At 45.5% G+C, this 60,948-nt stretch overlaps 1 long non-coding RNA gene across 1 annotated transcript; it reads right to left on the bottom strand.

Annotated features, from left to right (window-relative positions):
• Positions 1–3,697: 3,697 nt before the first annotated feature.
• On the bottom strand, positions 3,698–9,543 carry LOC118094503 (uncharacterized). Its single transcript, XR_004693773.2, has 3 exons — positions 9,480–9,543; positions 4,889–5,063; positions 3,698–4,526 (listed from the first exon to the last, which is right to left on the bottom strand). It is a non-coding gene; the product is annotated as an uncharacterized LOC118094503 (long non-coding RNA).
• Positions 9,544–60,948: the final 51,405 nt, after the last annotated feature.

Genomic DNA, 60,948 nt, shown 5'->3' with positions numbered 1-60,948 from the left:
TTCCTAAAAGAGAAACGTTTGCCTGGGTGATGAATGATTACTTCTCCCTCTGGTGGCTGGCATGTGACCCAGCTGCCTCACCATGGAAACTTAGCCCAGTTTAAAGAGGATCAGTCGAAGAACTGTTACAAAATAAGGTAGAACATATGTCTAAAATGTATAATTTCTTATTAGAATGGGAAACAAAAGACGAGATGGTTAAAACATCAATGACACACAATATAGGACACAATATAGACCTAAACCTCTGGGAGAAACTTCGGAAAAGTGATCTGAAATTTACTGCGTGTTATTCTCTGAAAGCAGAATCAGATATGTGTTGGAAATGTAAAGAAACAAGAGGTACCTTTTTCATATGTGGTGGATGTGCAGAAAGGTGAAAGAATATTGGGAAATGATTTATAATGAGCTGGAAAAAAATGTTTAACTTTACCTTCCCCCAAAAAAACCAGAGACCTTTTTGTTGTGAATAATCCAGACAGAAATTCCTAGGTGCCAGAAAAGTTTATTTATGTATGCAGCAACAGCGGCCCATGTTTCGTTGGCCCAAAAATGGAAAGTGAGCGAGGTGGTCCCTGGTAAAGAGGATTGGCAACTTAAGATGTTAGAATATTCAGAACTTGCAAGTTTAACCCACAGAATAAGAGAGCAAGAAGAACGCATATTTAAAGAAGGGTGGAAAACATTTATTGAATATATGGGAAATAATTGTACACAGCTGAAAATGCTGGCAACATTAAAATAAATTCAACAGAGTGAATAATATTTGATTGATGTAAAAGTGGAAAATTGATTTGAATTGTTATAGTAAAATATGCAGGAAACTATGATATGTAATATGAACCATGCATGGAAGGAGAAGAAGGGAAGTCATTGGATATTTCAAAGTTTGTAAAATGTTTAATTTGATATGTAGAAAAAAAAACCACTCAATAAAAATTATATAATAAAAAATAGAGGATCAGTCAAAGCATTCTAACAACAGCTCCACACATTATGAATGATGAAAAATGTAACATCTGAATGTCACTCTTAGATACATTTTTGTTGTGGTTGGCATCTGTCTTGGAAGACAACAAAAGAGTGTGTTTTCAGGGGTGAAGTCTAACAGTTGGAGAGTTACAGCGCCTTCTGTGGCTGTAGAGACCGATTCGGGAAAGACATGTTTTATTGCAGGTGGGGCAGATAAAGGCGTCCATTTTTGCTGCTATATGTGCACTGTGGTGTTTTTTCTCTCTGATCCCCCCCTTTCTCACCTGGACCCCAACTCCAAGCAGGATCAAAACCAGCATTGCAAAATTCAGAAAAGTTCAAGTGTTTCAAAAAGTGCAAATCAATGAGGTTTGCCTTTAAATGTGAGCTGAATCAAATTTCTCCTCTCCCCCTAGAAGTGACAGCATTTTTCTCCCACCACGTGTGCAGCCAGTGATATGGTTGGGAAAGGGCAGTGGATGCCGAACATTATTTTATAAATAGTGCAAGTGTTATTAGGGTTAATGAAAGAGAAGGGGAGGGGGGAGGGTGGCTGCTGTTTTTGACAATGATCACACATTCTCCAAACCTCTAGTTTGGCCCCAAAATAACGTTTGTCCAACTTCCATGAGAATCAAGTTGTGGCCTATTATTGGCCCAAGAGACATGTTTTAAAATTACTGTTGTGTGACCCTTCAGTTAATTGTAGGTCTGCATTCCCTAAGGTCATTCAGCTTAAAGATGTGTGACAGACTCCCCTCCCCAATTTAAAACCTATTCCTTTAAAGATTGTAGGCTAATTTGAATATTAACCACCTGCCAAGTTCAACACACCTCTACAATAAACCTTACCTTCCTGACTTGTTGGACAAGAAGCACAGTGTGGCTCTCGTATAATACCACAACTTTCCTCTCTCTCTCTCTCTTTATTATTTTAATGACAGTGGCAAATGTCTGATTATTCCCAGGTGTTTCTCCCCCCCCTTCCCCCCTGCTCTTCCAGCCATGAATGTGACTATTAGGGCCGGAGCCATAAAGGATGTCTTTCCCCACTTCCTTCTATGCCTGTCCCTTAACAGAACTGCAAGTCCAGCCTCTTCCAACCCCTTCAATTCCCTGAGGTATCCACCAAGTATTTGTGTTGACTGCCTTAATTTTCATCTCCTCTAATCATTCCCTGCCAGATGGCACTTAAAGTTTAATGGCCCCTGTAAAGGCAAGTCCCCTTTCTTCTTTTAAGCCATCACGTGTGTTTGCTTAGTAAACTGTTAACTGTTCACAAAGCATGAAAGGACCACCAACACAATTATTCCAGAGAGCTCACATCCAAATCTTGATTTCAGTGGAAGGTGAGTAGGTGATATATTATCGTGAGCTATGCGACCTTAGATTTCAGTCTGTACTTGGTAAGAGCAGGTTGCAAGCTCAACTCACCAAATACAGTATAGTCGTACCTTGGAAGTTGAATGGAATCTGTCCATTTGACTTCCAAAACATTTGGAAACCAAAGTGCTGCTTCTGATTGGCTGCAGGAAGCTCCTGCAGCCAATCAGAAGCCGTGGTAGCCCCGTCGGATGTTCGGGTTCCAAAGAACGTTTGCAAACTGGAACACTCACTTCCGAGTTTGTGGCGTTTGGGAGCCAAAACATCGGAGTACCAAGGCGTTCAGGATCCAAGGTACGACTGTAGTCTCTGTCCGGATGTGCGCTTGTGGACATGCTAGGCTTGCCCTCCTAATACACACCAGTTTCCATGAAGATAACGAACAATTCAGGTGTTTATCCCCGGCTCAGCAAACCACTTCATTGCAACACAGAAGAGCATCATTCCTGATAGGCAAGTTTGTTACCATACACAGCCTTGTGCACAGCCTTGCAAATATGCCTGCAGATTTACTAGCCTGCCTACCACATCCACATACAAGCTTTCATGGCACAATGTCAACAGCAAAATAACCAACGCAATTCCAATTTGCAAGTTGTTCTGCAGGTGTTCTGCCATCGCATCTGTCGTTATCGGTACATCTCACATTCTGACAGTATAGTGGTGCTTCCACGATATCCTATTGATCCTCAGCCATAGGAATGTGAGTACAGGATTGCTCTGTAAGTCAGTTAAAGTGGCACGTTGAGAACGTGGACAAACGCAGAATTCAGCATGTGATGGTTTCTCTCGTGAAACATGCTCACATCACATTTACCAGAAAGAAACATCATGAAGAAAAACATCTTGTCCTCCTTTGTTTTTATTGTTCTTTTAAATCAGTAGGTGAAATGATAAACGTTTGGCGAAATATGAATTGGGTGTCTTCTGTCCCTCTGACCTGCTGCCCATTTGGACTACTTTCCACCTCTCAGCCTCCAAAGGCAATTTCCCTATTTTTTGGCTCATTGGCAGAGTCTTAATTAGAGACATGGAAACTGGCTGCCATAATGATAAAAAACCAAAACTGAAATGTTGCTCATATTCTCAGATGTAAGCAATAGCTGTTACAGCTAGTGTAGCATCAGGGCAAAGAGACTGGGGAGGCTTGTTCTGTGTTCAAATTTCGCTACTGCAAACTCACTGCAGATGTAGGAAAGCCATTTTTAATATTAGGCAAGTGCCACCTTGCACTGTTTTCAATGCCAGCTAAAAACATATTGTGAGTCCTCGACTCACAAATGTTTTTTGCAAGCATTGGAAGTTTACCCCACAGGGTAGTAGAGGAAGCAATTGAGGCAGAGCATTTATCTATTAACTGCAATATGTAGCAACTGTTAAGGAAGCAAGTCTTAAACACTCTGAAAACCCTGCTTCCTGGAGGTCCTTGACCATCCCTGAAATTCTATCCTCTACTGATCTTTCAGGTGCTATCAATATGAGTCTTTCCAGATTCCAAGAGATAATCTCAGAAGAACTTTTAAAAAATTAAAATCCCTTTGAAGCTACATGCGCCACTCATCAGTATTTTAATAGATTTTGTGGAAAGGGGAGAATTCAGACCTGAGAGCTTTTGGTTTTCAGTTGCCAAACTAATATTCATGCTAGCATGCCATCAAGTGAAAACCACAGTGTTTCTGAGAGAAGTCTATCACACGCAAGCCCACACAAAACATTGGCTATTCACATTATAAAAATAAAAATTAAGCTGTCATTGTCCAGAGGAGCATATTTTGATGAAATGTTACTTTGGTTCTATTACTCTGAACCACCCTGGGCTCCCTTTAGGAGAGAAAGGGCAGGTCAGGGAAGCAACAGCATCTTGAAAAGAATAGGATTTACTCAGAAGTAAACCTGTTTACGGGGTTAGAGTCAAATAATGGCTAGTTGTCCGATCTTAGCAACACTTCCATACATCTATTTTAAGTGCATAATTTTTTAATTTTAGCCTGAACATGCATGCGTGTGTGTGTTTGGGGGGGGGGATATATTAATTTTAAAGTGTCTGCAGTGTTTTTAAAACTCAGTGATCCAATGCAGTATGTGGTTTCATCAGGTCTCCTGTCTCCCAGCAATGCCATTTTCTTGCTGTTGCACATATCAGCATTCCACACGATTTGGTCTTTGTCTGGCTGAAAGAGGCACACACAACAAATAAGAATATTAATGACATGTTCCTCTCTCTTTCACCCCCTCCACCTATTTCACCTTCTGCACCTTGGATGTAAAACAAAAACAATCTGGTTTTCAAATGTTTCTTCCCCAAACGTTATTTATGCAAGCTGTTACGAACGAAGGTCAGTGCATGTTCTAAACTGGCTTGTCACTTTACAGAACCCTTGTCAGTCTAAGATGTGCTGAGGTTAATTTTGGCACTTCAGGAGGAATCATAATATTTGGCAGAGGCGTTTGCATAGGCAGAAGGCAATTGCCAGCACCACTTCCCGGGGGGGGGGGGGTGTATTCAGGGTTACTTTTTCCTTTCTCTACTTACAGCTCTTTTTCCCACAAACATTTCGAACCATCCAGCAGTAGCGTTCTGTCTGGTCCTCATGTAATGAAGAAAGGTTTCCTTGCTTTACCATCTTTGTGTTTATTTCCTTATATTTATACTCCGCCTCTCTTCCATCATGGAACTAGCAATGGGAAAATCTTTTATTTTACATTCCCTATTGAAAAACAAAAAAGTACAAAATTACAAGTGCACAGAGCAAGTTAAGGCACACAAAAAAGAAGAAAAAGTACCCTTGTAGGAAACAAAACAGAAAAAAGATATTGTGTATATTACAAAAAAGGAGGTGGGAAATGTTAACTAGACCTTAATATAATATGTTATTTATAAAAATGAATTCCAAATATCTTTAAATCCGTCCGTGACAAGTCTACGTTTGTACACAACTTGTTCATGTGCAGCGAATTTGTAGACATTTTCAAATCAGTAATTATGGGAAGCCGTGTTTTTATTTTTCCAGTGATGGGCAAATCTGACCATTTTGTTTTCTTGCAGTTTCTCATTTCCCCACTAAATTCAGTTCCCCACATTTCCATATCAGCTTGTAATGTGGTTCAAGCCTTGCAGAGGGTTGGATTAGATGACCCTTAGTGTCCCTTCCTACTCTACAATTCTATGATTCTATGAAGTGTGTCGTGGGCCATGCCGCCTTGAGCATCGTCCTGATACATGTGCATCAATGGGGAAAACACTGCCGAGTTCATCAGTTAAAATTCCACAGGCTTTCTGTTTTCCTCTTGCGGCCAGGAGAGTCCCCAAACACTTTGCAGGGTTTCTTTGTTCTCCTCTTTTATGACTTATGTGGCAATCACTTCTACAACTGTCATGCCACTCTGCTCGATGACCTTGACAGATCACACCCATTAATATCTCTTGCAGGGCAAAAAAATAATTGAGTCTTGTAGATCTGCATATTATCCTGTGCTGAAAGCTCATTCTGAATTGAAGCCATTAATTTAGCCAGAGTGCTTTCATGACATACACACTGATATGAGTTAGAATATCTTCTTCCTTTGCTGTTGGTTCTCTACCTTTTTCTTTTACCCTTACATTTGTTGTGAGGCTTTCTCTGGCTATACAGTGGTACCTCGGTTTAAGAACAGCCCTGTTTACGAACGATTCTGTTTACGAACTCCGCAAACTGGAAGTAGTGTCCTGCTTTGCGAACTTTACCTAGGTCTAAGAACGGAATCCGAGTGGTGGAAGGGTGGAAGGGTGGGAGGCCTCATTAGGGAAAGCGCATGCCTCGGTTTAAGAGCGGTTTCGGTTTAAGAACGGACTTCCAGAATGGATTAAGTTTGTAAACCGAGGTACCACTGTATATATAAAGGTCTGCTTGTCTCAGCATCTCCCATCCCTTGAGTTAAGAATTCCCTAGCTTGTCATCTGATTTACAGCTCAACCTTCTACAAATCTACTCAGGTGTCAATCCGACAGAGTTCAGTGGGGTTTACTCCCAGGTAAGTAGGCACAAGACTTTAGCCTTATTCTTGTGGGATAAGCAAGCAGGTGAAACACCTGAACCTTTGTAATTTGCGTTTTACGTCCCCATGTGGTTGAGCCCTTGACGTAGAACACTGAAGGACATCCAAGCTCATTGGCTCCAGAGGACCACTTAGCAAATTATATTGTACAAAACGGCATGTACAAAATGGACAGCATGAATGCAAGGAATATGTGGATTACACAGGCGCACTTCCCTTGCCATCCTCTCTCTTTTGCTGAGGAGATGGCAATCTGTTTGTGGGTGTGCCTGATACAGTAAATGGCCACAACTGTGAGCATACTTTCCAGACCCTCCAAGTGTCCCTATTTTCCAGGGTCATCCCTGATTTAGAGAAGCTGTCCTGGTTTCTGTTTTGATCCCTGAACAGACCCGGCTCTAGGTGTAGTCCCGGTGGCGCAGGGCGCCAAGGCGACGTGCTGGTGGGGGGGGCACTCGCAGCGAAGCCGTGCTGCGCGCTGCGAGGGCGGGGACACCGGAGCGATCTTCGCGCCTCAGCGCCAGGGCGCCCAACCTGCTTGAGACAGCCCTGTCCCTGAATGTCCCACTTTTCCTTAGGACGTCCCTATTTTCATTGGAGAAATGTTGGAGGGTATGGAGTTATCCAACCCACAAGGCATCTGAAGGCAATCCTGTATAGGGAAGTGGTTTTTTAAAAAGTGTTTAATGTTTTCATATACAGTGGTACCTCGACTTACGAACGACTCAACAACCGAATTTTTCAACTTACGTTGAATTATGAATTTCTCGACATCCGAACGGAAACCGGGTTAGGGTTTTTTCGACTTACGAATTTTTAGATGGGGTTGCTCCGACTTACGAATTTTTCCATTTCCAATGCATTCCTATGGGAAATTGCGTTTCCAATGGCGCTTTTCAACTTACGAGTTTTTCAACCTACGAAGGTGCCTTAGGAATGGATTAAATTCGTAAGTCAAGGCACCACTGTACAGTGGAACCTCAGTTTAAGAACAGTCTGGTTTAAGAATGATTTGGTTGACAAACTCCGCAAAACCGGAAATAGTGTCTTGGTTTGAGAACTTTACTTCGGTCTATGATCGGAAGCCAAATGGTGGAAGGGCACCGGCGGCCAGGGGAAAGCGCGCCTTGGTTTAAGAACATGCAGCTGCTGGGTGACCTTGGGCTAGTCACACTTCTCTGAAGTCTCTCAGCCCCACTCACCTCACAGAGTGTTTGTTGTGGGGGAGGAAGGTAAAGGAGATTGTTAGTCGCTTTGAGACTCCTTAGGGTAGTGATAAAGCGGGATATCAAATCCAAACTCTTCTTCTTCTTCTTCTGTATGCTTTGTGATATTTTATGCCAGGGGTCAGCAAACTTTTTCAGCAGGAGGCCAGTCCACTGTCCCTCAGACCTTGTGGGGGGCCGGACTATATTTTGAAAAAATATATGAACGAATTCCTATACCCCACAAATAAGCCAGAGATGCATTTTAAATAAAAGGACACATTCTACTCATGTAAAAACACCAGGCAGGCCCCACAAATAACCCAGAGATGCATTTTAAATAAAAGAACACATTCTATTCATGTAAACACATGCTGATTCCAGGACTGTCCGTGGGCCGGATTTAGAAGGTGATTGGGCCGCATCCGGCCCCCGGGCCTTAGTTTGGGGACCCCTGTTTTATGCATTGTGACTGGCCGTTATTTTCATTGATTATAGTTTAGTAATTCTTTATTGAAATTAAGCTGTTTAATTATTATTTGCTGATATTTAATTTTACTGTTTACTATGATATTCTAATGTATTATTGAATACTGCTTCATTTGATATAAGCCGTTGGTTTTAAAGTTATGTTTTTATGATGACTTTTTGTATTGGATCAGATGGTTATTAGGTTTGGGGTCTTTGCACTTTTGTTGCTTCTATAGAAAGGCGGTATGCAAATCTAAAGTGAAATGAAAAGAAAATGAAACGATCTTCATTTCAACACCGTTTTAAAGCTACTTCTACAAGTAAAGGGTCTGATTTCCGTTTCCCCTCTCACTAACCAGTAGAGGGAGCTCTGAGAATTAAACCGTATGAATCCTCATCTGCCAAATCGACGAAAAACAATCAAACAACAAACACCAATAAATGGCCAGGCACTAGAAAACAGCACCTAGATATAGCTTATATGGATTTTCCTGACACTTGACATTCTAAAGTGCATCTCTTTTTCTAACACGTTTCTTACTTTACCATACGCAGGTTTTTGTGTAACTGCTTATAGAAGCACCAGACTCTGTAAATTGATAGCATATGCAAATATTGTTTATAGAGCTGTTGTTGGACTATAGGCTTCCAGAAAAGCACTGTAACAGAACACTTAAAATGTCTGTCAGTATAGCATCTCTCTCTCTCTCTCTCTCTCTCTCTCTCTCTCTCTCTCTCTCTCTCTCTCTCTCTCTCTCTCTCTCTCTCTCATTAGGAAGAACTTCCTGACAGTAAGAGCTGTTCGACAGTGGAATTTGCTGCCAAGAAGCGTGGTGGAGTCTCCTTCTTTGGAGGTCTTTAAGCAGAGGCTTGACAGACATATGTCAAGAATGCTTTGATGGTGTTTCCTGCTTGGCAGGGGGTTGGACTGGATGGCCCTTGTGGTCTCTTCCAACTCTATGATTCTTTCTTTCTTTCTTTCTTTCTTTCTTTCTTTCTTTCTTTCTTTCTTTCTTTCTAAAATGGTTTCTGAAGACAATTGAACTGGTGCCAAGTTGGAGGGCGTCTCCGAGCAAGTCTCATCTCCCGTGGCTTCCCTCAGTGGGGCTTCCTTCCCCAGTGCTTCACTGATGCCTCCCCCCCCCCCCCAGAGGCGAATTTACGGCAGCACAACTGGTTCTGCCACAACGGGTGCCAAGCTTAGGGGCCCCCGCCACTATGACGTAGTGAACTGAGCAGAACGGAAGATGAGAGGTGGTTGAGGGTGCCACATTTTGGCCTTGCACCCCTGCCCCCCCCAAGCTGACCAGGGGGCAGAGGATGTCCTGAAGAGCTTTCGAATGGGGTACAGCAATTTTTTTTAAAAAAAAACACCAGTGCTATTTTTCCAGAAAAAGAGGTGCTGAAACTCACCATGAACACCTCTCTTGTTCTCTTGGAATGTTAATGGCACCCACCTGAGAGGTGCTGGAATGGAGTTCTGCCAAGTTCCGAGTTCCGGCTGAAAAAAAAATCCCTGCTCTAAGATTGAAGATGATTAGTCCAACGTGATTGCAGAACATATCTATATCGGCTTTCATCCAATTACCAGGATAGGTTGCGCTGTATATGCCACACCTTTTATCAGTAAAGAGAAACCATAGAGCTTTGTGCGAGGAATGACTTCACAATTGCTTCCTGTTTCTTAAACACAGATCAGAAGCACTTGCATTAATTGTGATACTGCTCTTTTTTTAATTATTATTATTTCAGGATTCAGAACTCAGCAGCTGTTAATTGGTGTTTTCTTCACCTCATAATGGTAGAAAATGTGTTTGAAACATTTCAGAGTGCAACTCGGAGGTGTTAAATATAGCAGAGGTGTCCCATTCTCCAACTTCCCCTCCGGCTAAGAGCTGCCCATTTAGGTCACATTTACTTAAGTAACCAGCCATTTGATCTTTCCCTGGGGGGCGTTCAGGGTTCTTTCTTTTCATCTTCTCCACGTGCAGTTCCCAAATGGCTCCTTGAACACTTTATGGTTAATATTTGTGTTTATGGGAAAAGGCTACACAATCTATGGCAAGTCAAATAAAAGCCACATTTATAAACTTCAATTACAGATAAAGAGTGACTAATAGACCTTGGATATGCCTGTTAAAAAGATTACGCCGGCACATATCCTTGTTGCCCGTCATTAAAACCTGGATGTTGATGTATCAAGGGCATTTTAGTTGCAGAAGGGTCTAATGATGGCTACATAAATATGCAAAATTATGTTGTTGATTGGAAAAATAATTAAATGTAAAGGTCTTGATGTTGTGGCAAGAACGCTGCTTGGATATGCAAAGTGGCATTATCATAGACCCCATTTGTAGGGTAGAAGTCTCTCCCCCTCCCTCCCTCCCTCCCTCCCTCCCTCCCTCCCTCCCTCTCTCTTTCTCACACACACGTGTAATTATTACATGTTACATTTTACAAAGGAAAAAAATTCTGTATCGGAGAATTAGAAATAAGAAACTACAGACACAAAAAAGGCCTAAAAAACATTACAGTCGTACCTTGGAAGCCTAACGGAATCCGTTTCGGAAGTCCGTTTGACTTCTAAAATGTTTGGAAACCAAAGTGCGGCTTCTGATTGGCTGCAGGAAGCTCCTGCAGCCAATCGGAAGTCGCGGAAGCCCCACCAGACATTTGGCTTCCAAAAGAATGTTCGTAAACTGGAACACTCAGTTCCGGGTTTCGATCGTTCGGGAGCCGATTTGTTCAGGAACCAAGGCATTTGAGATCCAAGGTACCACTGTAATGGCATTTATAAGGTTGCAATCTTACCCACATATACTTGGAAGCAGAATGAGGAAGGTGTTCATGGTGAGTTCTGGTACCTCTTTTTCTGGAAAATGGCGCTGATTACAAATATTTGTTGTACCCCACTTGTAAGACTTTCAGCACAACCACTGCCCCCTGGTCAGCTTTGGAGGCAGGGGTGGACTTTGGCTTCCCATTCCACTGAGCTCTGCACATTGTTGCTTAGCAACGAGACATCCATAGCACTTCACCCTCCTCAGTGCCCCAAAGCAGAAGGAAGCTCTAGGGTCCATTGTTTCATGTTGGACCGTCCTGATTTAGAGTATTTCTTCCTTGCTTCTTGGCCGAAATGGCTCTCAGAGTGACATACATCTAACCATAGACAGCTTTCCAGGTCATGTGGCCAGCATGACTAAACCACTTCTGGCACAACGGAACACCGTGACGGAAACCAGAGCGCACAGAAACGCCGTTTACCTTCCTGCTGCAGCGATACCTATTTATCTACTTGCACTGGCGTGGCGTGCTTTCAAACTGCTAGGCTGGCAGGAGCTGTCCCAGCTGGCAGGAGCTGGGACAGAGCAACAGGAGCTCACTCCATCACTGGGATTTGAACCTCCGACCTTCTGATCGGCAAACCATAGGTGGACAAACGCCGGCTCTCTCAGCCTGAAAGCAAGATGAGCGCCGCAACCCCATTGTCGCTTTTGACTGGACTTAACTGTCTGGGGGTCCTTTACCTTTGTTGTTTTCCTTTTTTTCCAGATAACCAGTTGAAACAAGACAGTTTCCACTTGCAGGCCTACAGTCTAAAAAAAACAAAGACACACAAAGAAAAGGGACAGGGAGGGAAGAGGGGGGAAACTCAGGCACCAGTTCTTAAATGGCAGTTCTTCTAATGACCGATGAGCATAGTTGAAGGGTAGGAGGTGCCTGATGGAATTGGCTTCTCCCAGGTGACAGTAGAGAGAAAGGAGGGAGATGGCTTTCCATCTCACCCACTGCTGCAATGGATGTCCCCAGATGTTGTTTCAGACTGTTTTGTACATAGGTAACACAGACCAGTCGTGTCGCAAGGCGGGGGGCGGTGTGCTCCGGGTGCCATGTCTGGATGGGTGGTGAGAAGGCACTCCGCGGGGTGCTCACCCCACCGCCCCCGGGCGCGGTGTCATGAGCAGCCATCGCACTGCCGCAGCCTGATGTGGAGGATCCTCCATTCACAGCTGCAGCCAGGGCCGTCTTAAGCACATCCAGCGCCGTGGCGCAAAGGTCCCTCCGACACCCCCTCCCCTTCCCAAAATTCAGCCTGGGGCGGAGGGCGCTGTTGGGGCTGCCTAACTACGCGTGGCCATGCGAGGCGGCAAAAGCTTCCTCTCCTTGCAGAACCAGTGAGACTACTGCCTAGAGTGGCACCACGCGCCTGCTGCCACTCTAGGCAGTAGTCTCACTGGTTCTGCAAGAAGAGGAGGAGAGGAAGCTTTTGCCGCCTCGCATGGAGCTCCTGGCTGCTGCGCTCAGCCGGACACCAGCCGTTCGGCGCCCCTTTGGCGCCTCTGGTGGCCAGGCACCCTGGCGCATTGCGCCACCCAGCCCGGGCCTAGAGCCGGCCCTGGCTGCAGCCATGAGAAGAGGATCCCACCTCCTTTTAGTCCATCTAATTAAAACCAATTCGTAGGATTTATTTCAGTCCTGCAAGTGTCTTTAAACTTCTACAATTCTTCTCCATATAGTCCACGAATTTACTCCATTCCTTTTGGAACTTTGTCTCTCCCTGGTTATGGATCCTGCAGGTCAACTTTGCTAACTCTGCATAGTCAATCATTTTCGTCTGCCACTCCTCAACCGTCGGTATCTCCTGTGATTTCCATTTTTGGGCTAATAAAGGCCTAGCCACGGTTGTAGCATACATAAATAATTTTTGGTCTCCTTTTGCAATCTCCTCTCCCTTAATCCCAATAAAAAAGCTTCAGGTTTTTTGGGAAAGGTATTCTTAAAAATCTTTTTCAATTCATTCTATATCATTTCCCAAAATCTTTTTACTTTTTCGCATGTCCACCACATATGATAAAATTCACCATCTTTATCTTTCCATTTCCAGCATGATTTACTACTCATTCTATACATCTTAGCTAATTTTACTGGTTCATTTTACAGTGTTTCCATTGTTAACTTATGTCAGATGCATATAGATTCAGAGCTGGCCCTACCATTAGACAACATGATATTACCACCTCAGGCAGCAAATGTGTCAGTCCATTGGCTGTTCCTTCTAAGATCTCTGGGCCTTTCCCTCTGTTGAAGGAAAAAGCTGCATATTCTACACATCCTGCCCTGCCTCCCCTAAATTATCCTGCTGTCCTCAGGTGGAATGGTAAACACTGTCCCATCACTAGTGTTGTAGTAAAACCTAACTGATGATGATGATAACTATATTTATATGCCACCCATCTGATTGGGATGCCCCAGTCCATCTAGGCCAGTAATGTCTACACTGAACTGACTGGCAAGGGCTCTTTTACAGCTTAGCTTCCAAATTCCAGACTGCAGAATCCGGGACCGGCAGCCATTTGACACCGGAAGTTGCGTCGATGTAACTTCCGGTGTCGCTTTGCCCTTCTATGGGCACCCAAAATGGCTGCCGCCGGCTTCGAAAGTCGCTTGTACGCATGTCAGGAAGTGCGCCGACGCAGCTTCCGGTGTCTCTCCGCCCATCTATGGGCACCAAAATGGCCGCCGCCATCACCGGAAGTCACATCTATGCACTTCCAGACATGCGTAGATGCGACTTTTGAAGCTGGTGGCGGCCATTTTTGGTGCCCATAGAAGGGCACATCAGAAAAAAAAAATGGCCGCCGGCAGGAGAAAATAACGGAGAAAAACGGGAGATGAAGTGATACGGGGGACCACCGGGAAAAGGTAAGTAAAAAAGGGGTTTTCCCGGGGAAAACGGGAGACTTGGCAGCTATGTTTTACAATCCTACCTGGAAACTGCAGGGATTGAACCCAGGACCTCCTGTACGCAATGCAGATGCTCTTATCACTGACTGAGCTACAGCATTTCCCCTGAATTTCAGCTTTAGATTGCAGCCTGCATTTTTCACGTATGAGACTCTCTTAAAGTGCTAGGTTCAATAACAACGTATTGATTTCTTCTATATGTATATGTTTCCCAAAGCATCTGATTTCCAGCTTTAAAATAAATGTGAAAGGTTGTTTCCTACTAAATCTAATTGCGCTAAAGCATAAAAGCATAGGATCAAGCATAGCTACTTACAAATGTAAACATGCTCTGTTACAAAACTACCACATCACACTTCAGCACACACCCTTAGTCTTGTGCTGGCAGTGAGTTAGCTCTTTCTTGCTTTTAAGAGGGATGTCAATGAATTAAACAGTTACTGCTACAGCAAATAATGGTTTATCTTAGGTAAAAAGCAGGAAGTATTTTACTTTTTGGAAATCCATATTCAGTTCATGGTCTGAGTAGCTCTTCCGGGCAAATGGCTCCAATTTAGAACCATGTTTGCTTGCTTTGTAATCTGATAAATGATTCCATGGGTTATTTTTCACTGATTAATCTATGGAGTTGAATCCTAACCCCCCCCCATTGAAATCACCCACTCAAATCAGTAATGACTTGAATTTAACAAGAGCCAAGTACTAGCAGCTTAGTCTTTAACCCAACCGATAGTTTCTTTTAAAAAATATGTATAATGGAATGTGTGCTATTCTGAAATCCTGATTCCATACTTTTATCTTTCTTTGATAAGTGTGGAAAAGTTATTCTGTATATATTCCCAGGGAAATCAAGAAAGTGCCTTGCAATTAAGCTATTTTCCTAGCACCTGAAAAAATGTGCTGATGATCGAACTGGCAGTGTGATGATTGCTTTACAGATGAGTATTTCTTTCATCATCCTCAAGGACACCCAGATTTATGATCTAATCACTTGAATCTTTAACGGGATGCATTTGAATTTCATTAAAAAGAAAAACAAATAGCTGTGAAGATTTATTAATGAAATGTGCTTGACCTTTTCACTTACTTGACTGGCTCTTGCAGGATTCTTGAATAAACCGTGGCTTTCTCGACATTACTAAGCATTTCAATATCTTGCATGTCTAGGTGCTTGGGGAGTGGGCAGGCAATTTTCCATGCTGACAGTGGATTCAGGGGTGGGGGTAGGCGGGTGGGATGATCTTTCCCCTTCTCTTCTTCAACATAAATTGATTAACCTAATTCAGGCTGCCCATAAACTTGATCCTTTGTTGTAGGTCCAGCAGCTGCATTATGTCAGTAGCGAGTAAAACAGTCACACAGTTCCGGAATGTTGCAAGACATTTTATGGGTGCCGCAGTAAAAGATAAATTGAATTCCCCCACCCTCCACACACACACACACACACACACACACACACCCTAACTAAAAACATTTGTCGCTGATTAAAAATGTACAAAGTTAATTGGAAGCACTTTGTAGGTGTCCCCACACAACTCAAGTTGCGGTGGGTGTTTCTGCTTCAGTTGAGAGCAGCGTGGCAAGAGCTGTGTGTAAAAATTAGAAATAAAAGTTTTGTTTCCTTTCCATGTATTGCCCTTTATTCAAATTTGTTGGTGTTGTTTAGTCGTGTCCGACTCTTCATGACCCCATAGACCAGAGCATGCCAGGCACTCCTGTCTTCCACTGCCTCCCGCAGTTTGGTCAAACTCATGTTCGTAGCTTCGAGAACACTGTCCAACCATCTCATCCTCCGTCGTCCCCTTCTCCTAGTGCCCTCAATCTTTCCCAGCATCAGGGTCTTTTCCAGGGAGTCTTCTCTTCTCATGATGTGGCCAAAGTATTGGAGCCTCAGCTTCACGATCTGTCCTTCCAGTGAGCACTCAAGGCTGATTTCCTTCAGGATGGAGAGGTTTGATCTTCTTGCAGTCCATGGGACTCTCAAGAGTCTCCTCCAGCACCATAATTCAAAAGCATCAATTCTTCGGCGATCAGCCTTCTTTATGGTCCAGCTCTCACTTGCATACATCACTACTGGGAAAACCGTAGCTTTAACTATATGGACCTTTGTCAGCAAGGTGACTTACCTTTATATAGACAGATGTGTAAAGATATTGACATTGGAATCAACATTCCCCTTTAAATTTCAGGACTGCAGCCAAACTGGAAACTGAAAATTGTATGTGTTACATTAATCTTTGACCTGGCAGAGGCAGTGACCCCCTGGGAACCACTGCCTGGTTTTTCCTGTACATCCCACCATCTGAAAGCTGTTTAACTGTTTACTCTGGCTCAGCATTGTTGTCTTCCCATCTGAAGTCTCTCAGTTAGTGTGGGCTGAAGAGAGCAGCAACCAAGGATCAGCAAGGCAGTCAGCACCCCCCCCCACTGCAGCCGAGTGAATTATCTCCACATAATCCACTTAACCTTTGCCATTGTCGAGCTGGGGGTACTGAATGTCTATTTTAAAAGCCAAGTCTTTTAATTGCCAGTTTATTGTTCCACTAGTCCAACTCAGCTGGAAATATGGTAACTGGAAAATAGTTTTGTGGGGCCTAGCTTTTCACCTCAGGCAGGAGTCCCAATTATGACAAATTCAGTGGCCTCCTACCCAACTTGTTTTTTTTAAAAGTTACCAAAGTGCAGAAGCGTCTAGTGTTTCCAAAGTGTAATGGCGATTCTAGTATTCTAGTATGCATTAAAGTAGTGCTTTTTCACCGAAAAGTCAATCAATTCTGTCTGCTCATTTCTTTGACGGGCTATATATTTATCCATTGGTCCATTTCTGGAATCTCAAGTGACTTTAGTAATGTTCATTAACAGCTAAGTATGGAGGCAGTTTTCCATTACTGAACGAGAACGGTTTGTTTTTTGTGACAACAATATTCACTCTTAAATTCACCATCCATATACTGTAATTTAGAATAATTGTTAATGCAACAAACTTTGAACTCTCAGCTACCATTTAGCAAATTATACCATTTAGCAATCCAAAAACTGCATCTGCATTTTAGAACAGAACACGCAAGAAAGATCTGCTGTGTGGAGGAAAGGTCTCTCCTAAGCTGATCAAATGCTTGTTGTGCCACAAAACGCTGTCTACCAAGCAGTAGTGAAGGTAGCGAAGATGAACTACTTTGCCGTCTTCACTTCATTCTCAAAGAGCTGGCCAGCTGAATTGTTTTGGGTGGTCTGGAAGGCTGGTTGGTAGATGGGTCTCTGGAAGACTCAAGCAATTTGCATTTGCGAGCAATTGGCATGGCAGTCTGAGGATAAAGTTGCTCTGCTCCATCCTGTAAGATATCACTGTTGTTGTAACTCAATGCAGGACTTTCTCAGTGGACGGATTTCAGTTTAGGCAGCCTGATGACGAGAACAGGACTCTTGCAATGATGTGACTGGCTTCTTGCTGTCTTGACCCCTGTCATCAATCATGGCTGGTAAAAGCCAGCAGGGAGGGCTTGACAGATCGGTCCAGGATGTAGGAAATGCATCTTAACATGATGGAATGGTGCCTGCTGCTCTTCAGAAGACTTGAAAATGTAAGAAAAAACACTGGGGCTTAATTTGAATAGTAGGATGTCTGGCATCTGGTGGGCGGGGCTTTGTGTTGTGCTCTGGAATCGGCTCCTCCCTTCGGGTGTACAGTTCAGTTCAGTTAGGGAGGCCAAGTGTCATTCTTGCTTCTTGTCTCATTTTTGCCTCATGATGTTGTTTTAGTTTCTCTCAGAAAGCATGTTAACATGTTACAACTTTCTTTATTATTACAACTTGGTTTGACATATATGTGAGCCGCTTACGTTGCTGAAAGAAAAGAAACCCTGCTGAAGAATGGTAGAATATTCTACACTGTGTGAGTGAGGGGATATTCCCAGTCTGACAGGAGGGTTGATTTTTATTGATTTTAAAAATCACCCCCACCCTCCGCAACAGAAGAAACCCACCCTGAATCCTGTAGTTTAGAACAACTGCCTTCCTGTCACAAATAACCCTTTTTTGGGGTAAGGTGGTGGAGAGAGTGGCGGCTGAGCAGTTAGAGGAGTTCCTAGAAGATAGGAATTACCTGAATTGATGTCAGTCTTGTTTCAGGTGCGGTTTTGGGACTACATCAGCCTTGGATGGCCTGATGGTTGACCTGTATCAAGAGCAGGACACTACGCATGTCCTGCTCTTGATACAGGTCAACCATCAGGACATTTCTGCTTCTGTACTTCATAGGCTTTTGATACCTTAGACCATGGTATCCTCCTTGACCAGTTCCATAGGGTGTTCCATACAGTGGTTCCACACCTACCTACAGACTTGTGTCCAGAGAGTAGCACTGGTAGACGGTATTTCAGCTCCATGGCCTTTATGTTGTAGTGTACCACAAGGTACAATTTTGTCCCCAATGCTGATTAACATGTATATGAAGCCGCTGGATGAGGTCATTAGGAGTTTGGTGGCCCACAGTTCTATATCTCCATAACATCTGAGTCAGGGGAGACTGCATGATCTGGAACAGGGATCCCCAAACTGCGGCCCTCCAGATGTTTTGGCCTACAACTCCCATGATCCCTAGCTAACAGGACCAGTGGTCGGGGAAGATGGGAATTGTAGTCCAAAACATCTGGAGGGCTGAAGTTTGGGGATGCCTGATCTGGAACATTGGGTAGAAGGTTGGGAAAACAGGGAAGAAGAAGGCAGATACTTGGGGGAAAGGTGAAGCCAAAACAAATGGATGTGAGGTGGTGGTGTGGATACCATAATCACATCCTGGAAGACAGGAAAGACTGTGTGCTGTTTGTAGGCAACACATCAGCAAAAGAGTTGGGGAGGGGTAGTATGGAAGTGATGGAGACCAAGGATACAAATGTGGGTAGAGTATGTGTATGTTCATATTGAGTTGAAATAATATGCCAAATCTTTGGCTTCAGGTTTCTAGTGCTGATATATTCCCTTCCTTTCAATAATCTTTGCATTCATTTAACTTGGGCTTTGTCATTTTCCTTTCCTTTTTTAAAATTGTAAATGCATAGCAGAATTCTGGCAGATTAAAGAATATCCCTTTAATCATAAGTCTTGATTGCCACTAGTATCATTTCTAAGGTAGCTTTTAGCCAACTAACAAATCTTCAGTTTTATTGGCTGTCTAATTCTGTCCTCTTTCATATTTCACAGTTATGATGCATTCAGACATTTCCCTGTTTTGTTAAGCAGGAATCTGTGTGGTCTTTGATGTAAGACATAATTTATTTGACAAGGAAATATGAGATGGTGCCCTGAATCCACATTTAATTGATGGATTGAGAATTTTTAGCTTTTCAACAAGATAGATTCTCATCCCGAATGTCATGGAGGTAGTATTTTGTTAATCTATCCTCCTGCGGATTAAAATATATGTAGATATAATTTTGGAAACCATTTTTAAAAGTTCAACATTGGAGGTGGCTGGCTGGATTTTCCTCCATCCTGAAATCTAATCATAAATGTGATTTATATTACTATCTCCAAATAAGATTGTTTTTATACCCTCAGAAAGCAGTGCATCACAGTTCCGTCAAATCAATGGTACTATGTACCTTTCAGTGTAGCAAATAAGCAATGAGGACCACAATTCTCAAAGCAATTATTCCAGAGCAATCCCACACTGAAACCAGTATTGCTATGGTGTAAACGAGTTGAGAATTATAATGGAAGAACATCCAGATTACAAATTTATCTATGATTGATTTCATATATTTCATAAGCCTGTGTTCCATTTCTGATCAATGAAAGACAGTTGCACAGATTTTTAAAAATAATTCTAGTGATTAAAATATTGGGATTGTAGTTACAGAGTCATATGGCAGAAGTTGTTAAAGAGTAATTTTTGTGGACTATTCACCTCTGGGCTCAGATTTTTTTGTTTTTTTACTGGTGTGTGTGTGTGTGTGTGTGTGTGTGTGTGTGTGTGTGTGTGTAATTTATAGATAATAAAAGATCACATTTTCCTTATACAGTGGTACCTGGGGTTGTGGACCCAATCCATTCCGGGGTGCCGTTCACACCCTGAAAAGTCCGCAACCCGAGCGGCGCTTTTGAACATGCGCGAAAGCGCGATGGAGAGCTTCTGCGCATGCGCAAAGCGTGCAGAACGCTTCTGCGCATGCGCACGTGGCGAAACCTGGAAGTAAACACCTCTGGGTCTGCCGCATTCGTAACCAGGAAAAATGCAACCCACAGCGGACACAAAATTAGGTATGACTGTAAAATGCTACTCACATGGACATGCAAAACTTCAACCATCTTGCTTACACAAATGAGGCAATATTATTACTGCATTGTATATGATAGCTCAAAATAACCTATCCTGACACCTGCTGTTCCTCATCTCCTTCTCACGTAGGCTGTGGACAAACCCCATTTATTGAATTACTCTTTGGAATTGTCTTTAGTCATTACTGTTAACTGAATCAAACTTAGTTGTTCCCGTTTCCAAGTCCCAAACACTGCCTTGTTTTGTTGGTTTGAGGATGATTCTGCCCTGGCATATCATAGCCCTGTGATGGTTGAAATATGGAAAATCTGGGTTTTATACAACTGTGAGGGTCTGGCAAAAATTTATAGCGAGGCTAGTGGACGTAATGGAGACCCAGTGTGCAGACTGAAATACCTGCATGATCACTTCCTCTCCTTATGTCCTGCCTTTGTATTAAGATCTTCAGCGGCTGCCCTTCTCTGTGTGTGCTGTCAGTTCCTTAAGTGGTATGGTTGAATGAAGGAAAGGGCCTCTTCTGTGGTGGCAGCCTGACTTTGGAACATTCTCCCTAGAAATTCTAGGCTACAATCAACATTTCAATCCTTCTGGCACCTGCGGTTGCGTGTGTAGACCTTTTAACCACCCCCCGAAATAAATTCAGACAAGACGCAAATTTTGGTTTGGTTTTTGGCAGAATTTAGGCCACAATTTTATTGATTACAATCAAGTGAGTGGTTGCATAGGCTCTGGTTCGACTAGCTCCCCGCACCCTTGCAGGCAGCGCTGACCCTGGACACCAACCATAGGTCAGCCTCGGGTGAACACCTGGGACAGAGGGCAAGCAGGGGGGTCCGCTAGGCCTCCACCCAGATGTCCCCTGGACTCAGGCTCCGGGCACAACCCCTCACAGGGAAGACCAACCATGAGTCCGTGGATTCCTTTACCGGAATACCCAACGCATAGGGATGGCTAGGGCATCCCGCCACCCCATCACCTGAACCAGAGCCTATCCGCAATCTTGCAAGTTGTGATGATTTGCTATGCAGCAGGTGAAACCCAAGTGGCACCAGCCAATCAGCCAAGTGGGGAAAATTCCTGCCGTGCCCCTGTCCCAAAGACACACGACGGCATATCAAGGTCAAGTGCAAGCCCTAAATATAGGGAGAGGTGGGCGGGTGTTCCGATGCACAGAGCCCAAAAGAGGAAGCTCAGGGACACGTGCATGGGCTTAAGTAGAGGTCCCTCGATCGATTTAGCTGGCATCCCATTGGTCAGATTGCACCCAGGATCGAGGGACGTACAATCGGGTGTTGTGGCCATCCAAACGTTCCCACCCACGACACAGGGTCTGGTTGCCAGGTCCCACCGCAACACATGCCCTCTTGTTAGGGAGGACCCAATAAAGAAAACTATTATTCTAGTTACAGGTAGGTAGCCGTGTTGGTCTGAGTCGAAGTAAAATAAAAAAATCCTTCAGTAGCACCTTAAAGACCAACTAAGTTTTAATTTTGGTATGAGCTTTCGTGTGCATGCATCTGAAGAAGTGTGCATGCACACGAAAGCTCATACCAAAATTAAAACTTAGTTGGTCTTTAAGGTGCTACTGAAGGATTTTTTTATTTTGCTTAGAAAACCATTATATTTGTCTTTTTGTCTCCTCTTTCGGGTGGCTCCCCCCCCCTTTTAGTGTCTGTTGTTTTATTATGGTTTATGGCTTCATTTTATTGTCTCTTTTATTGTTGTTGATATTCTTGCACAGAATATGATAGAGGGTTACCAATTATTATATTTTTACAGCAAACATAAATAAAGACATACATCTTGCAAGCTGAGAGGAGGTGGGGCTTCAAATCCTACTTCGGTTCACTGCTAGGATTGCCCTCTTCTCTCAACTCTCTAAGGCACCAACTGCACTTTACATTTAAAGCAGGATCATACCATTTTAGCAGTCATGGCTCCCCCCCCAAAGAATCCTGGGTAATCAGAGTTGTTAGGAGTTCCCTGTTCCCCTCACAGAGCTACAATTCCTAGAATGGTTTATCAGTGAATTGCTCTTCCGGGGGGGGGGGGAAGAATATTCTCACTTTAAAGCCCCCCCCCAATCTGGAACCTTTTTTGTTCCCTTGAAAGCACTTATTTTCTCCCCGGAATAAAAATGGAAGAACATCTGCCATAACCATAATTAAATTCAATTCAGCCCTTCTGGAAACTTTGAGTTTTCAGAAAAGTCTTAGATAGAAATTATGCAGTTGTTCAGAGGATCTTTCGGCTCCACCTTCTAGACTACAGAAATTCTTTCTTGACCTCCGAGTTGCCAAATCACAAGACTTTTGTGTAGAATGGTTTCCTCCATGGACAACGTTACTGTTGTTCCTCTTGGCTGCAGACATATTTTGCTGTGGGTTTTTCAGACATGTGACCACCTCTCACTCTCAGATAAGCTTTTGTATGAATATAGGAAGATCTGTGGGTTGGATCCTAACAGTCCATGACTGGAGCTCCAGTTATGGATAGGTGACTTCTGGTAATAAAATCAAAGGAGGAGGCAATTTCCACTAGGTACCTCACCTCCTTGCTTCTTTCATCAGACCATGGGCGTACCCAGGACCAAAGCTAGGGGGGGCACACCAGCTACGCCCCCCAGCCACCCGATTGGCTAGCTGGCAATGATGTGGCCAGGATCCCCCCAGGAGGCATGGTCAACATCCACGCCCCCCCAGAGGAAAGGGGGCCGTTTGCAAGGCAGCACATGGAGCCACCCACACTTGCACTCCTGCCTTGCCCGCTCCTTTAATGGCAGCGGTGACTAAAACGAGGCAGCAGCACAATGCCGCAGAGCATTGTGGGGCAGCACTTTCTGTGCTGTGCTTGCTGTGACTTGAAGGAGTGTGGGCTGAAGTTAGCCCAGGTCCAGGTTTTTTTCAACGGCGGCAGCTTTGCTGCCGCCGTTTCACTTCAGCCAAGCAGGCTGAGGCGTAGCACAGCAGGCAGTGTCCCTGCCTGTCCTCTCTAGCTGCCCTGCTTCTAAGGGGGCAGCCGCCCCCCTGCCATATGCTGGGTACGCCCATGCATCAGACCTCAAGAACATAAGACAACCTTGCTGGATCAAGCGAAAGGCCCGTCTAGTCCAGCATTCTGATCCCAAAAGGCCAAGAGGCATTGGCATACCGGTAGTGTGTGTGTGGGGGGGGGGCAAAGGGACAGTTTCTGCAGGCCCAAACCTGTTTGGGGCACAAAATTTTAACCCCCGGTGCTGCCTCACTACGCTGCCTGCTTCTGTTTCTGGGCTCTGTTGAAAACGGCTTCTCCATGCGAACTTGGAAACGACCTCTCCAGACAACAAAATGACTCTCCTTATCTCTGCAGCTGCGATTTCTTGGATGACGCAGACACCAATAGGCAGTTGAATGTGCATGCAAACTTCCTTCCTGCCCACACGGCCCCAATCGCTGGCAACCACGCTACGCCACTACTAAGCAGGTGCCCATGAGAAGCTCATAAATCTTTCTCTGAAGAGTTTGGGGACCTTCTGGAATAGCACAGAACGGGGTGCATGTGCTAGGCAAAATCAGCTCTCCCCTTCTACTGGCAAGAGCCTCCACTGAATCTAAGACCTTCCTATTTGTAGAGAGATTCCTTATGTGCATGGAACCGCACTTTAGAACCCACCACTTTCTCTTTGCTTTACATGACAGAAAGTGAACTTTAAAAAAGTGATTTATAAAGGTAACTTTTTTTTAAAGGACATAATTCAGAGGTTTGCATCCAGTGCACTAATTTGAGATCGTCCTACATTTTTCAAAAGCTCTTGTTATACCGTTTACAGCCGTAGCCTAATTGTGAACCAAGTCTCCAGAGAAAAATTGCACATATTATCTAGTTAGTTAAAACAGCTGCTCTTGCTGGTGGTTGCTGTTGTTGAGGTAAAAGGCTGCAGCGGCACTATTAACAAGGTGATAATGGCTCCAACCCACAGCCCCACTGAACTGAACAGTTGTGTTGTATATTATCTCTCCCATCATCCCATTCCCTCCATTTATTCATGTGATATTTCACTTCTCCTTCTGGTTATCCCCGAAGCTCACCAAGTAGCCTTGGGTAAGTCATTGTTGTTCGGCTCACATCACTTGCCTGTTGCGGAGATAACAAGAGATAAGGTTATTACACAGCCGTCTGTTCCAGGCCCTTTCAAAGAAATCCACAGAAATGCCTAAATGAAATTAGCCCAACCATCTAAATCGGCTTCTCTTGGTTTGTCGATCAGGCTGCTAGCAGCGTTTTCTCATCCCCAGGGGCTACCTGATGGCATCGGCATTTGCTTTCTAGAAAGCTCAGTTGCATTTGATCTAGTGGCTTACCTGCGAGATGCTCCTGGATCCCGTAACTAATTCCCTGAGCCAGTCCATCCCTGTGGAGACACGTCCAGGTTCTTCTCGCCCAGGCTCATAGCATCTCTAAGCAACATTTCCATGCTGCTGACGAGTGCAGATAAGTTGTCTTTTCAGCCTTGCTGCCTCTCTCCAATCTGGCAAATAATGGGAGTTAGAGCCTCAGAAATCATCTGAAGATACAAAGGCTGTTCTGCTGTGACCTCGCCTCCCCCCCCCTTTCTGATTCTAAATACTATCCAGGAAACTGCAGCAGGAATGTGAGGGGCAAATGAGCACAAACCACTACATTTCTGTGGTTTGGAAGTGCCCAAGAAAGAGGTAAATCTTATCTAGTGGCATAATCAGCTGTGCTAATGTCCTTCCTGATTCGGTTCACAAAGACCTTGCAAATATATCATCATTGGCAACAGGATTGGGATTTATCTATTATTATTAAAAAAAATACTTGTTTTCCAGCACATTCCAGCTGACATTTTGATGTCAGGAGCGTTGTGTGGATATTGCAAACAACAACAACAACAACAACAACAACAACAACAACAACAACAATGTGCATACTCGAGAAGTACAGATCCCACAATAAACAACTGTCTGGATCACATCCCTAGTGATCCTTAATAGAAACATTTCTATTGTACCCAGCATCTAACAGTTACTTTACGAAGCAGAACAGAAACAAGATAAGTGCTTGTTGGGAGTTATATCCTGTTGAAACCAGTGGAAGTCACTTCCAAATAATCAGCCCAATCCAGGAATGTAGGGCATGAGTGAGGGACCCAAGACATAAAGAGGAACCCTCCATTTTCAGTAATGCCACCATTCGTTTATATGGAAGAGGCAGAACCACAAGCCCTTTCCTTGCACATGCAGACATGTGCCTCTCATCGAAGAACATACCAAATGCACACCAGAGACCACACAAGTAACTGGATTGCCTTTGCAAAAGGCAGCTGTTGTTTGTTTGTTTGTTTATTTGTTTATTTATTTATTGCCACCTTGAGAGCTGCTGTGGTGGAAAGAATACAAATACACCTGGATGGGGAGCTTGTGGTTCTCCAGAAAGTTGTTAGATTACAATTCCCATCCTGCTTCACCATGCTGCTGACTGGGGCTGATGGTTAGGGTTGCCAGACTCAATAGAGGACAGGACTTCTGTGCCTTTAATTGCCCTGCTCTCTTTTGAGCCTGGAAACCTTCAAGAGAAACCAGCAGACCCTTTCCTTGGAAATTAAACAAAGGGTCTGCTGGTTTCTGTTTAAGGTTTCCAGACTCAAAAGAGAGCAGGGCAATTAAAGGCACAGAAGTCCTGTCCTCTATTGAGTCTGGCAACCCTACTGATGGTACTTGATGTCTACCAACATCTGGAGGGCAATAGGTGTCCCACTCCTGTTATAAATGGATGATAATATTTGGATACTATATTAAGCCCTGGATTAATATAGTATCCAACTACAAAAATGTTGCTTCAGTATTGGTTAGGGGCCAACCGTGCTGGTTTATAGGTGGAACTGCTATTCCACTACTGGCACATCATCTGGGTCCTGATTCAGAACACACAACTAGTCTGGCTTCCTCCTCCTCATAATAATATATTACCCCGCCCATCTGGCTGGGTTTCCCCTTTAAAGCCAACAGAACATTAAAAACACGGTAAAAGATCAAACATTAAAAACTTCCCTAAACAGGGCTGCCTTCAGATGTCTTCTAAAAGTCAGATTGTTGTTTATTTCCTTGACATCTGATGGGAGGGCGTTCCACAAGGCGGGCGCCACTACCGAGAAGGCCCTTTGCCTGGTTCCCTGTAGCTTTGCTTCTCGCAGTGAGAGAACCGCCAGAAGGCCCTCAGCACTGGACCTCAGTGTCTGGGCAGAACGCTGGGGGTGGAGACGCTCCTTCAGGTATACTGGACCGAGGCCATTTAGGGCTTTAAAGGTCAGCAGCAACACTTTGAATTGTGCTCGGAAACGTACTGGGAGCCAATGTAGGTCTTTCAAGACCGGTGTTATGTGGTCTCGGCGGCCGCTCCCAGTCACCAGTCTAGCTGCCGCATTCCAGATTAGTTGTAGTTACCAGGTCACCTTCAAAGGTAACCCCCCTCATGAGTAGGGTTAAGAGTTGGGATACCTCATACTGTCAAATGGCACTGCACTTCCAGTTTTCGGACTTCTGGGCTGGTCCTGATAGGAAGGCGGTGGGATTTGACAACACCATGTGACCAGCATTGACTATTAATACAAATCAGATGGTCAGAAACACAAAGAAACTTAAGGCCACCGATCAAATCTGCCAGGTTTTTAAAAACAGTCAAGATACTTCACTGAGGGTTGCAGTGTGTGTGTGTGTGTGTGTGTGTGTGTGTGTGTGTGTGTTATAAATATGTACCGGACCCAGCAAAATTGTGCTTGGGCAGTGCTTAGGACTGGGTTGTAAATATACAAGCTTTGCAACCATAATAATACAGGGAGGCCCCTTTCCTTCCGAACAAATCCATTCTCATTATATGTTAGCTGGCAAAATCTCGAGTGATGGAATTATCAGTGGCTTTCATTATTATGCTTTTTGCGCCTTTTGTAAGATAGCCACTCTCCTTGTTATCTTTATTCACTGCTGTAGAAATAATAATAGTAAAAGAAAGATAGCCGCCGGCTGACTTCATAAAGCAAGCCCCCCGTCTTTTTTTTTTAAGGTTTCATTTTAGAGCGAGTGTTTAGGCCATGATGAATTGCTGAATGGTTGATTTCCTGATACTCTTTCTCACTAACCTTTCCTGACAGCTTCTGGATTGCTCTACCCGGTAATTTGCAGAATAGTAATGGCTACAGTGAGATGTCTCCTAACTATTTCCTTTACTTTTAACAAGGATTCTGAACACCCTCTGTAGGTGACAAAATGCAATTACAGACACGAAGTGTTCCCTTGGGCTGGCTGCTGTTCGCAGATGCCACCGGTCTTTTGGCAGCGCAACTGTTAAAGAAAATAATAATCCTGGAATGAAAACAAAAGCGTCGGATCCTCTAAATATTCCGCCCAAATAAAAAAATTTAATTAAAAGTTATGAAGGCATTTCATTGATTAACAATCTTAGTAATTAAATACTGTAGCTGGCTAATTTTTTTCCTGTTGGATTTGTTCTTCCTTGGAGATCGCTAATTGTTGTATGGCTTTACATTTATTGATAACTCTGTTTGATGAATACAGATGCCACCTTTTATGGTCGTCGTTGACAGAGTAATCATATTGTGAGAAACACCAGGCTTATGTGGTAACAGCTGTTGCAGTTCTACATGCTGACATCCACTGGGAGAGAGTGTTTGCTGCTATCCTGGGCACACAATAAAAGGAAGGCGCAATAAAGCATGAGCTAACATTTTGAAAAATCCTTACAAGTCGAGGAACTTTATTGCAGATTACCAGCACTTTGATCTCCGTCCAGTACTTAAGTCTTAATTATCAGACTAATTGCACAGACTATGTTCATTTTCAGTGGTAATCCTTTTGTGATTAGCTTCTCTGTTCAATAACTGACTTATCCCTTAATTAAAAGGACTATTAACCTTAAGGCTGCTGCTCCAGTTTAGGGATTAAACCTCGGCAGAATTAATATTTAATACCATTGTTCAAAGACATTGGTGTAAGGTACAGAATGGAAATTTGTCCGGTGATGGGCTTCCGGCCACTGCTCACTTGATGGGCGAGGAATAAACTGATGGGGTTCAAAGGTGCTTTCTCTGGAAGCCGTTCTATATTAGGGGCCTGGAGCTTTCAGTGGGTGTGGAGGAAGGGAAAAAGAAGAAGCTTCGGGTGCCGAGATCGAGGGGGGGGGGAAATGCGGCCTCTGTGAGCCTGCAGAGTGCAACCCGGCTGCTGTAAGGGGTTGGGACCGGATGGGCACCTGTCTGTGTAGCTCGTTGAGCAGCAGACATTGGGGGGGGGTGTTCTGTAATGTGCCCCCTGGGAAAAGGGCAATGGACAACACACAGCAGGTAGCTGGTTGCAGGCTTGTTTAAGCCTCTCAATATTAGATTCCTGGTAAGTTCCCTTTTATCCCTCTTAAAACAATAAATAACAATAATAATAATTTATTACTTATACCCTGCCCATCTGGCTGAGACTCCCCAGCCACTCTGGGCGGCTCCCAATCAAATATTAAAACAATACAGCATTAACTATTAAAAGCTTCCCTAAACAGGGCTGCCTTCAGATGTCTTTTAAAATTAGGATAGCTGCTTATTTCCTTGACATCTGATGGAAGGGCGTTCCACAGGGCGGGTGCTGCTACCGAGAAGGCCCTCTGTCTGGTTCCCTGTAACCTCACTTCTCGCAATGAGGGAACCGCCAGAAGGCCCTTGGCGCTGCATCTCAGTGTCCGGGCTGAACGGTGGGGGTGGAGACGCTCCTTCAGGTATACAGGACCTGAAGCCACAATCTTATTTATAACTAACAAGAAGTTAGTCTACTCACGAATCATCAGTTCACAGTTGGATCCCTGAAGGCAGACTTAGTTACAAAGTATATATACATGTGGATCTATCCCGTATGGGGATAATCCCAGTGTCCTCTGTTGGCTGAAAGCAGAGCATCTCTAGCTAAAAAGAGCTGCTCCAGCGATGGAGGAAGTCAGAGGGAGGAAGACGGCTGCAGGCCTTGTACTTTTGTTACCTGGACAGGTAAGGTCACACCTACCTCTAGTCAAATGCAAAAGGAAGTATGCCCCAGTCAGGAGGAAACAGAAAGTTTCAACTGACTGCACCAAACATTCCCCCGCATGTCCACTCCAGGAAAACTAGGAATGTTGTACTTGACTGCTACGTATGTATCACATCCCACAGGCAGATCGCCACAAACCTGGAGAATACCGGCAGCATTTTTTTCCTAGAAGAAAAGCACTGTTCACAGGCACGATACTGATACGCAGTGAGATGGCACTTGGAAATTTACACACAATGGGACTGTAAGGACCGGAGACAGAGTAAAGAGAGGTGTGCTCTTGATTTTATAAACTTTGAAGCCCTCTCCAGACAACAAGGCTCGGGCATGTGTTCAAGGTCGCGCTAGTTAGCTACAGCCCAAATTCCAGTGTGCTAATTGGGCCACTCCTCAAGACCCTCATGTTCAGTTGATTACATGACAAGGTCCCCTTTCAACTTCATGCACAGATGTCAGAGGGCAAAGCAAAGAGAAGTTCTGACATCAAGGGGGGGTGGCTAGCTGGCATGGCGAACATGTTTAATGGATGTGTGAGTTCTCTTGTAGGAGGAAAGTTTAAATATTGCATGTATCTGTTGTTGTTGTTGTTGTTGTTGTTGTTGTTGTTGTTGTTGTTGTTGTTGTTGTTGTTGCACTCAAATGTGGAGTGAGCTGAAAGGCAGCAAGAAAGTGTATAGAAGAGAATATTTGTAGTCCTCCTTTCCCCCTACCAACAACAAACTCTTGCAATAATAAACCGAGAACAGCATACAGAAGGTATTTGCAATGGAAGCCAAAATGGTGTCATCAAGAAGCTTTGTACTACAACTCTCATCATTCCCACCCAGCACAGCCAATGGTCAGGGAAGATGGGAGTCGAGATCAATAAAATCTGGTAGGCACCATATTGGCTGCCCATGGCTTATTGGTCATTGGTTTTCAGCAGTTCGTAAGTTCCCATGACAGCCCCAAAGGAAGAAAAATAAAAGACCAATAAGAAAAAATGCTTACAGTTCAATTCTGGTAATGGGAATACATGCATTTTAGTTTAGCATTGCCCAGAGCTGTAGCAAACTATCTAGCAGATAGGCTAAAGAAAAAGTCTACAATATTGCTCCAGGGACAACATTTTGTCTGTGTTTTCCGAGTGCAAGACACTGCTGCAAGAATACTTACATATCTTCTTGAGTTTGGAATCTGGCCCCCACAATGGTTTGCTGTCACCAGCTTGTAGCAGTGCATGGTTCAGCATTCTGCTTCTGCATTCGAATCCTAGAGTTGTAAGGGTCCCTGAGGATCACCAATCCAACCCTGTGCAATGCAGGAATGTGCAGCTGTTCCGTATGGAGATTGAACCTGCAACCTTGGCATCAGCAGCACCATGCTCTAACCAACTGAGCTATTTTAAAAAAAGAAGGAAGGAAGGAAGGAAGGAAGGAAGGAAGGAAGGAAGGAAGGAAGGAAGGAAGGAAGGAAGGAAGGAAGGAGATATGATTTCATTTTCTATATAGAATTAAGAGATCACCCTTGCTTTGCTTTTCCTGTATGGAGGGCCTCACCCAAGCACTGTCTCCTTGGGTACCATATGGGCTGAAGGTACAAGGGGCCCCTTCAGTCTGCTTCCATCCCGGCCCTGCTTGGTACAACTGGGGCAATAGGAAATAGCATTGTGATTCTCTATGGCTCCTGGTGGCAACCTCCATCTTTTGTCCTGGATGGGTCTGAGCAAGCCCTTGATGACTTGTGAGATATGCAAGGGAGGAGCAACAGCAGGTTCATTATATGATTAAGGACAAAAGGCAACATCATTTAACTGTGAATGTTAACATAGATGTTTTTGCATCAAATAGCAATCTTTTTAATAAGCAATCCGTTAAGCGTTGGATTGGCGGAAGGAGGAAGAGGCTTTCGCGTAAGCATATATGAAATTGCGATACGGGCACACACCCTATGCAACATTACTAGCATTTTTATTATATTTTGGAGGCATTTGTTGACTGAGAGAGAAGCAGCTAAACTGAGATGTTAACAGTGATTGGCAGTGGCCTTAACCCATGTGGCTAATATCACTGATTTGTCACACTGAGTGATGTGAGATGATAAACAATTGGTTGCTGATTATTGGACATTTCAACACAGAGCACATGTGGCCTGTCGGATGACAGGTTATGCTAATGAGCTGGCGTTCCTGCCAATTACTTAAGAGCAAAAGCACCCTCCCCTATCTGCAGCAAGTTTTCATGTCCTTGGCATCTTTAATTACATTCCAGCTCATTAGCAGACTCCTATCCTTTCACACTCTTCCATTTGGACAAATCCATTGATTTCAAAGTAGCTTCGTGCAGGATTTCATCCCAAATGATTAATGATTAGATTTTGTGCATATTAGTATGGTGGATATTGGTTTGCAAGCACCTGGTGTACTCATTTGAATAAGTTATTCTATAGGTAGCTCATGAGTTCTGGTCAACAGAAATTTTATTTTTTTCCAGTGAATTTTCACTAGTCTTATGAATGGGTTGACCTGTGTTCAGAAGTCAGATCTGCTGCTTATTATGTAACTTGAGAGTCTTCAAATTTTTTTGATCTTGGATCTGTTTTCATGACATGTCAGTGGAAGATAAAGTATGCACTCAATATGGCTGGTGGTCTAAGTTAGAGTCAGAGTAGAACATGTAAAATGCTGTTAGGATGGGACATACAGTGGTACCTCGGGTTAAGAACTTAATTCGTTCTGGAGGTCTGTTTTTAACCTGAAACTGTTCTTAACCTGAGGTACCACTTTAGCTAATGGGGCCTCCCGCTGCCACTGCGTGATTTCTGTTTTCAGGGCCGTCTTAAGCATATCTGGTGCCCTGCCGCCGTGGTGCGAAGATCCCTCCGGCGCCCCCCCCGCCCCGTTTCCCAGCGCGGCTGTCTGGCGGCGCAGCAGCGCCCCCTGGCGGCCTGGCGCCTTGCACCACCCAGCCTTGCCTTAGGGCCAGCCCTGTCTGTTTTCATCCTGAAGCAAAGTTCTTAACCCGAGGTACTATTTCTGAGTTAGTGGAGTCTGTAACCTGAAGTGTCTGTAACCCGAGGTAACCACTGTAATGGGAAAGAACCGGGGAAAGGAGGGTGCCTCAAGTCAATGCGAAACAGCAATAACATTTAAATTAAATTAAATTATGTGCAAGGTTTAAGACTGCAATCCTATGCACACTGATCTGGGAGCAAGGCCCGCAGAACACAGCTTGTTATTGTAACTTATTGCTACTGTAATTTATTGTCCCTCTTCTGGTGTTATGTTCTGCTTTATGGTCTTAAAATTTTGTAAGTCACTTGAAGACTCCACTGTGGCAAGCAACTAAGAAATTTAAATCCTCCTCCTCCTCCTCCTCCTCCTCCTCCTCCTCCTCCTCCTCCTCCTCCTCCTCGATGGAAAACTACATTGCATGTTGCAGGAGAGCTGTACCTCTCCCCCATATCAGATTAGGATCCTTGTTAAATAGGAGGGATGAAAGTGTAAGCAATACAAATTGGACTGAATGTTCAAGAATATGTTTACGTGTGCTTGTAAAATCTCCGGGGGGGGGGGGACACACAGGTGCCCTAGCACCTATCATGTTGACTTCCTTAGCTGTTTTAAGAAGGCTATATGTTAGATATTCATTTGGCCAACATTAAGAGGAATAAAGAGGCTGAGCTTTTATGGGTTTTGTTTAGGACACACCTACTTCCCCCCTGTATTTCGAGCAATGAGAAGCCCTGCAATCTGAGCAATTGCAACTGGGTTTCAGTCAACATTTCAAACTGAGCCAGCTCCTTAATTGTGTTCAAGAGCCCTGCTCCCAGTATTCTCTGCTTGAGATATTAGCTGGGCACTTTTTATTTCCTCCTCTTTTCTCTCTACAGGAAAGCATCCCCAACGTGGAACGGCGGCAAAATAATTCCCCTGTTTGTACACGGATTCCTTCCTTGAGGTGTCAGTGTTAATTGGGATTGTAAAGGCAGTAGGAAGCAGGTAAGTTGAATGTGATGCTCATTCCAGAGTTAACAATGAATCACTTGCAAGGTAATAATGGGAGCATATGTCTCCTACAGCTTTTCAGGAGAGGTGCTACTTTCTTAATGTAGACGAGTAGACCAGAGAGATAGTGAAGATTTATTTCCTTTTCCCCGACAGAAATAGATTTATTTCCTTAGCATATTAATGATGATGCATTAAAAATGTTTACAGAATAGCATCACAAAATGGATGAAATTAAAACGCATTCGGGGCCCTGAGGGGTTGCGAACGCAGTCTTTAATATTAGCGAGACAGATTGCAAGCTGGGATTCTAGTTGATTCTCGCATGCTGAGAAGAAGTCAAAACTGGATACTGTCTGTCAGAGGTACCAAAATGTATGTTACAGGTGGTAAAATACTCATCGGTGTATTCATTTTAATCAGGCTCATAAGCATCTGGATTTATAAGCACTCACTACCCTAGTTGCCTGGATATTTCATAGGAGCATCCGCCACCACTGATATTTTGTACACATTTATTTGAGAGTTTACATGCATGCAGAAGTGTACACTTCTAAAGATATGTCTGTATGCAAGGAGCATAAGTCAAAGTGTTGACATGGGTAAGCAGAATGTCTGGTTAAAAGAGAATATATAGGCCTATGCTGGGGTTGCTCAAGAAGTGTTGGTGCTGACCTTTAAAGCCCTAAATGGCGTCGGTCCAGTATACCTGAAGGAGCGTCTCCACCCCCATCATTCAGCCCGGACACCGAGGTCCAGCTCCGAGGGCCTTCTGGCGGTTCCCTCATTGCAAGAAGTCAAGTTACAGGGAACCAGAAAGAGGGCCTTCTCGGTAGTGGCGCCCGCCCTGTGGAACGCCCTCCCATCAGATGCCAAGGAACTATCTGACTTTTAGAAAACATCTGAAGGCAGCCTTGTACGGGGAGGTTTTTATGCTTGAGGCTTTTTGTGTTTTAATATTTTGTGGGAAGCCACCCAGAGTGGCTGGGGCAACCCAGTAAGATGGGAAGCATATATATAATAATATAATATAATATAATATAATATAATAATAATAAATTATTATTATTAAGCTCAGTCAAACAGTAAGGTTCACCACAGAAAACAGCTGTTTAGCATACAGATGATATCAGGTGTAGGACTGGCTGTTGTGGTTTGGCCAAAATGACCTGGCAGGTCTGTTTGGTTCTGCAGGTCATGGGTTCCCCACTGTTTTGCTGCGAAACAGTATGTCCAAGGGGACTTGGGGCAGATTCACACGATACATTTAAAGCACACCCAACACATGTTTAATGCATGTGTTGGATGTGCTCCAGCGCTACATACAATCCTCAAGGTCGGCAAAAGCTGGAGCTTTTTAGCCATTGTTTAATTCTCTCTTATATTGTTCCCATTGACAGAGCTTGTTCCTTTGAGGAAACTGGAGTTTCACCGGTGAAACGGGAGGATTTTCAGCTAGCAACCTGTCAGGATAGACAAGGATAGTCGAGGTATTTTGCTGGAAACAGAATACAATTGAATATCAACTTTATACTTACCTGGAACATTTATGATTCCCAAGTGAACTATTGCACTATAGACTGACTGAGATTTACACTGTTGCTATAATATATTTAATATTTCTCACTGTCTATTGTCACGGCTTTTTCTTTTAAGCCTTCCACAAGTGGCTGGTTAAATATTTACATCTAAGTTCAGAAAGGCAGACCTTCATGGATATGCATTGCATCCCTAAGTATTAGGGCGTCAACACTTTTTGTGAAAATATGCTCATAGTTAGATCGAAAAGTTGTTGTTGTTGTTTAGTTGTTCAGTTGTGTCCGACTCTTCGTGACCCCATGGACCAGAGCACGCCAGGCACTCCTGTCTTGCACTGCCTCCCGCAGTTTGGTCAGACTCATGTTGGTAGCTTCGAGAACACTGTCCAACCATCTCATCCTCTGTCGTCCCCTTCTCCTTGTGCCCGCCATCTTTCCCAGCAACAGGGTCTTTTCCAGGGAGTCTTCTCTTCTCATGAGGTGGCCAAAGTATTGGAGCCTCAGCTTCAGGATCTGTCCTTCCAGTGAGCACTCGGGGCTGATTTCCTTCAGGATGGATAGGTTTGATCTTCTTGCAGTCCATGGGACAAGAGTCTCCTCCAGCACCATAAGCATCAATTCTTCAGTGATCAGCCTTCTTTATGGTCCAGCTCTCACTTCCATACATCACTACTGGGAAAACCATAGATTCAACTATACGGACCTTTGTTGGCAAGGTGATGTCTCTGCTTTTTAAGATGTTGTCTAGGTTTGTCATTGCTTTTCTCCCAAGAAGCAGGCGTCTTTTAATTTTGTGACTGCTGTCACCATCTGCAGTGATCATGGAACCCAAGAAAGTAAAATCTCTCACTGCCTCCATTTCGTCCCCTTCTATTTGCCAGGAGGTGATGGGACCAGTGGCCATGATCTTAGTTTTTTTTTAATGTTAAGCTTCAGAAAAGATACAAAACCCAATAATATGGAGCAGATGCCACAATTTTGAGCTGTCATACTTCTCCAGGAGAGTTTATCATGTTGAGTTGTACACTGCTATATGTCTGTATCAGAATATGCCTTTGTATGAGTTCCCTGGAAATACTTTTTATCTGACTGAATGCTCTCCTTGGTAGCCTCTTTTAGAAACAAAAGCCCATAAAACTCTTTACATGACATATTGAAATTGACCTTTACTTGAAGCTTAGCTTTAACCGTGTCAATCAATACTCATGCATTTTCTGCTGTCAGTCTGTGGCTGTTTACACAAGGAAAATCTCCACACCGTAACACTGTACTCCAGTGCTGCAGAGCTGGCGATGTGAAATGAACTTGGAATGTGCTCATTAGTGGCCAGATTTTCATTGAGCGATATTCCGCCAGCAGAAGGGAGAGAATGCGCTCACTGGCAACTCTCACGTGCCTTTGAACCTTTCTCTCAAAAGCATTTCTCCCCAAATGCTGGGAAAGTAGAGACCCTCCAGGACTAAAGACCTGAATTTCTGCAGAGTGAATGAAAGAGGCAGGCACTTACATGCATGTGTCTCGGGAGACGATGGAGGAGTGTGCCTCTGGAGGTGATGTCAAACTGTTGGAGGGTTGCAGCATCTGCTGTGGCTGTAGAGACTGATAGGGGAGAGACATGTTTTGTTGCAGCTGGAGCAGATGCACCATGGCGTTTCTTCTCTCTTTGCTCCTCCCAGCAGTTATTCCTCCTCTCATCACTGCTGAGGATACATGACCCGACTGATTGTCTTCTTATATGTGTATGCTTACTGTGTTCCTAAGTGGTACTGTTGTTCCTTTGTTTTTTCTCTTTGCTATCTGTGACGCTAGAGAGAGGGAGCCATGATGAAGAGCTCCGTGTGTGTTTATATGTAAATAAAGTAGATTAGCCAAGATGCTGTGCTACTGACTTCTGTTACGCAACTGTGCAACCTCTGTGGATCCCTAAAGTGTGCTGGTGTCGTCTGGCACCAGTCGCTGTGATGTTCGGGCTGGAGAATGCTTATGAAGCTCCCGAATGATCGCCCAGGAGGGGGAGAACATGCCAGCTGGGCATGTGTCTCTGCCAGGGTCCTCCTTGTAAGTAGGCCTTTTCCTGACAGGTCCTGGGCCTCGATTGAGACTGGGGCACCATGCCTGCAATTTACTCTTCAGAATCCACTCGTGCAATTGCTAGTTGCAGAAGTGTCATTTCATCTCGTCTGGCCCTCATTTAAAACCATTATCTGTCTCTTTAGCTGCAGTTTTTTCCTGTCTGACTGTTTCCTGAAAGGATCCAGCCTTGGCCCTAGTAGTATTGCATGCTTCTAATGCAATAGGGGGTGGGGGGTGGAATGATACTAAATTTCAACTTGGATCAGTATGGCACATGATAAAGACCTACTCAGCTTTAGATGAAGTCGTAAGCAGAGAGTGCTGGTGGCAGGAAAACCACTGCAAATGTCCCCGCCAGCTACAGCGATATCTTTCACAGATTGGGCCTCCCTAATTAAAACGCTCTTCCTTTCTATCATCGCAGCTGCAAAATTTCATTTGGCAGAGGTATCCTGAACTGAATTGGCAACTCCGTTCTGATTGCATAAATATTTGCAGCAAAGCACCGACTGCTGCAAAGAGATTTCTAGTAACATTTCATAGAAAATATTGCCCCAATATGAGAGAAACTGGGCTGGGACATTTTTAAGACCAGCAAGTAAGTCTTCTCCTTTCTGGCTGAATTTGGTTTCATTCACAATGAGGGTAAATGGGGGTGGGGTAGCAGGATGGTGGTCATTAAAAATAAAATAATATAAATTGACATCTAAAATGCTTTGCTTGAAAGGAAAATGTGTGTTGGATTCCATGCATCTCCAAGAAGAGAGGTTTTTTTTTCCATTTCAGAAATACCACCACTTTGTTGTGAGGCTATTTTGTTCCTCGGCAAATTTAAAATATGTCTATGTATTTTTTGTTGCCAGGTCTAGACAAGCAGTCCAATCCAGCAGGTTTCTGCACTCTGATTGCCTTGCTGGCTATGCTGAGCCTGGGTGCTGTGCAAGTTACAATTCCTCCACCATGGCCCTGAACATTACAGTTTCACACACCACCTTGTGCCAGTACACAAATCCCCTACCAGATGGTTAGCAGGAGCAGCTTGGACCGTGCCAGTAACTTGTGCCTACCGGTATGTGTTAGTGGTAGAAAATTACCGTAAATAGAACCTGCGGCTCACCCCAGCCTGCATGTTCGCTCAGCAGAATGAGCAGTAGGACTTCCAAATCCTGAAGGGACCATGGTTTGCAGACCCTCCAAGTGTTTCTATTTTCCAGGGACAGTTCTGGATTTACAGAAGCTGTCCTGGTTTCTGTTTTGATCCCGGAATGTCCCGCTTTTCCTTAGGACGTCCCTGTTTTCATTGGAGAAGTGTTGGGAGGGTATGGAGTTATGTGATCACCAAGCCAAGGAGATAAGTAAATATACAAGCTTTAGAAGACACCTGAAGGCAGCCCAGAGTGTCTGGGGCAACCCAGTCAGAATTGTGGGGGCATAAATGACTGCTGCTACTACTACTACTACTACTACTACTACTACTACTACTACTACTACTACTACTGGGATGTGGGTGGCGCTGTGGGTTAAAACACAGAGCCTAGGGCTTGCCGATCAGAAGGTTGGCGGTTCGAATCCCTGTGACGGGGTGAACTCCTGTTGCTAGGTCCCTGCTCCTGCCAACCTAGCAGTTTGAAAGCATGTCAAAGTGCAAGTAGATAAATAGGTACTGCTCCGGCAGGAAGGTAAAGGGTGTTTCTGTGCGCTGCTCTGGTTTGCCAGAAGCGGCTTAGTCATGCTGGCTACATGACCTGGAAGCTGTACGCTGGCTCCCTTGGCCAGTAAAGCGAGATGAGCGCCGCAACCCCAGAGTCGTCCGCAACTGGACCTAATGGTCCTTTACCTTTACCTATCTTCATTGGAGAATTGTTGAAGGGTGTGTCAGCAGAATGTGCAGTAGGACCCCCAAATCCTGGAGGACCATGGTTTGGAGTAATACACATTACCATCTAAGGAGCAGGCCTGGCCATGTCATGAGGCAGCTTCGGGCCTTGGTCTGAGGTGTGGGCACAGTGGAGTAAGTTCTTACCCCCATCACTCCTCAGAGTGATGTATACTGGATAAGGTGGCCAGGAGACTCCCTGCCTTTCCCCAATGTGCCTTGTGGACGTCTTCTCAAGGCCAAGACAAGGCTGTGTGTGTGTGTGTGTGTGTGTGTGTGTGTGTGTGTTGGACAGCTTTCTCTCCCAGGGGAAAATCTGTGGAACTAGCACTTTTACAAACATAATGCTTGTTCTGCACTTATAAGAAATCTGTTTTTTTTAGTGTGGCAGCTCCTCCTCTCTGGAATTCCTCGCCCATTGACGTTAGTCTGCCATCTTCATTGTAATCTTGGCGCCTTGAATTTTTGTTGTTGTTGTTAGGCAGGTATGTATAATAATAATAATAATAATAATAATAATAATAATAATAATAATAATACCCCACCCATCGGACTGGATTGCACTAGCTGACAAGTTATTCACTATGTAATTTTATTTTGTAATGCATATTTTAACTGCTGATTTCATCAAAATTTATAAAATTTATGTCAACTTCTGGTTTTTATCAAGAATGTTAACGTATATTTTATGTAAAACACCTATATGTTTGTTTGTTTGTTTGTTTTTGATAAAGCGGTATACAAATTCTGTTAAACAATATAACAATAGAGTAACGGTTTCAGGAACATTGTACTGAAACTTCATACTGCTTGCTTTCCCTCCCACTCCAGGCACAACCTCTCCTGTCTAGTGGCAGGTAGGGTACGAACAGAGAAGTGTGGCAATATCAGAGGCATGGCGAGAGGACTGTGCAAATAGATTTGGTGGGAAGAGCAATCATTAAATAAGATTCAGGCTTCATCGACAGCTCTTTGAGCAAAACGCTCTGGTGGGCATTTGCATTTTAGATGAATGTCTCTACAGGAGTCAGCTTAGTAAGTCCCCATTGCCATGAAGTTACAGGCGCTTCCAGTCTGTAGTTGGCTAGGGTGTCATGCGCACAGGTCAATCACATTAGGAATCTGTTGCCATACACGGGTCTTTTCCTTCCCCTCTGTCAGATCAGACGTTCTCAGAATTAATTAAATCTCTTGATGTACTCAGATAGCTCACAGAATAAATGTTAAGATATTAAAGACGCTGAACTTGTTCTTTTGATTTCATCTCTGTAACCTTTCCAATTTATCCCTGTATCTCCTAACCTCTCGGAGATTAATTACAGCACCCGTTAGTAAGTCGGCCTATTTCATTCTCGTGTGAGGAACATTCATCAGTAGAAATGTAATGTGATGCTGATTTTATGTTTGAGAAGTAGTGTGTACATGTGTGTGTGCCGGGAGGGGAGTGATATACTGAACAGAGGTTTGCTAAGTTTTCTGAAATCCTAACTTGACAGGGATTGAAAAAGCAAATACTTTCTCCAGCTGAAAAAACCACACAGCTCCACCTGGGTGGTTCAACTAAGGCTGGCACCCAGGGCCGTCTTTACTCGGGGGGTGCAAGGGGTGCGGGGCACCCAGGCACCGAATTCTGGGGGGCGCCGGGCGTCCGCCATTGATGCCGCCTAAGCTCTTAACTATCTATCTGTTATGAAACAATAAATAATTTTGATCAAGCTAGAAAAACAAAATACATATATACCTAGGTATTACCGAAATGTATACCTGCTGTTTCACTAAAGGACCCTCAACTTTGTGCGCTCATTTACCAAAGACGCACTGCGCCAGTGGCGACGCTTGTCATTCACAACGGCGCTGTGCACATGAAATTAACTCTTACACCAAACCATTATGTTACGTATTGTATTGAGCTGCTATGTGGCAGCGGGGTCAGTGGCACCTTTGACACAATTGATGTTTCTCCTAAGTAGGTGCCTAAACAATACTTATAAGTTTAAGTGTGGTGGTATTGTATACTTAAGTATAAGTCTTACCTTCCAAGTCCCGGACTGCAGAATCAGGGACCGGCAGCCGCGTGACACCGGAAGTTGCGTCGATGCAACTTCCGGTGTCGCTTTGCCCTTCTATGGGCACCAAAAATGGCCACCGCCGGCTTCAAAAGTCATGTCTACGCATGTCCGGAAGTGCGTAGACGCAACTTCCGGTGTCGCTCTGCCCATCTATGGGCACCAAAAATGGCCGCCGCCAACACCGGAAGTCGCGTCTATGCACTTCCGGACATGCGTAGATGCGACTTTTGAAGCTGGCGGCGGCCATTTTTGGTGCCCATAGAAGGGCAATTCAGGGGGGGAAATGGCCGTCGGCAGGAGAAAATAACGGAGAAAAACGGGAGACGAAGTGATACGGGGGACCGCTGGGAAAAGGTAAGTAAAAACGGGGGTTTCCCTGGGAAAACGGGGTACTTGACAGCTATGGTATAAGTGCATTATAAATAAATGAGCCAATTTTAAAAATTGTTTCTTTTTCCTCCCTTCTTTCGTAAACAAGAGATAAGGCATAAGTGTGGTGTCTGACATAAGCTTAATAAAAGTTAATTTGGCACTGGGCGGATCTTTGCACCCCGGTGGTGCATATGCTAAAGAAAGCGCTGCTGGCACCCTTTGAACAGCTCCTGAGGTCTCAGTACCCAGGCAGATTGGGTGGACAGGCCTTCAGTTGCCAGCTGTGTTTTGCTATATTATATTCAACAGCTGCCATGAAGCATATTGCCCCCAAATATCAGAACTATGTGAAAAATGCAACATGCATATTGCGCCTAATTCTGACATACAACCTGCAGTTGTTGATGACTGGGGTAGGGGTGGGGGGGTCAGATACAGAACAATTTCCATCAGGCTCTGCTATTAGTGGGAGGGCTCTGTTTAAGTGGTAGCCAGTGCAAAGCCCTGAAATAGAACATTTGGGGGCAGGGCACTGGGCTGTTTGGATCCACAGGTTGCAAAGCCCTGTAGATCCCCAAGGGAATCTGGAGATCCCAGCTGTGCCAGCCTAGAGTTGGCAAAGGGGTGTCACGGACTGGTTGGACACAGAGGAATGGTGGGAGGAACCCGCTGGGGAAACCCCAAGGAAAGAAGGCTCAGAGCCATGGGGTTGGTGGTGGGACAACAATGAGTGTCCACAGGGACACTGGGAAGAGGTGGTGTTGGAAGGGGTAACAGGGCTCAGAGAGTTGGGAAATCTGTGGCAGAGAGAAGTCAAGAATGAGAGGCAGAAGATGAAGCAGGAGGGTGGGAGGAGAGAGGCCAAGAGGCAGAGATGAGTCAGGCTAGTGAAGAGTTGGAGATATCTCCTGCCTGCTGCTGCACAAGCTCCCCTTCGTGCTGACTCCCAGAACCAGAAGAGGTATGAAAAGGGAGAAGCAAAGACAGACCGCACACAGGTGTAGTCTCTGATTCCTTGGAAGAAGCAAGAGAGGATGAGACCTAGGGCTGTGGGGAGGTGGGAACTTTTCATTTCAGCAGCTGGTTTCATGGAGTAAGTAAGACCTATAGAAAATGAGTTGCTGTACTCATTAGGCCTGACACTCAGACAGGGCTGTGAAGATTGTGTTTCGAATGCTGTGGTTTACTGATTAGGCTTGCCATATTTCAAAAAGCAAATTTTCTGACATCCCCAAATTGTTAAGATTTTTTAAGGACACCCCCGAAAACAGAGGGAGAGAGAAAGAGAGAATGCTTAATGCACACACACAAACTCTCCCTTTCCCAACAGATGTGGAACATTTCAACCCCCCCCCCCAGAGTGAGATCCCAGCATTCTGTGGAAGGAATAGGAATGGCAAGTTCACCTTTTCTTCACACAGATGGGAAAAGGCATTGCTTTTACCTGGTTTGGTGTTTATTTTTTTAAACTTAATGCTCCCTTATGCTCCGCAACCGTTTACACTCTCCACACCTCACCCCTGCTGGAAATTCCGTTAGCTGCTGTGTAGCCATAGTGTGTGTGTGTGTGTGTGTGTGCAAAAGAAAGATGGATATTAGGGATGGAACAAAGGCGAGGACAGGGGATACCTCACTGGTGCCATGGCCAGGGCGACGAAACAATTGGCCACCGAGTTGCCTCTCAGAGACCCACCCAACACAGCCCAGCATCCGATCCAAAAGAAAAGGAAATGTGACTGTAATGTGATCATGTGATGCCAGTGTTTACATCCTCTCAGCTGTTTCCACTCCCCTCTCCCTGTGCCTCTCCTCTCGCAGCAACACAGTCACACACACCGTTGGGACCAGCGACCAAAGCCTTAGCTATAGGTGATCTTGCGCCCCTGGCAGAACCATCCAGATCGCACCCCCCTAGCCACGGACAAATTCGCTCGTCTTTCCGCCTCTCCTCCATCCCACCCCCAATTCAATTCACCCTCTATTTAAAACCTTTTCTTGAGGCAATAATCAATATTTTTATTTATCAACATATTTATGTACATATTTTAAAGCCTGCACCCCTGGGGGGCCCCTACCTCGCCACCACCTAGCTACGGCCCTCCAGTGACCCCCTTTGCCCTCCCACAAGATTCCTTGTTGAGGTCCCCCCCGCGCTGTGTCACCTCCCTCCCTCCCTCTCCCTCCCTCCCCCTCCTTCTCCCCCCTCCTCCGGCGAAGGAAAGTGACCTCTCATTTTTAAAAAAATCTTTAAAATGGGGGAAAACCCCACAGAAAACCAAAAAAACTGGAAATTCCTGCTATCTTTTAAAATTCTAAAATTCTTCCTGGACGCCATTTCAGGCATCCAATTTCCTGGAATGACTGGAATTTTTCGGACATATGGCAAGCCTATTTACTGATAGGTTTGCTCTGTGATAAAGTGTGAAAAAGGAAAGGGAAACTGCCCCCCTACTGTACTTTCTGCTGTGGTTGGCAAGAACTGGTGGGACTGTGGACATGACCGATAATTCACCACTACTCCCCGCCCTCGTCCCCCTTTAGATTGTTCTGATAGTTACCCAAAGGGCATTTAATTTAATGTATTGATTAAGTTCAAATATTTATATAGCACATTGGATCAGCAAAAAACAAACAAACTTTAATTTGGAACCTGGGGTTTGACTGTACAACGGTGCCTCGCTTAACGAATGCCCCGCTTAACGAAATTTCCGCTTAACGAAAGGATTTTTCGAGCGGAGGTTGCCTCGCTAGATGAATTCGTTTTATGAAAGATTCGTCTAGCAAATCGCGGCTTCCCATAGGAATGCATTGAAATTCAATTAATGCGTTCCTATGGACAAAAAAATTTTCAAAAAATTTTCAATGCATTCCTATGGGATTCGCTAGATGAATTTTTCGTTATAAGAAAAGACCCATGGAACGAATTAAATTCGTCTAGCGAGGCACCACTGTATACTTTTGACAACCCACAGATGTTTGTCCCCATAGGCTGCTTCCATGTGGCATGCTGTGGTTTAACTTGCTTGCTAACTAACCAAGCTAGTTGTCCCTGCTTGGGCTGGACATTAACATGCAACTTTTGGGAGTTCCTCTTGCACAGGGGCTAGAGTGCAATGGATAGGTGGTAGCAAGTGTTAATTGGGAGTGTCACTCATGGCAGCAGGGTTTTCTCCACCTTAAAAGGTAAAGGACACCTGACAGTTAAGTCCAATCACAGATGACTCTGGGGTTGCGGCGCTCCTCTCGCTTTACAGGCCGAGGGAACCGGCTTTTGTCCGCAGACAAAGGTCATGTGGCCAGCATGAATAAGCCACTTCTGAAACCAGAGCAGTGCACGGAAACGCCGTTTACCTTCCCGCCGGAGTGGTACCTATTTATCTACTTGCTCTTTGACATGCTTTCGAACTGCTAGGTTGGCAGGAGCTGGGACCGAGCAACGGGAGCTCACCCCGTCGCAGGGATTCGAACCGCCGACCTTCTGATTGGCAAGCCCAAGAGGCTCAGTGGTTTAGACCTCAGCGCCACCTGCATCCACCCTATTTCCCCCCCAAATTCTGGTCACCCAAAGGTTTTTTGGATGCCCGCCTTCCAAGCCATCAGGGTTCGTTGCAGTTTGTCACTTTATAGAGCTCATGGACTAGTAATAGGTGACTACTTTTCATGATATAGTTAATTCAGATTCGGTTAGTCATCGTACCTGTGAGGGACAGGGGATATCGCGAAGTCCCTCCCCTCCTGAGTTCAAGCCCGTCCCCGAGCAAAGGGGAAAGCAGGGAGAGTTCCGATTCCAGTGGGGAAGCAGGAAGTCGTGTCCGAGGCTCAGGCAAGGTAGAGGAGCCAGGGTCCCAGGTGGGACAGGAAGGGGCAAGCAAGGGGGGAAGACCCATCCCCCCAACTCCAGAATTACGCAGGAAGAGGAGGGGCAAGAGGATGGGTCTGCCAAAGCTTTTGTGTTGGAGAAAGACGCGCCAAAAGCCATTAGGAGGTTCTGAAACCGACTGACCACATCACTCCGTGTAAATAGCAATGACTTGAGCACTGTAAATACGCAGCACCAATAAAAGAATAAAATGCAGAGCTGCGTAGCGTCGTTACTCTGAAGTAGTCCACTCCGGCCACCGTGACAGCAACCTCCTAATCATTTTTGGGCTACTTTGGAGTTGCCGGGATGAGCGTGTCAGAGGCGGAGAAGTGGCGGCAGATCGCTGAGCAAGCCCAGCTAGAACTGCAGCAGCTGTCGCTGCAGGCGCAGGGAGAATTGAAGGCAGCTAAAGAGGAGACTAAGAAGGTCCAGGATGACCGGCTACAACTTGCGGAACAGGTGAGAGAGCTTCAGGAAAAAGAGCAGCAATTAAGGGCGGTGGCGGTAGACCTCCAAAACAAGCTGGATGCAGAGAAAAACAAGGCGGGAGGGGCACCCCAAGTCCAAGTGCTGCCAGGAAGGAGAGCTGGGACCCTAGTTAGCAAGTTCAATGGAGACCCGAAGGAATTTCAGGGCTTTGAGACTGAGATTGTGTATGCTCTTGAGCTGCACCACGATGAGTTCCCTGATGATGAGCACAGAGTAGCGTTTATTGTGGAGCACCTTACCGGGGCAGCCAGGGAGTGGCTAAGACCGTTAATTGCAACAAGGAATCCTTGCATGAAGAATGTCAAACTATTTCTAGAAGGTTTGAAAACGATGTATTCGTCCGATAGTCATATGGACCAGACTAAGGAGGAACTTCATAATTTACGCCAAGGAAATATGACAGTTCGCGCGTATTGGGCGAAATTCACCATGCTGGTGCACAGATTGGGGTGGGAACTGGGGTCCCCCCCTATGCAAGCGGCGTTCTACTTGGGGTTGCATGAGGAGGTGAAGGATGAGCTCTCGAGAGGTCCAAAGCCCAGTAATATGGATCAGCTGAGCAAAGCGGCTCTGGCGGTGGGGGTGAGACAGGAATCCCGGTGGAGCGACAAGCAAGCAACGCGCGCAAAGCGGGCTTGGTTCCCACGGTCGCAGGAGAAGCCACTCCCCCAACAACCCTTTCAAGCCACGCCTGGGGCCAGTCAGGACCAGGAACCCATGCAGATTGATAGCGCGCGCGCGCGGGCTTTTCAAACCCCAGCGGCGCCAAGACGCAAGGAGGGAAGGGGTGGGAATTGCTTTCTCTGCAACTCCCCCCAGCATCTCGTCAGAGACTGCCCACATCGCAGGGAGTGGCAAGGAAAGGCGGGAACGGTTGTGCCCTCCCCCACTGACGCAGCACCACAGCAGGGAAACGGGAAAGCCTGGCTGCAGGAGACAAGGGGCAGCAGCCAGGCACAGTCAGCAGACAACAGCCCCAGCCCACCCACCCGCACAGAGAGGAGCAGAGCCAGCCCACCCCTCCCAGAGCAGGAGTGGTTCTAGAAGTGACGCTCACGCTTCCAAATGGCTATCCCCTTACAGTCCTCGCCCTAATTGACAGTGGGGCGTCAGCGAACTTCTTCTCGAGAAACTTTGCAGAAGAGCACCAGATCCAGCTTCTGCAGCTGGATTTTCCTCTGCACGTGGCAACCATTGACGGCAGAGAGCTGCTGGGAGGGGCCATCACTCATCAAACCCCCCCCATGAGAATGACGGTTGGAAGGCACTCGGAGACACTGGCATTCAACGTCACCACCATCTCAGACCCCCCCATAGTTTTGGGCATGAGCTGGCTGGCGCGCCACGACCCCTCCATAAGTTGGCATCAGAGATGCATCACATTTGGATCGGACTTTTGCCTAGAACATTGCATGCAGCACCAACCAGGGGAGGGGCCTCCGATAGCCACGGTGGCCACCATGCACGTCAAAGGGGGTGAAGCGATACCCAAACCGTACTGGGACCTGCAGGAGGTCTTCAGCGAAGCGGAGTCCGACCACCTGCCCCCACACAGGCCTTTTGACTGCCAGATCAACCTGGTGCCAGGGGCAACTATACCCCCAGCCAAGCTGTACGCCATGTCAGACCAGGAACTGGAGGATCTGCGCGCTTTCATCGACAAGAACCTCAAGCGGGGGTTCATCAGAGAAAGCAAGGCAGCAGGGGGCAGCCCGGTCTTCTGGGTGGACAAGAAAGACACGCAACAGCGCCGCCTGGTGGTGGATTTTAGACGGCTGAATTCGGTGACAGAACCAGTGGCTTTCCCCATGCCCAGAGTGGATGATCTCCTGACAGCGGCACGCAGGGGCAAGATTTTCACCAAGCTAGACCTGAGGGGGGCGTACAACTTGATCAGAATCCGGGAGGGCGATGAGTGGAAGACCACGATGTTCACGCCGCTGGGCTCTTTTGAATATCTGGTGATGCCCTTCGGGTTGCAAGGGGGCTCAGCATGCTTCCAGGCCTTCATGCACCACGTCCTGGGGTCCCTCCTCTTCAGGAAATGCTTGGTCTTTCTGGATGACATCCTTATTTACTCCAACGACCCAGTGCAGCACGTGAAGGACGTCAGGGAGGTGTTACAGCGCCTGAAGGAGAACCACCTGTATGTGAAGCTGGAGAAGTGCAAGTTTCACACCAAGGAGGTGGACTTCCTGGGCTACAAGCTGTCAGACAAGGGGCTAGCGATGGACAAGGACAAGGTGCAGGCCATCCTGGACTGGCACAGCCCCAGGACGCGCAAAGATGCCCAACGCCTACTAGGCTTCGCCAACTTCTACAGGAAGTTCATCAAGAACTTCTCTCGAGTTACGGCTCCCATCACTGACTGCCTGAGAGGCAAGCAGAAGTTCCGGTGGACACCAGAGGCGCAAGCAGCGTTCGAAAGCCTCAAGAGGGTGTTCGCCTCAGACCAGAACCTGTTCCACGTGGTTCAGGACGCGCCCCTACGCATTGAGACAGATGCCTCTGACAAAGCTGTGGGCGCCATTTTGTTGCAACTGGACACCAACAGAGAGTGGAGACCCTGTGCCTTCTTCTCCAGGAAGTTGACCCAGCCAGAGCGGAACTACACAGTTTTTGATCGGGAACTTCTGGCGATCCACGCGGCGTTCCAGCACTGGAGACACTTCCTGGTGGGCGCCAAGCACCCCATCCAGGTGTGCACAGACCACAAGAACCTGGAGTTCTGGAGAACTGCCAGGGTGCTCAACCAGCGGCAGATACGGTGGGCAGAGTTCTTCTCGAACTTCAACTTCTCCATACACTACATCCCGGGAGAGCAGAACGTCAGGGCGGATGCCCTCTCCCGCAAGCCAGAGTACATGGAGGAGGAGGCGCCACCAGCCCCAAGGCACATTTTCCCCCCGTCGGCATGGTCCTGCGGAGCAGCAGTGGTGAGCGAGGCAGAACTCACAGCACTGACGGCAGCGGATGAATTTGCCAACCGCATCTTCAGAGAACTGAGAGGGGGGAGGGAGCAGGCAAAAGACTTTGCAGACCGCAGAGGGCTGCTTTTCTACAAGGGTGCACTGTACCTGCCCACCACCCAGCTCAGACGTACGGTCCTCAAACAGATGCACGACAACCCAACGGCGGGGCATTTTGGAAGGGACAAGACCACTCACCTAGTCATGAGACACTTCTGGTGGCCAGGGGTGAGGGAAGATGTTCGAGACTATGTACGGGGCTGTGACACCTGCCAGCGGGCAAAGGTGGTCAGAGCAGCGCCACCAGGGTTGCTGGAGCCCTTAGCCACGCCACACAGGCCGTGGGAAGTAGTGTCCATGGACTTCATCACAGACCTGCCGTCGTCCAGGGGCAAGACCGCAGTGTTGGTGGTGGTGGACCTCATGTCCAAAATGTGCCACTTTATACCGTGTGCCAGGGCAGTCTCTGCAGAAGAGACAGCCAAACTGTTTGTTGATCACGTTTTCAGACTGCATGGATTACCTTTAAGGGTTATTTCGGATCGTGGCCGCCAATTTGTTTCCAGGTTCTGGCGGCGGCTCATGAACCTCCTGCAGGTGGAGGTCAGCTTGTCGACGGCTAGACACCCGCAGACCAACGGACAAGCGGAGAGGGTCAACGCCATTCTGCAGCAGTACCTGAGATGCTACGTCAGCCAGAGGCAAACGGACTGGGTGGATCGCCTGCCACTAGCAGAATTTGCCTACAACAATGCAGTGCACGTCTCCACAGGGGTGTCGCCCTTTAAGGCCAATTACGGGCGCGACCTCAGATCTTTCCCAGAGAGGGAGGGGGAGGAGGAGGAGGAGGGCCCACAGGCTGAGGATTGGGCAGAGGAACTGGAGACGGTGCACCAGCAGCTCAGAGAACACTTGGAGAGGGCCAAGGAAGCGTACAAAAAGGGGGCAGATCGCCACAGGCGACAAGGGGAGGTCATCAGGGTGGGGGACAAGGTGTGGTTGTCCTCGGAGGGCCTTCCCACCAGAGGGAGGTGCAAAAAGCTGGCACCCAAAAGGCTGGGCCCCTTCACGGTCACGCAACAGGTCAACCCGGTGGCATACAGGCTGGCACTGCCAGAGGACATGAGGGTGCATCCAGTGTTTCATAGATCGCTGCTGTCGCCATACAGGGAAAGCAGCAGGCTCCGAGACAGCGAACAAACCCCCGAGGGAGGGGGGGAGAGGGAAGGCAGGGAGCAACTCAATGAGGCCACGGCCATCCTGGATTCAAGGTGGGGGGTGGGGGGACTGGAGTACCTCATGGCATGGGAGGATGCTCCACCGTCCCAAAATGAATGGGTCCCAGCCACTCAGATACAGGAGGAATTCTTGGTGGAAGAATTTCACGCCCTCTTTCCCCACAGACCCAAGCCCTGGCACATGGAAAGGGAGGGGGAGGAGGAGGAGGCACGGGAGAGCAGCTCACCATGGCGCTGGGAAGCGGAGTTTGAGGAACCAGAGGATGAGGTATGGGTGTCACCGAGATCCACCCAGTCAGAGGAAGGAGCAGATTGGCAGAACGTTTTTACCCCCACCAGCTCTGAAGCCACGGACTTTTTGGGATTCCCGTCCTCCCAGGCGGAAGGGGGGGGCTCGCAGGACTGGGGGGAGGTGTTCACAACAACGGGCTCGGAGAGCACTGAGTTCTTAGGCTTCCAGTCGTCACCGACACATGGGGGGGGCCTGGGGAGGGGTGAAGGAGAGCTTGGGAGGGGGGTGGATGTGAGGGACAGGGGATATCGCGAAGTCCCTCCCCTCCTGAGTTCAAGCCCGTCCCCGAGCAAAGGGGAAAGCAGGGAGAGTTCCGATTCCAGTGGGGAAGCAGGAAGTCGTGTCCGAGGCTCAGGCAAGGTAGAGGAGCCAGGGTCCCAGGTGGGACAGGAAGGGGCAAGCAAGGGGGGAAGACCCATCCCCCCAACTCCAGAATTACGCAGGAAGAGGAGGGGCAAGAGGATGGGTCTGCCAAAGCTTTTGTGTTGGAGAAAGACGCGCCAAAAGCCATTAGGAGGTTCTGAAACCGACTGACCACATCACTCCGTGTAAATAGCAATGACTTGAGCACTGTAAATACGCAGCACCAATAAAAGAATAAAATGCAGAGCTGCGTAGCGTCGTTACTCTGAAGTAGTCCACTCCGGCCACCGTGACAGTACCATTGCAAAATAAAGGTTTAACAGAACGAAAGAAACACAAGGTAACACCCACAGAAATTCAGCTCAGACTGAAATAAGCAGCAGCATAAAATACATAACACCAACACAGCATAAAATAAGCAATAACATAAAAAAGCTTCAAATGCTGAATGTCCCTGGGAGATCACAGTATCTCCATTTAAAAATGAAAACGTCACCCTCTTGTTATGAATATTAAAATGAATTAAAAACAGGTTGAAATAAAATGCATTTATGCAAACTTAAAATTCTGAATCTGCCCGGCGAATGTTGTTAATGAAATTTGCACATGATATGAGAGTTGAAAAAACAATTAGTTTATGTGTTTAATATGCCTTGTCTCCAGCACTTGAGATATTGTTGAGTGCATTGCTTGGTCCATGAGGGCTGGAAGCTCACTTTAAAACAACATGGAAAATGTCTTGCGATCCTGACAAAGTCCTGTTTGCCGTACACAGTAGGATTTCTCTTTGTATGCAACTCTCAGAAATATAGGAGCCCTCTTAGGGTCTGGACCTGGCAACTCCACTTGTATGTGAAGCCAATGCAATTTGGACAACTAATTAAGGCTGCAATCCTGTTAACTGACATGCAAGCTTTTTATTCAGATTTGAGGTAACTGAAACATGCCTGATTATACACATTTCATGACTGGGGGCTATGAGATTAATTCTGTGCCAACATCCTAACTATCAAAAATTAGATTACGCTCGAGAAATTCTGCAGAGTGATTACAGCACCTCATTCATTTCAACATAAGTACAGGGAGAAGGTCTAGAAAAATATGCATGTGGCGGGGTTGGGGTGGGGAGAAGCAATATTAAATAGATTTAACCTTTATGGATGGCTAAAGGTTGTGATCTGACCTGGTGGTGCCAGGAACTGCATTAGCAGCACAGGAGTAAAATCTTTTCTGAAATAACCAGTCCATATGGGATATTTTACCCAGCCTAAACTCAACTCTGTGTTTTGCGGAGACAGGAAGCACTGGCGAGAATTTCTCTTAAGCAAGACTCCGCCTTGTCCTTTCAACGGAACTCGTGCAGGTAAACTTTTAGGTGGCGTATCCCTTTAAAACAGAAATACACATTTAAAGGAGTTCTTCTACCACCTCCCTCCTCCCCAACTGATGGAGAGCTATAAATCTAAATCAATAAATATTGGACAAAGCATCAGGTTGCCTTAACTCAGGAAAGTCTCTTCCAATGGGGTTTCAGCAGTCAATGCAAACTATTATAGAAAGGCTACAGTGAACGACCCAACCAATGCATCTCGTGAAAAGGCATATGCAGAGGTTGACCACCGCTTGATATGGGCAAGCTGTGGCCTTCCAGATGTTGATGGGCTAAAAAGTCACTCCCATGTTTGACCATCAGCCAGTGGTGTTGCAACAGGGGGGTGGCAGCAGTGTGCTCGGGGTGCCATGTTTGGGGTGTGTGACAAGAAGCCCCCCCCGTGGGGGCTCTCGGCGGCGCGAGCAGCCATTGCGCCGCTGCCACATGTGGAGGACCCTCTGTTTGTGGCTGCAGCTGCGAGCAGAGGATCGCGGTGCTGGTGGCAAACCGCTATGTACAGCGCATGTGCGGCGTCGCATGCATGCGCTGTACGTAGTGACGCCGCACATGTGCTGTACATAGCAGTTTGCCGCCGGCGTCACTCGAGTGCTGTATGGACGGTGGTAGGATCCCTCCGGCGCCGCTACAGCTGCATGTAGAGAATCCTCCGTTTGCGGCTGTAGCGGCAGCGAAGGGATCCCGGCACTGTTCGTATGCACAGCGCATGTGTGGCATTGCTACGTACAACGCACGCATGCACCCTACGTAGCGATGCCCTGCCTTCGTTTGCCCCTGCCATCAGCCATGCTGGCTGGGGCTGATAGGAGCAGCATCCAACAAAATCTGGACGGCCACAGGTTCCCTATCGCTGGGGTAAGGGATCTCATAACCTCCAACATTTCTCCGATGAAAACAGGGACATCCTATTCCATACCCTTCCAACATTTCTCACGATTTTTTTGACATCCAAACGGAAAACCCGTTCGCGGCTAGATGCGGTTTCCTCGACTTACGAGTTTTTAGATGTGGTTTCCTCGACTTACGAGTTTTTAGATGTGGTTTCCTCGACTTACGAATTTTTCCGTTTCCAATGCATTCCTACGGGAAACCGCTTTTCCTATGGGAAACTCGACATACAAAGTTTTCAACCTACGAGTGTGCATTTGGAACGGATTAAATTCGTAAGTCGAGGTCCCACTGTATATAAAAACAAAATAAAGCATTAATCATTTTAAAAACGTCTTCAGATGTCTTCTAAAAGTTGTATAGTTACTTATCTCCATGACTTTGTGGTCACATAACTTAGGGGGGATCGGGCTGCAAAATGGTGTCTCAGCAGATTTTTGCTGATCCAGCAAAGTGTCTGGGAAACCCGGATGTATGGCAAGCAGGGCAATTTTTAAAAAATGCTTAAAAAATGACAGAAAAGCCCAAAAATGTGTTTTTTGAGGGGAGATGTTCCTTGGCAACCATACATAACTCAATACCCTCCAACATTTATCCGTACTCTCCAACATTTATCCTGAGGAAAAGCAGGGCATTCTGGGATCAAATCAGAAACTGGGATGGCTTCTGTAAATCTGGGACTGCCCTTGGAAAATAGGCACACTTGGAGGGTCTGGGATCTGACTTGAAGGATGACTTTGTGGTTAACACTTTGCAGACAAGGACTGCAGTGTTGACGAAGGCTGTGTCAGTCAATGGTCACTGTGGACAGGTGCAACAGCAGCAAGAAACCCTCCTGGCTTTGTCGGCGTCCCCAGCAACTATACTGTACATGGGTCAAACAAAACAGAACATTCTTTCTTCTTAAAACAATCAACACTGTTTTTATTCCACAAGCCGATGAATGATTTCTTTAAAAAAAATAAAAAGAGAGAGAAAGAAATGCTGACTATCACTGGCATCTTTGTTTTCTTAAGGCACTACTATGCTTTAAAATTAGCCGAAGCAACAACCCAAGATGGCAATGAAATCGTTAAAATCATGTAAATGCTTAAAGCGCGTAGGCCTGGGAGATTATGGTTTCATTAGAGAAAAGGCTATAAAGTTAGACCTAGGTAATTACCTTTCCCATTAATGCTCGAGAATTCTTTGCTCCACTGAGAAGTGATTGTGGTGTATCTTGCCTTCTGTGCCTTTACAATTCGAGCGGCGGGGGCCTTTATTTCATCAGCACAAAACTGCAAGGAAACAGCGGCAGCTTTCCAGGTGTACTTTGCAAATTGGGGTTTAAATGTGGAACGCATCAAATTAAAATTCAATATTAATTATTTTGTCTTGCTAGGAGCCCGAGTAGTTTAAAGCAGCAAGGGTAATTGTCTAATTCATTGTGTGTGTCTACAGTGAACTTAATCATTATGTCAGCTTCCTAATAAAAGGTTATTATAGAAACAAAGATCCCCATTTTACATATGGTAGGCAAGGGAGAATTCGAAGAGCTGGTCTCCAAGGTAGATTTGAGGTTCTTGACAAATGATGTCCATGCTGTGATCAGATACTTAACAAGGAATCTCGTTATTAACTAGGCCTGTACAGATAATTAGCACTTGAGCTTCAAATTTTAAATCTGGCTTGAGATGTATAATTTATCAAATGCCCTCGCTTGCTGTCAAAGCCCTATAATAAGGCGGCGTTATTGATGAATTGAGATTAAGAGCAGATTGAAGAGAAAATTAGGCCACTAGTTAGCCCGAAAAGTCTGATTTCAATATTTACACTACTAATTTGGCATTATTTTGGTAAATGGACGCAGTCCCAAAGTGCTGCACACAATATAAAAGGGAATCAACCAGGCATCATTATATTCTAACAGAAACAGTACTGTTTACTGGAGGCTGAATTCTGCAGCATTAGCAGTCTGGTTAATAAGATGCTTTATGGGATAAGTGTACCTGGTTTTTATAGCATGCATTTATTATAACACATCCAACAGGCAGGGCTTTTAGGCAGAATTAGAAAATACCTCTCATTTACATATATTTTTTTTAAAATGATATTCAGTTGAGGCTAATTGTGATGGAGCTAGTGGGTCCTTGACTTAAATCCAATTTCATTTGCCTCTTTGAATTGTCTTTATGCTGGAATGCAGTCTAGGTACACACACACACACACACACACACACACACACACACACACACACACACTATGTAAAATGAGCACTCTTTTCTTCTCTTGGTTTTTCCCTTATATTTAATGACTGCTGGTAGCACTTCATTGCAAGTGGTTTCAAGTGGGGTGGGGAAAATAGGAAAGAGTTACTGTATGCAATCAATCTAGAGTAGGCCACAGCTGCAAAGGTGTGAGGCACACATTCATGACCCCTCCTATGCTAAATCTTTTTTGATGCATGTAATAAAAAGGCATTTGAGGCAATCGCTGTGTTTCCAAGATTATATTAGGCAAAGCATAAGGAAACTGGGGGTGGGGTGGGGTGGGGGCTCTCTTTTCACACCCACCCTGGTTTTGTTCATTGCCAAAACACACAAAGTTAGATGATGCTCAAATACATGCATCAGGCGTTTACTGTTTATGAGCAATATATCCTATCAATATCCTCTAGCCATATAATCATGTCAGTAACTGCCTGCTTCCAAGAGAGTTTGCATTTGAAGTCCCTTGCAGCTCATTCCTGGCAGCAACTCCCTTGCTCTTCAGTTTCCAGCTGTCCAATGGGGTATGCCAAGTCACAGCAGGACCTGAGGAGTGTTTGCATTCAATTGCATCAGCAAGCCTTAGGGAATTTTCCTTGCTTGCATAGTGCGTGCAAAGGTAGGATTTCTGAGGTCCGGGCCATACACAGCTGATGGTCATCTCCTTGGCAATTTGATTTAGTGCAGAAGAAATGCAGGATCTGCAGCCTGATCCTATGTGTGTTTATTCAAAATGCCACTGAGCGCACTTTGAATAAACACACATAGGATCAGGCTGCACTTCCTGTTTCCGGCGGTGGGAAATGGCTGACTCCCATATGATCGGACCCCAACCGTGGCAGTAATTCAGGGCTCATATGGGGGTAATTAGCTCTGGCAGACTCCCCAGGATGGGGGAGGACTGTCTCGAAGACCCGCAGATTGTCTGAGATTGCCAGCTTGCATTGTGCAAGCGGCAGGATCATAGCTGTCAACTCTCCCATTTTTCGCGGGAAACCCCTGTATTTAAATCCATTTCCCGCTGTTATCCCGAATTGCAAAATATCCCGTAAATCCCCCGGATTTATAAGAAAGCAGCTCCTGCCAGCCAGGGAGGCTCCTCAGCTGCATAAATGTCCTGGCTCCCGGCTGGCTGCTCGCTCACTTGGCTTGCTGAGTGCTGCCGGAAATCACGTCTGTGCATGCCCGTGCATGCGCAGAAGCAATTTCTGGTGCCCAGACATGCAGACATGGGCAGCCCGGCTCCGGAAGTCACTTCTGCGCATGTCTGGACATGCGCAGAAGCGACTTCCGGTGCCACGCCACTGATGATCCTTATTTTCCAATCCGGAAGTTGACAGCTATGGGCAGGACACTGGGTCACAGAGCACGATACGGCTGGCACTCTCCAATGCCACTCCTATAGCCGGGAATATCTGCTTTGATAAAATAATTAGATTTGGACAATAAGCAGACATAGTCTGGACCAAATAAGACTGAGAAAAAACCTGCAGAATGGTACAGTCCCTGGCATTTAAGCTAGGGTTTCAAACTGATTCTCGACATGATGTTTGGATTACCGAGGATTGGTATGTGCTTTCTTCACTTCAATACTTATAATTGGTTTTCTGCGCCAAGCCTCGTTGTTGTTGTTTAGTCGGCCTCATTAAGAAACCTAATTTATTTTGAGGAGTACAGATGGACTTCTATTTATAATTAAATACTCAACTGCACAACTTTGTTTGGTTGGAAAGAGTTGATAAAGAAAAGAAGAATTAAGATGGCACCTGTGACGCAGCAAAAATAGAAAAATGAAAGTTTCTCCCTGTTTGGAGGGAAGTGGGAGATGCTTGTTGGCTGACTCTGCAGTGATTTGAGACAATAATTTGAGATAAAATACAGAGCATTTCTTTGCAGAACTTTCATTAAGTGCGAGAGAGAAGGCTAAATGGATGTCTAGCAGCCCCCCTCCTAGGGCCTGGGAGGGGGGATTGTGTGGTCTCTGAAAGCTGATCGATCATCAAATGATTTATATCTGTGGAATACAGTTCATTTACACTGCAATATGCAAACATATGCCAAACAACAAAGACAGATTTAGACAACAGCCCGGATGGGAATAACTTAACAACTTAATAATATGGGAGTTGCTGCGTCACTAAACTTCAAAAGAAGATTTGGATAACAGCCCGGATCGGAGATTGGAATGAGGAAGGAGAAGCTGCGCTGCCAAACAAGTTGGAAAAATATACATTTTTTAAAAAAGCTGTACTCGATGGATGCAAGGATATATGATTTTGGACATGATTGAGAATCGCAGAGCCAGGCATGGAGAACTTTAAAATGATAAGATCAGAATGTGGAAAACAACAAAAAGAAGCAGGAATGAGACATCGGAAATACGCTTCAGAGGTCCAGACTATGGGGAGTCCGAAAAAAATGAATAATTAACAATTTGGACTACAATTTGGTTCTTTTTTTAGTTTATTGTTTTTAAATGGAATATTGGAACATTATAATTGGCTGTTTGTATTGGAAAACTAATAAAAATGATTAAAAAACAAACAAAAACAAAATGCCACTGAGCGTAAAGGCTTGTCAGCTGATTGAAGTACAGGAGTCCTCTTGCTGTGAGCATCGTCTCAATGCTGTGTTATAATTGTACTGTATCTTGTTGGAGGGGAGCTGCCAAGCCAGAGGCACCACCCTATTAATTGCTAACTTTCCCATTATGAGTGGGAAGGCTTGAAGCGTTGGCTGAATGTGGTTGAATGTGGCTGAATATGGTTACAGACTTCTCTGTGATCAAGAACCCTGCTCACCCAGCATTGGCAGAGCATGGAGGGGCACAGGGGCAGCTGCCCCGGCTGCAAAATTGTTAGGGGAGCAAAATTTCAATGCTCGGTGCTGCCTCAATACAGCTGCACACTTCTGTCGCTGGGCTCCGCTGAAAACAGCTTCTCCATGCGAACCAGCAAGTGACACCTCTGGACAACAGAACTCCTCCTCCTCCTCCTCCTCCTCCTCCTCCTCCTCCTCCTCCTCCTCCTCTTCTTCTTCTTCTTCTTCTTCTTCTTCTTCTTCTTCTTCTTCTTCTTCTTCTTCTTCTTCTTCTTCTTCTTCTTCATCTCTGCAGCTGTGATCTCCTGGGTGGTGCGGATGCCATTAGGCAATTGAATGCGCATGAGTACTCCATTCATTTCCCTCCCTTCCACACAGCCCCTGTGCATGGCCCCGGGCACTGGCAACCCACGCTATACCACTGTCACATAGGGTCCAGCATGGATACATTTTCCTTGGTGCAGCCACCAAACCTACATTGAAATTATTAAAAGGAAGACGAGTTCCCAAGTGAAAATTGCCTGCATTTTAAACTAGGCTCACACCCACGCCATACCTTTAAAGCACATTCAAAGCACATGGCGCCCCCCCCCCAAGGAACCACAGGGACTGTTGATTTGTAAAGGGTGTTGGGAATTGTACACCTTGAGGGGTTATCTGGTTCACAGGATTCTTTTGGAGAGCCCATGTGGTTTAAATGTGCTTGCGGAATGGGCTTGCCTATGGATTTTGCTTCACTCATTTTAAAAGACTCCATGTGCATGTGTACTGTTTTGTTGTTGTTGTTGTTGCTGTGGTTGTCTTGACAACTGTACACGGTGTTTATGGTCTGCAGGCCAAATAAACTGAACAACAAACAATTAACAAACAACGAGGCACGTGTATATGTGTGGTTATTGCACTTCTCCACATCTGAATTGGAGGACAGATCAAGATTGATTTATGAAGGATTTATCCTGGGGAAAACTGGGAAGTGGGCAGTCATTTCATTGCGTATGCATAAAGGTCAAAGTGATTGAGTGAGTGAGTGAAAACAGCTTCATTAAAACCCCAGTGTGGGCTAATGCACTGAGCGGAATGCTGTGGTAGATGCAGGAAAACTAGGCTCAAATGCTGAACCAACCATGCTACTCACTGGACGGGTTTTCTCTCTTAGCCTGATGTGCTTCATAGATTTGTTGCAAGGCTAAAGGAGGTGAGAAATGTAGAGTCCTTTATGCACTGGAAAAAGATACTACAATTACTTGTTAATAATATTATTATTTTTGCCAACTTTTCAAAATCCAAAGATGACACATTTAGACTGCACAGTAGCAAGTAAAACTGCCTTCTCGGTGATAAAGCACATATAATGCTTTGAGAAGTTATTATTATTATTATTAATTATTTACCGTATACCCGGCCCATCTGGCTGGGTTTCCCCGGCCACTCTGGGCAGCTTCCAACAAATACCAAAATACATTAAAATATCACAGATTAAAAACTTCCCTAAACAGGGCTGCCTTTAGGTGTTTTCTAAATGTCAAATAATAATAATAATAAATAATAATAATAAATAATAAATAAATAATAATAATAATAATAAATAATAATAAATTATTATTATTATGGATTTCTGTGTTTTAGAATTTCTGTTTTGTTGGAAGCCGCCCAGAGTGGCTGGGGGAACCCGGCCAGATGGGCGGGGTATAAATAATAAATTATTATTATTATTATTATTATTATTATTATTATTATTATTGTCAGGTAGTTGTTTTATCTCCTGGACCTCCGATGGGAGGGCGTTCCCAGATATACAGCACATTCCTGCCGTGTCTACTCACAAATAAGTGCCACTGAGTTTAGTGGTAAGAGGGTGTTGGATTGTATCCTCAGTGCATGCAAACTCTAGTTTATAGGATCTCAGCGCAATGTCCATGGGACCAAGGGATCCGCCAGTATAGCTCCACAGGTTCAAACAGTACCTTTCCAAGGATTACACTTATTTCTTTGTGTGATGAATACAGACATAGTGGCTCTCTTTCAGAGGGTCTCCAAAAGATTGAAAGACCTAGCTGCATATGTGATGGTTACAGCATAGGGACATGTGGCATTATATTTTTTGGGGAAAAGCTTTATTTTGACTGCGATTTGCAGCAGTGGAGAGGCATTTCTAAAATGTAAAGGTAAAAGGACCCTTGACCGTTAGGTGCAGTCACGGACGACTCTGGGGTTGCGGCGCTCATCTTGCTTTATTGGCCATGGGAGCCGGCGTACAGCTTCCGGGTCATGTGGCCAGCATGCATAAGCCGCTTCTGGCGAACCAGAGCAGTGCACGGAAGCACTGTTTACCCTCCCACCTATTTATCTACTTGCACTTCATGCTTTTGAACTGTTAGGTTGGCAGGAGATGGGACCGAGCAACGCAAGCTCACCCCGTCGCAGGGATTTGAACCGCCGACCTTCTGATTGGCAAGCCCTAGGCTCTGTGGTTTAATCCACAGCGGCACCCGCGTCCCTTCTAAAATGTACTCCCTGCTAATTATATCTAACTTGGGTTATGGAAGGAATGAAACGTTGAATGTTTTGGAAATGCGATGTGCTTCCGCTGTAGGCCATTGATAACAGTAAGTTAGCATTCAACAACTAATTGATACTCTTTGCTCATTTTAACACACCTATGGCTAGTTCTATACATGAGCAACCCTGGGTCCATACAGGGGAGCAGCAGCAATGCTGCTAAGCACTTTGACACAGTTTATCTGTGAATATGACATTCTAGCCTGCTCAACTCTGAGGCTCAGGTCAGACGAATGTACAGTGGAACCTTGGTTCCTGAACTTAATCTGTTCCGTGAGTCTGTTCGATTCCCAAAACAGATCGGGAACCAAGGCATGGCTTCTGATTGGCTGCAGCAGCTTCCTGCTGCCAATCAGAAGTCGTGGAAGCTGCACCGGGCGTTCAGCTCCCAAAGAAAGTTCAAAAACTGGAATAAATTCCAGTTTTTGTCCATTCGGGAGCCAGAACATTCGGCTCTCAAAGCGCTGGGGAGCTGAGGTTCCGCTGTATTGAAAGCAGAATAGAAACACAATGAATTGAAACCAAATAATTAGAGCAATCATAAGGATCAATACACTTTCTTTATTCAGCTTTCATTAAGTAGGGTGGACATTTAGGCGGAGAAGGTGCAGGGCAATGACAGGCTTTGGATGGGTTAAATATATTTTCCTCATATCGTTGCTATAATGCTAACCAGATTTGGATGAACATGAGTGTGATTATATTAAGGCGGTATATTTAATTTTATTTATTACATTTACATACTGCCCCT

Source organism: Zootoca vivipara, chromosome 1 (assembly GCF_963506605.1).
Source record: "Zootoca vivipara chromosome 1, rZooViv1.1, whole genome shotgun sequence".
Taxonomy (NCBI): Eukaryota; Metazoa; Chordata; class Lepidosauria; order Squamata; family Lacertidae; genus Zootoca; species Zootoca vivipara.
Note: the sequence above shows the minus strand (reverse complement) of the source record. Positions and strands in the feature narration are given on the sequence as shown.